At 36.0% G+C, this 56,416-nt stretch overlaps 2 protein-coding genes across 3 annotated transcripts; one reads left to right on the forward strand and one right to left on the reverse strand.

Moving 5' to 3' along the window:
• The first annotated feature begins 233 nt into the window (after positions 1 to 233).
• Positions 234 to 14,307, forward strand: LOC129004255 (selenocysteine insertion sequence-binding protein 2-like). Of its 2 annotated transcripts, none has more exons than XM_054432747.1 (7): positions 234 to 320; positions 1,085 to 1,817; positions 2,477 to 2,913; positions 3,715 to 3,935; positions 4,684 to 4,838; positions 6,688 to 6,789; positions 13,989 to 14,307. In XM_054432747.1, the coding sequence occupies exons 2-7, from the start codon at positions 1,173 to 1,175 to the stop codon at positions 14,100 to 14,102; spliced, it is 1,674 nt and encodes a 557-aa protein (XP_054288722.1). In that variant the 5' UTR covers positions 234 to 320; positions 1,085 to 1,172; the 3' UTR covers positions 14,103 to 14,307. The 2 variants fall into 2 exon arrangements, with proteins under 2 accessions (XP_054288722.1, XP_054288723.1); XM_054432748.1 differs by lacking the exon at positions 234 to 320 and adding an exon at positions 336 to 356.
• A 729-nt stretch (positions 14,308 to 15,036) lies between these two features.
• LOC129003900 (protein TEX261-like) lies at positions 15,037 to 53,882 on the reverse strand. The gene is made up of 5 exons (XM_054432237.1): positions 53,523 to 53,882; positions 47,011 to 47,090; positions 38,031 to 38,252; positions 23,978 to 24,089; positions 15,037 to 15,308 (listed from the first exon to the last, which is right to left on the reverse strand). The coding sequence occupies exons 1-5, from the start codon at positions 53,590 to 53,592 to the stop codon at positions 15,187 to 15,189; spliced, it is 606 nt and encodes a 201-aa protein (XP_054288212.1). The 5' UTR covers positions 53,593 to 53,882; the 3' UTR covers positions 15,037 to 15,186.
• Between the last annotated feature and the right edge of the window lie 2,534 nt (positions 53,883 to 56,416).

Genomic DNA, 56,416 nt, shown 5'->3' on the forward strand with positions numbered 1-56,416 from the left:
ACTTACAAGAATACTTGTATTTTTAATAAATAACTCTTGTCTATATATTTTAACTTAACCTCAAAAAGAAATCAACCGGCTTCGGCGACTCCCGCTTGAGGTGAGGAGGAGCAGACAAACAGAGAACAGACACAGATGAGCGCGGCAACAAGCGGCAGACAACGGTACTAACTAGCTTGTCTGTCATCCAGTGAAAAAAAAACCAGAGGAGAACCGCTGCCTGCAAGGTCAAGTGTTCTGTTCTGTTTTCTCTGTCAGACTCAGAAGCCAGAAGTAGTTAAGGTTAATAATAAAAAAGTTAAAGTTTGTTTTGTTGATTGGTTAGTACTCTTCAGTCTTCGATTGGTTTGCTTTAAGTAATCAATTATTTAGACTAGCTTAGTACATAAATCTTACGTTTGAGGAATCATACCTAATTTATTTTTGGGCTGCACTTTACTTGACGTCCTACACTCATTCGATTGTTTTTTTCGATTCGATATTTTCATTCGATTGTTTCATTCGATATATCGTTTGGTTAGGGTAACTAACCAAACGATATATCGAATGAAGCAATCGATTAATCGATATATTGATCGATATTTTCATTCGAATGAGTGTAGGACGTCAAGTAAAGTGCAGCCGAATGAAAGGAGATAAATAATTTTAGATCTTAAAGCCTAGAGATATTGATAAACAACAGGCCGATGATCATCACTTTGAGAGCAGGAGCGTAGACGAATCGATGGCTTAATGTTGACGTTGATCAAAAACTGCTCTCAGAGTATAACTTAGGCCTACTTTCGCCACTCATCCTACACTCATCTCCATTCATACTTGGCTTAAAATACCTACTATGTATGGTCGCCATTTCATCGAACAGTAACAGTAACAGTATGATTTTCTCCAAGCAAAGCTTGGTCCCCAGGTACTAGCCTAATGACGATTATATCGTAAAAATCGGTTAAGTTAAGTAGGACGACTGGAAAAGGGATGTAGGCTAATAGGCCTAGGGCAAACCCTTATTCTATTAAATAAATCTATACTATAGATGATTAATGTTATAAGTTAGTCTTAATTAGTGCATGTGTTTTATTTGTTGCAGACATAATACTTTTGCAGCCACAATAAGAAAGATAGCATAAAGGCTAATAAAGTTACATTAACTGTGATGTGCTGACAAAGGAGAGTCAATGAAACATGCACTTAATCCTACATACAAATTTGAAAACTTAAAAATGGATCATATTGACCCAGTAAAAAATAATAGTCACAACATTGAGACTATGACACTTGGAACTCAAAAATCAAAACGCTTTGAACAACAGTTTTCATCTGTCAAACGTAATTCAGCAGAGTTAATTAGAAATCATGTAAAATCCTCTATGTCTTGCAATGAGGTTGATACAAGTGCACTAAATGACATGACAAATTCAACAAAACCTTTTCAGTCAGATTTATATACGAATTATCCAGTGACAAGAGATGAAATTGTCTCTCGGAGAAAAATAAAAGTGACTGCTAGAAAACATATGAAAAAACTAGAAAAATTGCAGACCAATAAAAAAGAAGACGTTGCGCTAATGGAGAAACCTAGTTTTTCTTTAGGGCTTGCTTCAGAAGACTTTCCTACCCTAGGTTCTATTAAAACGAAAAAGAAAATTAATGCAACTCCATCTAACACATTTATTAATGAAGATGAGATAAGAAATCGTACTGTTATAAATTCAAATGTTAATGAAATTAGGATAACCAAAATAGTTGAAAAGTCATGGAAGCCAAAAGTAAAAGATCCTATTCAAATTGATTTAAGTCGAGCTTTGCTGAGTAAAACAGAGGTGAGTAAAAAATGTGGTTTTTGTATTAGCCTATATTGTTTTTAGTGAATAGTACTACCTACATTTAACTTTGAAACATCATCATCAAACTTTGTTTAAAAATTAAGCAAAATCCTTAATCAGTTCTCATCTTTTATACTGACCACTCCGCGGCTTAATTATTGTTCACCTACTGTAGTTTAAACAGAAAAAAATGCTGAATGTTGAGGTTGCTATTCATTCTGAGTAACTTACTGAGTATATTGTAGGATGCTCTTCCCGCCAAGGTAGAATGTGTAATTTTGGCTTAATAACTTGTAACCTCTGAAGTTACTACACGATAGCGCTATCATGACACGGCACGGCAGCGGTTGTAGGTAGGCCAGTCTACCTACAACCGCTGCCGTGCCTTGTCATGATAGCGCTATCGTGTTATTTTGTGTTTAAATGTTTCATGTTTTGTTCTATGTTTAAATTATTTGATGTTTTTGACATAAAGCTCCGACGATGTTGCAGTGCAACGAAACATTTAAGCTTTGAACAACATTATTTGAAATAAGGCACAATTTTGGACTACTGACTGTCCAATACTGACTGTCCAGGACTACTGTAAGCCTATATAAGTCTAAATATATGGTCTTATCAGTTGCAATAAAATTGCTTAAATATAGCTTTTTCAGGTACAAAAACCAGCTCCAAAGAAAGTAGATCCACCCACAACTCGCACCATCTTAACTGGAAACATATTAGATTCAGACAACCCAACAAGAAGAAAAGGAAAAGTGAGGCCAGACAAGGTGCAAAAGCCATCTAAGCTAAAAATCCACATATTAAATGAAAGAAAGAAGAAATTATTACAAAACGGAGAGAACATTCCGATGTTAGATGAATGTTTAGAACCTACTGCTGACAATAATGGCAACCCAGAACAGTGTTCAGCTAAAGATAAAGTTGAAAACATAATGTTAGAAACAAATATGAACTCTTCTACATGTGAAAATAAATTGATTATAGATCAACACTTAGTAAGAGAGTGTGTGAAAAGTTCAAACAAAGATGACCAAAAGATGATGTCTTCTGCTTCCACAGCTCATGTTCATTCAAGGAGGTTTAGAGAGTAAGTCAACCATACGTCACTGTGTAGATCATGTTGTTATGAGACTTACACTGTATGTAAATGCAGATTAGGATCATGAAAATGAGAAAATTAACTTACAATTGAAAGGAAGCAATTTTTATTTAATGTATAAATATGTCATACAAAAACATCTGATTTAAGTTAAGTTTTGATAAAATTACACATCACCTACTTATTGAGCAGTGACATAGCCAGGTTTGGAGCATGCTGGAGCAGAAACCCCCCCTCTAACTCCCTTCCAAATATTACTACTTCAAATAAATTCCCTCAAGGATGATGGTGCAGGTTTATGTCATCAAATTCTAATTAATTCATTATCCGTCTTCCAAGTAGTTACTTCATCTACTCATCTAATGCTAAGTGTTGAAACATGGTACATTGAGTGCAACTGCTGTACACTATTGTAATTTTGGCACCTTCTAGACAGCCATTCATTGGCGACTATTCGTTCCACACTACCCATTTGATAATCAGCCTTACTAGTTCTTGGCTGGCCAACTTCTAATCTATTACTGATTTGGACCCCCTTCTATTGAATGTTGGCTTTGTTTGTACCATTATTTATTACTACCAGGTCTCTCTAAGCTATGGTTTCTGAAATTATCTGTCCTCTCCTGTCGAGTCGGGTCTCTTCCCATTAGGATGATTTGGCATTGAAATCTCCCCATATCAGGGCGAGGGGGTCAATTGCTGTAATGTTTTCCTCCAGTTGTTCCAGTTCCTATTTGAAATTCACCAATGGATATTTTTTTCTTATCGGTCCTATTCTTTGTGTTTCAGATACTGTACCAACTGTTTAACAGTAGAACTAACTAACAGTGTTTGTGATCTTCTTGAGAAGGTAGCTTACTTCCAGGACCGTCTCTTTGTTCGAGAGCCAATCAAGGCTAATGCCAAGCGCAGATATGTTGCTGGGATCAATCAGGTCAACAAATATCTGCAAGTCAAGAAAGTCAAGCTGCTCATCATTGCACCAGATTTGGAGAAAAACCCCGGAGAGGGTAAGTAGTAAGTTGCAACATGGATAAGAGGGACAACGATCAAGCCCGTGGTTTGCTTGTGACACGTTAAGGGCCCGAGAAATAATTCCGCCACCCACCACCTTCTTTGTATGTGAATTTTTTCTTCTTGCCTCCTCAACAAACTCTAAAACCCCTTGCACCTTGGGCCTGGGATCATTTACTAAAGCAGCCTTGGTTAAATGTCTAAAAATCTGCATGAAAATGAAATTCATGAAGTTATATACTGCATGAAAGGTAAAGAACTTGGTCAAGACCCTTGGTCAAGACAAAAGGTGTGTTGCTAGCCAAGTGGTTAGCGCCTCAGGCTTTGGTGTGGGATGGAAAGGTTTGATATCCATCACATCCACAACACATTTGAGTCCATTACAAATAAAAATGCCACCAAAGCTAGAACTGAGAAAAGAAAGATGATTGGAATAAAATGCAATTGCTCTGGTGAGATGTTTTACCAAAAAGACAACTGCTCAAGAACCGTGCCAGAAACAAAAGGAAAAAATTTATTTCAAGAAATAGCTACATGAAAAAAATTATTATTGCTGCTAGCTAACTTACACAAACTTTAAAGTACTTTCAAGCTGGACCACCAGTAACATAGATGTTATGCAAAGGTTAAATTCATTTAATCTTTTAATTTCACATTTATCTGTTTTTTCTACATTAAATAGTGTTGTACAATTTTATAAATACCTTGTTGGAATAAAGATATAATTCATTTATTAATTTATAGGGGGACTAGACGAAAAAGTGGAAAAATTCAAAGTAGAAGCTGAACTACAAGGTATTCCCTGCATCTTTGGGCCAAATCGTAAACGTCTTGGTAAAGCTGTTAAAAAGAATACATTAGTTAGTTGTGTGGCTGTCCTCAGTTATGAAGGAGCAGAGGTTAGTTTTACTTGTATCGCTTCGACTAAAAATCTAACCATTCCAATATGATACGATTTAATTAAGTTTCCTTAAAATATGAAGGTAAAACTAAGCAAAATACACCACAAATCATATGAGGATTTGTTGACTGTGACTTAGTCTGACCTATGAAAAAGCAATATTTTTCTAAAATTTAAAAGAACATGCAATTTAATGAAGAGTAGACATTAAAATATTTTGTTATAGTTTATTTAAAGAGCATTAACAGAATTTTGGAATTATACAGCCTTGACATTACCATTCAAATAGTTCCTTCTAAAGTTTTTTGCAAATAAAACTCCCATTGCTGATAGCTCTACAGAACATCTAGTTGTTGCAGTATTTAAGGCATTTTTCGTACTCATGTCATAGTATCCCTATCCAGTAAGTAGCGGTCATGCATAATGACTTAGTAGTGCAGGGGGAGGAAAAAACATAGACTAACAAGAAGATAAAATTAGGAGAGTAAGTAAAATGTACTCTTGCTTAAATATAAGATAGTTTTGTTCAAGACAAGAAAAGGCTCAAGTTCAGGTTTGTGATTTTAGGATAAATGATATCGGCCAGCTGACCTAAGAAAAGGTCCAGGTATGTCATAAAATACGCGATATTTCACACTTTGTCAATTGTAAACAAATAGAAAAAGAAAAAAAAAACTTTACCCAAAGTCCTCCAGGGGACAAAATGTTGTGGATTTTCTGTGTGTTTCATAGCACAACTGGACTTTTTCTAATGTAAGCTAGCTGTCATATATATATATTTTTTTTTGTCCTAGGACACTAGGCACAAGCCTGGGATTGCTTTTCACATTACTTCAGGCTAGACCTAGGTAGACCTAGGGGTTGCGGCATCATCACTTAGATAAAATCCAGTGGAGACTTGGTGGGGATCGAACCCGGGACCTCAGGGACTGAAGTCCCGCGCTCTAACCACTACGCCAGTTCGCTCCCCAAATTGCTAGCTGTCATATGTTGTCTAAATGTTGTATAATGCATTTGTTAGTATTTGCTCATTGACAATGATCGTGTCTGGCTACATAATAGTAAAAGCAATATGTCTTTTTTTCTAGTATGTGTTCCTTAATTATGCTACGTTATGAGAAAAATCTGTAGAAATTTCAAGTACCGTACATACTTTGAAAGTTTCAGGGTGAGGTTCATAAGGTCCAAATTTCACAAAGTCCAACGGTAAAATTATTAATAAACAGAGCGTTTCACAAGGTCCAAATTTCACTAACTCCAACGTTAAAATATCAAATGAACAGAGCGTTTCACAAGGTCCAAATTTCATAAGGTCCAAAACTATGACATTCAAACAATCGCCGTTTCACAATGTCCAAATTTCACAAAGTCCAATGTTAAAATATCAAATAATCATAGCGTTTCACAAGGTCCAAATTTCACAAGGTCCAACAGTACAGTCTCGGCCAGAAGTCGCTGCAGAGGTTGCCGTAGTTCGGTATGTATGCACTACACTACCTAGTGTTGTTGCCACGTGTCACAAAACATCATTGTGGGTCCGTAGATAAAGAGAGTCCGTTGTAAAGAGTGTAAAGTAGTGGCATTCACCCCCTCCTATTAAAGCACCTTTGGCACTTTTGGGGGAAAGGCCTTTTCATTATTAGATTTGGCAACACCGCACGGTTCTCTTTGGTTCATTCAAAACCATATGGTAAATAGGCTCCTCCCTCAACTGCAAACTTACGTGGTCCCGACTCTAAAGAACACCACTTGCGACGTTGCCAATTCTACCAGGCCGCGGCCTGTAGTTAAAGGCAGCTGTGATATAGCTGATAAACTTGAACCTCATAAAAAATATTTTGTTCCAGGAATTATATTCCCAGGTTTTAGAAACATTACATGACAGTAGAACCAAATATTTGAGGGTAACTGGAACTGATGATGATCTTGCCTTGAAGACAGCTGTACAAGTGAGTTTATTGTAACAGAATTTATAATGAACTATTTGTTCTGCCCATGCTTCGCAATGGGGTAAGAATACTTAAGAGAATAATGTGGGTCTCGAAACCTACTGTAAAAAACAGTTACACACACATAACATGAAAATTATACAGGCATAACCTAGGACTAGCGTACTTATTGCATCTTTTAGTGAAAATATCTTGTGTAAATGTGTTATACTATGTGGTGGAATAAAAAATACAGTAGGCCCCCTCTTAACCGACCATAATGGGACCGGACCTAGGTCGGATAACTCAAAAGGTCGGTTATAACAGGCAATTCCTAAAAACATAATGAAGTGCTATTCATTTGGAATTATCTATGTATATTAATTTGAAACTGTTTTTCTTTGTCACAACTAACTTGAGGGACTCGCTGGGCGTAGAAACATGGTAGGGGTGTCTAAAGAAAGGTCTTGGTCTGTAGATGAGCCATCAAAAGAGGAATGAGATAAATTCCTTTGGGGCTTTGCCCCAGTGGCCTTTAAAATTCCATTCCCATGTTTTTCTTATGGAGGAAAAATGAGATTTTTGTCACAGCTAATTTGAGAGAACGGCTGGGCGTAGAAACTTGGTAGGGGTGTCAAAAGAAAGATCTTGGTCTGTAGATGAGCCACCAAAAGAGAAACTAGGTAAATTCCCTTAGGGCTCTGTCCCAGAGGCCTTTAAAAATTCCTCTTCAGATTTGTATACATTACAGTACAACCATATGCATAATTTTACACTACTTTTTAATATTGTGATTTACTGAATTTGTCAAAATGAAGTATTTTCAATGGTTTTTCAGATTTTAAAATTATTGATTTTCTTCTGCATCGTGTCATGCTTTGCAATGTAATGTTCTATTACGAAATCAGTGGAAAATCCTAATATCACAGTAACTCTTAAAATTATTTCTTATCGATTTAACTTATACCTATTTTATGGGTTAGTTTCTGCCTTTTTACCACATTTGCCTATAGGCCTACTTTATTATACAGTGTGTAAATTAAGTATTGAAACAAATCTGTATTTTTTAAACCGAAATAGATAGAATTATTCTGTTTGTGGCATTGATTAACAAAGGTTCCGCAATTTTTTCCAACAAAAAAATTGTTTCACCCCTTTAACAGGTTAGGGGGTAGAGGGTGACTTATTTTTTTCAAATAGTAACCCCTATTGAGTGACCCCTCATTTTGAAGGGCTTGTCAAAAGAAACACAATGACGCAAACCCGGGGTGGATATCTCACCCCTAGCCAAAATTACAGGTATTCCAAAATTTGATTTACTGTATGTGAAAAAACACCAATTTCACAAATATGGAAACAAATCTGTATTTTTAAAACCGAAATAGATAGAAAAATTCTGTTTGTGGAATTGATTGTTAACATAGGTTCCACAATTTTATCACATCAACAATATTTTTAAACCCCTTTAACAAAGTAGGGGGTGGGGGTAATTTATTTTTTTTAATAACAACCCCTATTGAGTGACCCCTCATTTTGAAGGGTTTGTCAAAAGAAATACAATGACGCAAACCCGAGGTAGATATTTCATCCCTAGCCTAAATGGCAGGTATTCCAAAATTTGATTTAATGTGAAAAAGCACCCATTTTGGAATACCTGCCATTTTGGCTAGAGGTGAGATATTCACTTCGGGTTTGCGTCATTGTGTTTCTATTGACAAGCCCTTCAAAATTCACTCAATAGGGGTTGCTATTTAAAAAAAACTAGTCACCCCCTACCCCCTAACCTGTTAAAGGGGTGAAACCATTTTTTTGGTGTAAAAAATTGCGAAACTTTTGTTAAGAATCAATGCCACAAACAGAATATTTCTGTCTATTTCGGTTTAAAAAATACAGATTTGTTTCAATACTTAATTTACACACTGTATACTACTCAAGACAGATCATCATAGGTTCATGAGATTATTGCCATGTTTTCGATTAATAGAATAATAACTCGTTTGCAGCAACTGAATTACATGTTTATTAATTTGTATGTAAAAATGTGTGAGTGATTTGGAAAGTCATAAAGCTGGAAAATTGGAATTTACTGCAGACTTTTCAGAGAGGTTACTTTATGCTTGGTGAAAACATAATATGGATATACTTGTGGCCCACTTGCTCTTGACCCTAGCAGTGGCCAACGTTCACGGGGTGACGGTTTGCCCTTGATGCTTAGAATGGCCACTGTCACAACCTGACGGTATGGGCCGAAATTATTTTAACGGTAAAAAAACACTTATAATCAACTCAGATGAGAACAATATATATACCATTCAAAAGATCACATTCTGAACTTTCATTTTATTACATAAACAAACCCTGTAGCAGGTATATAATAACAATGTCACAACGATTAGATATCAAATGAATTTTTGGCGTGGCACGACTTTTGCAGCCGACACTTGGGAACTGGCAAAACACGTCTTGTTTGGCATTACCCTGCTCAGGTAATTTTTGTCTTGGAATGTTGCGGGTGGTACCACTGGATAGCCATTGATTTTATCTTCATTGTGGTAGTGATATCTAGAACTAAATATTGATTGGACAACCGGTACAATTTATGAAAACAGCTGTTTTCGAAATTCATAACAAATGGCCAACCGTCACAAGGTGACGGTATGCAAAATACGAATTAGTGTAAGTTATTATTACTAGTCATATAATATGTCATTTTGAAGAGGAAGAAATGTAGCTTGTGATAGTGGCAGCCCTGCGCTCAGGGTTATTTCCGTTTTCTCTGACTAAGACGACGAAAGTGTGTCACTACTGTCAAGGTCTCATACACAAAGTGCCTTGTATTCGCCATTGCGTGTTGTTGCCGGTGAGTTTTCGCCCTCGTTTGATTACTAAATTCGTTATTATTTCGTATTTTTAGAGATACGAGTGTGTGTTTTTAACAGTAATCTTCATGCATTTTATTATGCATGAATATTTACTGAATAGTGTCAAATTGTGTTTATAAAAGGTTGTATTTTCTTGCGATTGTATTTTGCGGTTTTCCGTTTATTTATATTATTATGCCCCTAGCACGTCAAAAAAAAAATTGTTACCCAACGTGTTATACATTTTTATGTAGGTAATTGAATACACTACAAGATGTTTATGTTCGTTTGAAGTAAAAACATTTGGTACAAAAGTTTTGTACTAAATACTATGAATTTTTTTCACAAAATTGCTAAAATACAAAAAACATTATTTTATTTATAAATAAAAAAATATTTTTACCATAAACTGTATGACTGTTTTTGATTCCTCACTTCATTAGCTTTACAAACATGTATATATCATTATTAGAATACACATATATTATATAACTTTTTACAACACAAACTAACACTGTACGGTTTTCAATTTTTTCGGTTCTCCGTTTGTTATTATATTTTGCCCCAAAAACTTATTTTAAAAAAATTTTCCTAACATGTTATATATTTCCCATAAATTCTGTAGGAAAAAAATTCCGAGGCCGCTTTTAAAATAAAAAAAAATCATTTTTTTATTTTTTTTTACTTTACCGAAAAAATACACTATCTAAATCATTATTATATTACAAACAACAAAATAATATGAACAAAATGAATATGAGGTTGGCTAGGTTTACTTGAATTGTTGAATTTTTACGAATTTTCAAAAAAAGCTCTGCAAAATCGCCAAAATGGGTTGGTCATTTGTTACTTCTAACATTGGCCACTGCTAGGGTTAAGTGAGATTTTTGAAAATAACACTGTGTACTTCGACTGCAAAAAATTTGACACAAAGAGTAATTACCATCTAAGCAGCTGCTGTCATAACAGGAATGTCATGTTCCCTTTAAACTATATCTCATCATCCTTTATACGATTCATTGATTAACAACAATGCATGTAAACGTCACTATTTACGTAAAAGCCAATTTACAATATTTGCTTTTTGGAAATGCAGCATTGCTATGTCAATTTTTGCCAATGAAGCTGTACGACCTTATGTACGTGGTCTCTAACAGTTCAAGAATAAAAATCAAGTTCATTCTTTGATTAAAGGTTGTCACCTTAGTAGTTTTCCCTTTGTGCTGTATTTTGATCGTATATTGGTTTGCTAACAACTTTATTTTAATAACTTTTAACTTTATTCATAGCATGTATGCTATGATTCTTTGTTTACATCTACGTTGTTATCTCGTAACCATCATGGCAACTCATTAGGCTAATGCTAAAAACATTATGTTGGTTTTAAATTGTACAGACATTATTAAATTGAAATTTGTTAGTTTAATAACATGAAAACTGTTTGCAGTGTTGGGAAGTAGCGCGCTACAAGTAGCGACGCTACAGTAGCGCGCTACTTTTTTTGTAGCGTTAGCTGTAGCTACGCTACTTTTAAGATTTTGTAGCTTTAGCTGTAGCTAGCTACATTTTTAAAGTAGTTGTAGCGGAATTTTAGCTACTTTTCTCGCTACATTAACATTGTTTGAGATAGTGATTTTTATCATAACCTCAACCTTAACTACGTGAAACAACCTCTTTCAAACTGAGATTTAAAAAAAAAATTAGGCCTTACTTTCTTGGCTTCATACAGCTGGTTGCAGCCGTTTCATTCACTATTCTATTACAACGTTGTGTGGACATGGAGGCCATTAAATGAGTGTTATCCACATTTTTGGCTCTCATTTCCTTAATTTACTACTCTATGATTACTGTCAGATAAAATAAAATCGCTAGATGCAGACGACGTTTAGACGTTACCGGTGACAAGAGAAGCTATTGAATGCTTGCAAGTGATTGACAGGGAAATTAGTAATCAATTTAGTTTGTTTATTATACCGATAGTGTTTCAACTTGGATTTTAATGGAAACCAACACTTTAAACCTTAAGACGAATACCAAGTTCCAAGTTCAATTATTAGGAATCCTATCTGTTTAGTCCTAGCAAGAACAAGCCTACTATAGCCAACTTGTTACATAGCCAAGTAGGCCTACATGTTATTTTTACTTTACAAATTTCAACATGTTTAAATTAAAAGCCGATTTCAGGATAAGTTACTGGATACTGTTTTCTGTACCAACTAGGTTGAAGCACAATTTGCCCTATGCATAATGACAATAAAGGACGATTTCTTGACATTGAAAAGTGTTATTCATAGTACAAGTAACTTATCACTTAAAAGTTTATAGCAATGTCGTTTTTAACATTAAAAGAAAGGCAATAAACTCCAATTTCAGTAGGCTAGGCTCTGTAACACAAAAAAGTATTTTTAAATAATCGTTTTACAGTTTTATTGTCCTTAATTGTTGATATAAAACATCTATAAATGAATCTATATTAAAGAAATAAAATGAGCTTTTAAAATATAGTTTGGTTGTATGTCCTTTGAACTTAATGAAATTTACATTTAAGATGCATAAAAATAATGCAATATTTAAAAATAAATACTAAATATGATGGGACACCGAACTATTTGGTTCTGTTGTTGTAATGTTAGGTTTATAATGCCAAAAAATTAAATACAATCTAGGAATAATTTGTTTTCCAATTAATGTTAGATACAATACTGACATTTTTTTAATGTTTGTTCAGTAAAAATGTAGTTGCAATTAATTTTACATTTACCTAATGTGCGTGGAATAAAAAGTAACGTCTTTGGAAAAGTAGCTAAAATTGTAGCTGTAGCTACATTTCAATGTAGCTGTAGTTGTAGCTAGCTACTTTTGCGGAACTGTAGCTGTAGCTGTAGCTAAGCTACTTTTTTGGAAATGTAGCAGTAGTTGTAGCTAGCTACATTTTAAAAGTAGCTTCCCCAACACTGACTGTTTGTCAAAATAATCCTGGAAAAATTAGGATTAAATATATTCAGCCGGTTTTAAGTTAATTGATAGTTTGCACATAGTAGTTATTGACATAGTTTCCATAAGATCCGGTTTTCAAAGAGCTTCGCTTGCTATGCTTAATTAAGCTCAACATAATCTGTCATGTAACGTTCTGTAATGAATTTTAACCAGAACCAATAATAACCGGAATATTAATTGGCAATGAGTGGTTATTATCTTAAACATAACCTCTCTTAGAAGTTATGAGTAGGGCCTTGTGTTGGAGAGAATATACAACGGATTTGGAAAGTTTTATACTTTTATTGTTATGTTAGTTGAGAGTAGTATGGCAAAATAGTGGGCAATGTGGCACCTTGCTGCACACAAGAGCAATGTTTACGAGAATGATCTCGAGTGCAGCAAAGGCCTTTTGCACTCGTATTACACATTATATTTTTCCTACAGTCACTATAGAGCATATAAATAATTAGTCTTTCAAACACTATACAACACGTTTTTAGGTTCAGCTGGCAACACAAATAGGTGCCCTAGAGAAAGTAGTACCCGGTCCGTATCACTCCGCTATTTTTCCTCGGCAAGAAATGTGCTCCGCGACTTGAGAATATAGTTCCGTATTTTTTTGTAATTTGAAGTGGTTTCCGTGCCTAAAAAAATGCTTTAAAGGTATTTTCTTGTTCATTAAGATCGTAGGAATGTTTTAAAAACGTTTAAAAGAAAAGTCCAGAAATACCGAAACTATTAACACGAAATGACAGGTTAAATCGTAGTTATAATAGTCAACCAGCTGCTCATAGTATTATTATCTTTAAGTGTTGCCAACCTATTTCCAAGCGTACACGGATTACGTGCATAATAGAACCACACTGTTTTGTGTTGTTTCGTTGGAATCCTGATGTGCGCCAAAGTATAAACCGTACGACAAAGTATAAATATGCAGCAATTAGCAGCTTTCTGTACTATAAACAGTACAAGGAAGCCAACTTTGTCGGGTGACTGTAGGAAAAATATTGTACTGTACATCACTTGGGAACAACCATACTTGGTAAACACCTATTTTTTCCGGCCTATTAACATAATATACTATTATCCTTATTATTGTTATCGTTGTTTCATTTTGATACCAAGTTGGTAATTTGACATTAGGTGTACTCTATCACAGGCTTCACAGGTACCTTTTAACCAGTAAACTCCAGTTTTTTCCTGTCCAGGTAAAAGAGTGTAAAAAAAAATTGTTTGTAGGGTGAATATTTTTTAATGAAATATTCTACTGATAAGCCTTTATTCATTGACGACTTTTGTTGTCATTAATACAACGTTGTGTTTTTTTCTGCAAAGATAATTTGTAGTGTTTGACACATTGACCTCCATTTGTTCTTGAAGGCTGAGGAGAGTGACGTGACCTCGTCTCTGCTAGCCTCTCTCAGGGAGGAGATCTTACCTGCTGACAGACTGCTGAATGCCATCCATCTTGGTGGTGCCAGAGCTGAAGAGTGATAAGTTGCATAGGTGATGCCCTCTCTTGTCCGTGCTTACTACCAGCACAAATAGAACAATTGGCGATCTTGGCATTTTAGCGCCTTATGAAAAATGATAAAAATATCCATGTCTTATTATACATTGTAATTTTTAGCTCACTATATTATTTGTGATAGGTATGTGTTATCAGTATATATTTTTATTAAAGTTTGTTTCAAACAATCTCATTGTGTTGATTGTATAGCCTATTGTTTATTCATTACACTTCTTTTTAACGCTTTTAGAATTAAGTTCAGCTGCCAAAACACTCTTGTTATTAATAAGTGCCAGCCACGAACCGCCTTAGAACTAGTTTTCATAATTCATTGTACTTAGAAAACAAAACAAAAGAAAAAGAGAAAAATCTGTAAACTTTGTTTGTCAGTTTTTTTTAATCTATTGGTCCTTGTCGACAAGTTTTGTAAACTTGGCGAGGCCATGCTTGTAATATCCTAAATAAATAAATAAATTTGAATTGTATATATATAAATATATATATATATATATATATTTGAATATATTCTTAAGTTAAACATCATAAACATAGAGGTTTTTAATCATACCAATTAAATAGGCAATACAATAGAACCTTGGCAACCAGGGGCATAATATCTACTGTTAGGGGAAAAAAATTTATAAGTGTCCTTACTCTAACAGATAGAAGATATTTTAACATAAACATTTATTTAACATAAATTTTTTTTTCTGTGTCATTGGCAACCTTATTTTTTAAGGCAGATGTGTTTATTTTTATAAATAAATTCTTTTATATAAATATTAATGACTATCTTTCACAGTGAGCCACTTCACTCACTGGATCACTTGGTGAGTCATGACCTAAGGTTTAGTGTGTAAAACAATAATTTCCATTTGATTTTGGTTGAATGAAAGTAATTAAGAGACTAAAATACAATTTTGTATAGATAATGTCTTGTTTTTAATAAGGGTCAAAGCTACAATCGAACAACTGAAAATAAAAATACACCTTACGATAATATATACACAACAAAGTACAATATCACATGGTGATAGAGGGAGTATATACACACTAAGAAAAACCTATTTAAAAAGTCTTCTTGCTTCTTTGAGGAAGTATTGAGTCTTTGGCGTAGTTAAAAAATGTGAGCAATCCATATTTTTTATTGCGGGTTGAAAAATAATTTGTCACCACATCATTGTCCCCACCTGAAAAGTACAAAATTATCATAAGTTTGCAATTAGAAAACCATAAAATTATGAAGAAAAAGCTGGACTCAAGCCTGATCAGAGAGGTTAGACCAGGTCGGGCCGGCCCTGGCGACAAGTGTTTCAACTAATTGATATTTTACAATATAGTCTTGTACAATATTCCTACTACAACCCCAAAAAATTATTTTAATTATAAAGGTTCAATTTTTATTCAAACATATTAGATTTTATTTCATTTGCGACAGTTGAAACTTCCTCTTCGTGCTTTGGGTCCTTAGTCAATAGTTGGTTTTGCAGGTATGATCATGAGTATTCTAAAATGAGAGCAATGGCAGAATATAGTGTTCAATATTTAAAATACTACTAAGTTGTCTTGACCTTAACCCAATTATATTACCTTCTTTAGCAAAAAAAAAACATCTGTCCAGTTTCATAGGTGACGCAGGATATTTTTAATGGTTTAGTTTTGAACGGATATAGGTTTTTCGGGAATGTTGCTGGAAGTCAACAGTCCCGGAAGATCAAATAATTTATATCTGTGCCGCTAGGTCAAAAACTACAATGTTTGCAGTGTCTGTAGATCAAAAGTCCCAGTAAGTCAAATAATACAGTCCGAGCTAAAAACGTGGTCTATGTTAAAGCAATTGACTTATTGGGAATTTGACCTAATGCAACAGCAGTTTTAATATAACGAAATACGGTAAAATACAAGTTCAGTTTCGCTGAGTCAACAGTGCCGGAAGATCAAAAGCAATAAAAGTGAACGTCGATTCAGTGTAAAGTAGACCTCCTGCAACGCTTACTACACCAACAAAACTCGCTTTTAGTTATTTCGTGTTTTGTCATAATTAGAATAGAGCTAAAATTATCATATTTGGTACATAGCTTATCTATTAATGCTTCTTGCCAACTGTTTGGTCAACACTGTAAATAGGTATAGTTTATGTAATGGAAAGCCTTTCGTCAAAATTTGTGGCATGAAATACACGCAAGGACGATCTGAAAATTTCTGGTTATTATATACGTTTGTAAAAGGAGACCCATTTAATTTTAGAACTATTTTATGAGTTATAATGTAGTCTACACATCAACTGTGTAAATGTATTACGCCTCGGAAGGGTTGAAACCTGTCCAAACTATCATATATATTATTAAAACGTAAATGGGGGTTTTTCACATTCTGAATCAACCAGTCGACGGATTTTCATTATTTTTGTGTTGAAAGAAAGATAATTTTGAGAACGAGGGAATGTCAAAGCCATAATTATAATTAAGGGTCCCAGTTTTTTAGAAATTAAGTTTTAATTTTTAAAAAGTCTAGCAGCCGACGCTAACCTTCTTAAGCTAGCTTTTGGTACAATATAATTTGCTTAACATAACAGCTGTAAACATTCAGCATTTGGAAACAAATTTAAAGACATATTTAGAGTTGACCTATTTATACTATGTGTAATGCTGACCATTGATACATTCAATTCTTAGGTATGAGGATGGCAGATTAATTAAATATGCATAGTAAAATAGTAGGATGTTCAAATGGTTTTTTAAAGGAATCTTTGTTCTCATTGATTTGTTTTAGTCCCATATAATTTGTTTTAACTAACAGCTGGTTGAATGTAATATTGTTCTATATAACTATTAGGTTTTTGGCGAATTTCCCATATAGGGAATAAGCTATTACCGTAGTACTTATGGTAACACCTGGACCCGGGACCGATTAAATTTTTCGTTTTGAGGTCCCTAGAGGCCAAAAACACCATCCTTTCAAATTCATATATACAGGGTGATCAACTCAAGGAGGCCACCATTGGAAAATCGGAAACGGTAAGAATTAGAGAAAACTTTAAATGGGGGACATTCCTTTATTTTTTGTGGCAGTTAAAAATATGATTTTAGTTTTTTATCATGTTTTTGGATAGAATATGCTATTTAAAAACTTTTTTAGCCTTGACATTTTTTCGATAAACCCACTCGTTTAGGAGTACAGCCTATGGAAAAATGACTTCCGGTGTACATTTTACATCATGTAGCTCCTAAACGAGTAAGTTTAGAGCAAAATTGCAAAAAGTAAATTAGTCTTAGAATTGCATCTACATTCCTTAAAGACTAAAAAACAAAAAGTTTTCCACTTTTCAAGTTTGCCGCCATTTTTTTAATAATATAATTCATATTTTTAATGAATTTTATGGTCTTTTTGGAATGTGGATGCAATTGTAAGACTTTTTTACTCTTTGCATTTTTGCTATAAACTTACTTGTTTAGGAGCTACATGATGTAAAATGTACACCGGAAGTCATTTTTCCATATGCTTAAAAAATATATGGAAAAACACCATATAATGTCCTCCTAAACTAGTGGGTTTATCGAAAAAATGTCAAGGATAAAAAAGTTTTTAAATTGCCTATTCTATCCGAAAACATGATAAAATATAGGGTGTTAAAATCATATTTTTAACTACCACAAAAATAAAGGAATGTCCCCCATTTTAAGTTTTCTCTAATTCTTAACGTTTCCGATATCCCAATGGTGGCCTCCTTGAGTTGATCACCCTTTATAGCCTATATTTATTTATCTATATATTTTTCCCCACGACCCCCCTCCTTCTTGGGGGTATTCCATACCCCCAGGCCCCCGGTGACCCCCCCCCCCAAATATATGTCTAGGACCGTCCTTGTCTTCTTAACCTATAAAACACGTGGGATACAGCCTTTCTTCACTGATCACGTAATGCGTGATTTTCTATAAAGTCTTGGGAAAATAAAAGGTAAAATAGATAGAATACAGGTGTACTGTATGTGGTTTACAGTTTACACACAAATATTCATCAAACTGTGTGATATTTTGTTATTGCAAAGAACAATTTGGGAGTATCGTATTGTTTAAGTCGATGGAAAATCTCTGTTGATCCTGTTTTACAAGCAAACCAAAAAGATACAGTAGTCACCACTCTATGCGACATATTCTAACCAGAAAATTGTAATCGTATGATTCTATAAGCATTGGTAGGATTGCAAAGTACTACACAAACATTATTTCAAGGGTAATAACAGTCACAATTTCCGCTGACTTTAAAAGAGTCAACTAAAATATTATACTAATGGACACACAACTAAATGGAACAACTAATGGAAATACTCACGATGTACATATAACAGTTCGATATAAGCATTGAGTATACACGTCAGTAGATACGTGTATACCCAATGATATAAGCAACGGTTCTTGCAATTTATTGTTTATTGTTTTTTAGAGTTGTTTCGGACTTACTCACACTCGTATAAGGTTGTCCACGTTTGTCAATGATAATGTAGACATGTTACACCCGTTGTCACGAATATGTTTACAAGTTTTCCGTCTGTTTTTGAATAGCGATACATTTTTTCACATACTTAAGAACCTCCTGATTTCGTGCATTACATGTTCGTCTCAATTTTATTTGCTTTAGTAGGCATTCTTTTGGTTGATGAGGACTTCAATAGGTCCTTTGCTCATTAAATATATTACTTAATTAATTTTTATTGTTTGGTAAAATGGATTAAATTATCCAGCAAACCCAAATAAAAATAGTAAATATAGTATTTCAAAAAAATCAGTAACATGTTAATAATGTAGCCTACATTATTTCCTTGAATTGCATAACAGCAATTAATTGAGCTGATCCTTATATAAATAAATCAATATGTTCTTCATAGGCATAACATGGGTTCTTTAAGAGCCACTGGGGCTGAGCCCAAGGGATTTTAAAACGTAAGGTTGGTTTGCAAATGTACGTGACACGCTCTTTCTAATGAGACATGAATGGTCAAAATCGCCTAAGAAATGCGGAAGAGTTCAACGGAAAAATTTCGTGTTGGCGTTACAGTATGGTTGAAAAGTCCTGGATTGGCTATATTTTTTTAACAATATAGATAAAGTAGTGAGACTTGGTATATCAATAATAGCCATAAATATCTACTGTCTTAAGCTATTATCACTTTTTTATCCCTGAAGGGGGGTGGACCACAAAGACTAAGACAAAATTCTTATATAATTTTAATACTATTTTACCTATTTTTGAAATGGCGACCATACAAATGTATGCATTTTAAGCCAAGTATGAATGGAGATGAGTGTGTGATGAGTGGGCTGTAGGCGGAAAAATACGAACAAACTAAACTATTTAATAACAAAACTTTTTTTGTGTTGAAATTTAAAGACAATGGTCTCAAACTCTACACCGAATAATGCTAATTCATAAAGGTTATTATATCTATGATCGATAATGTAGCCATGTTGCTTTGAAATGGCGACCATACAAATGTATGCATTTTAAGCCAAGTATGAATGGGGATGAGTGTGGGATGAGTGGAGCGATCTTGTTGTCCTGTTTGTGACTAAGGCCGACATAATCCTTAGACACAGCTGTTAATTAATAGTGCATACAGTCAATTAATAGCAGCAGAGGTCAAGTTTGGTATCAAATTAAAGGTTTTATTCATAAAAATACATTGCCGCAAACCCAAACTCAAACGATGATGATGATAAGTCGCTAAAATGTATCGTTTGAAATTTAACAGCTGAAAATAAGTGAAATAGAAAAGGTTTTGGTTAAATCCATCAAATTGTAATTGGACACTAGTAAATACAGGGTGATTACTGGGAAACGCATGCTTTTGACTTTCGTAGTACACAAGGAATATCGTTCGACGACGGCCGGAAGTTGTTGCGATGTGTAGGGGGAAGTGTGCAGTTTCAATTTTTGCCAAGATGTGGGACCTTGAGCATTGTATGTTTGTCATGCGACGATATTACGCAAATGGTGAATCAGTCACTCAGACTCAGCGAGACTTTCATACACATTTTAACATTGCACGGCATGGCGCTACCCCTGATCGTAACACGATATTGCGTTGGATACATAATGTAAAACTCAATTAGATCTCTGCTTAAGAGAAAACCTCCTGGACTGGCAAGGACAGTTAGTACCCCTGAGGCAGTTGAAAGAGTGCGCCTTGCAACAGCTCAGAGAGTCCTAGCCGCGACGGCAAAACAGTGACTCCAGTGATTCCACAACGGTACCTAGACGTGTTGGAAGAATATTTCTTGCCGGAACTGCGCCATCAACGTGTACGTAATGACATATGGTTCCAACAAGATGGGACAACAGTCCATACAGCTCGCATTAGAATGGAATTCCTTCGGCGAACATTACCTAAAAGAGTTATCCCACGTTTTGGTGGTGTCACTTGGCCGAGCGCTCACCAGGTCTTAAAATTCCAGATTTCTTTCTATGGGGATTTTTTAAATCTAGAGTTTACATAAACAAACCAAAAACAATACAGGAACTTTAAGAAGCTATTCGCCAGGAAATCAACGCCATTCCTAGAGATATGTTATGTTAGCAAAGTCCGTAGAAAGTTTTAAGGAACACCTTCAACGCTGTATCAAAGCAGAAGGCGACCCGTAAAATTATCAATGTTCTCTAACCACCACGTTAGAAATGTAATTTTTAAATGCTAAATTGCAAGTAATTTTATTCTGAAATTGCATATTGTGTACACTGTTTTTCCACTCATAAATAAATTTTTTGCTCTGAATTACCTGAGTACTCGTTATTTGAAAAACATGCGTTTCTCGGTAATCACCCTGTACTAGTGAACTTGTTGCTACCTCCCCCCTTCGGTTTCATGTATTCCTCTCAATCAGTTCAAACCTAGGAGGATTAAACATTAATGTTAATTAATGTTAAATCCTCCTAGATTCAAACCTGAAACACCCAGATCGAAACTCGCCTGTCGTTATTTTACCATCGCCTTTTTTTTAAATATATTTTTCAAAAAAGAAATATTATATTGATTTACTTTGGATTTTAAAAATGTTAACGTTTTCTTTTGTTAAAGATTTATGGTGATACGTAAATATTGTGGTGTAGTAAAGTATATTATATTGTAGCTACCCTAAGTGTTAAATTTTGAAATTTTAGGGTGAATCGAGATGAATCTTTGTTTATAACATGCGTCTCTCCTACCTTAACATACATACCAAGTTTCATAAACATCGGTTGGAAAAGTGCAAAGATAAATATTTGTATGTAAAAAATACAAAATGGTGGATATCTGGTTAACGAAATGATTTTGGAAAAAATGTTAGCCTTGATTTTCTGTTTATTTTGACCCAAGGAATTACTAGGTAAAGTATCTCCCCGCTTATTTTAACACCCTGTTTATGATGTATTCTTATAAGTGAAAAATGTAAGCTGGTAATAAAGAAAGATGTTTTATAAATAATATGAATGTACTGGTGATCTGTATATTCATCTTTTTCTTGTCCTTAGAACTATAAATTAAAAGTTCACTCAGCAGTCGCATCGTACGATGTAGTTCTTTCCATGCGTTGCGAAATGCTAAATTTGCCGTCCTCTTCAACCCAAGTTATCTGCTGAACCACTGATTGTAAAAAATTCAAAAAAATATATTTTACGCATCACGCTTTTGGCTACAACTTTGCCACAGACAAAACCTCTCTAACCCAAAAACAAAAAAAATCTCGCATGCTAACTTTTTCATGTTAGAAATCACGATTTAAAACTATTTCACCATACAAATCAATTTTTATTAATTAGATCGGTAAATAGTTTAAAGTTCCAACAAAATAGTCATCGAGTAGGACTAACCAAGAAGCTCTGTACCAAATTTCAAAATTTTAGCACAACTTTAAGTACACCAAAACACGAAATTATTGAAGTCATGCGTCGAGAGGACTATCGTTGTTTTTAACAGATTATACTTTTGACCTTCTGGCACTGTTGACTCAGCGAAACTGAACTTATATTTTATCTTATTTCGTTATATTAAAACTGCTGTTGCATTAGGTCAAATTCCCAATAAGTCAATTGCTTTAACATAGACTACGTTTTTAGCCCGGACTGTACTATTTGACTTACTGGGATTTTTGATCTACAGACACTGCAAACATTGTAGTTTTTGACCTAGCGGCACAGGTATAAATTATTTGACCTTCCGGGACTGTTGACTTTCTGCAACGCGTCCGGTTTTTCTACTTATTTTTAGGGAAGAAATTGTACCCAACTCCTGACTGATTCAAAATATTCTAGAGTAGCCTCCATTATCCAACCTCTTAAAGCTACAGTCCAACCTCAGTATAACGAATCTGAAGGGACCGAACTGAATATTCGTTATATCAAGGATTTCGTTAAAATGAGGTTCGTTATATAGAGGTTAGGTTTGCAGGAATTTCGCTAAGTCGAGGTTCAGAACCAGCGTCGGTCAATATAGGCCGGGATTTGACCTCATTAAAACACAATTAAAGTAGCATAGGCTACAATACTTTACAGTACAGTGTTCATTGTACAGTAGAACTTTCTGTATCCAATAGTCAATGGTAGAACCTAAATTATCCGGCATAATAAAGGTGAGGGATCTTGAATATTGCGCAATCATGACAATAGCATTGACCTTGGTACAGGTTAAAAACTGTAAGTTTAAAATCACAGCTCGTTCTAACCCTCCTAAAACCTAGCCAAACACAGCATTGAGTAGTCATAAACCATGTAAAAAACAAAACAAAACAGTACAAAGTTTTGTAAGCTACTGACTGCTCCGTGATAGGCCAGTAGGCTACTTAAAGTACAGTACTGATTTATCACAACAGAGGAATGTCAATAATAATCATTAACTATAGCATTGGTGTTGCTAGTTGAAACAAATCGTATTGAAAACAATAAATTATTAGATAAGTCATTATAAAAGTGCATATTCATAGCCAACTTAAAGATAATAAAAACACTCGTAAATTAAGGAATGTTAAAATAACGATGTTGTTATTCTTTCTCTTTGCTTTTGTTTTTATATTCTTTCTTAGATTTATCTTTATCCAAAAATTGTACAATTCACATTATTTACTTATCACCCAATCACAGCTTACTACAGATTACGTCGTCATCAGTCCTCAGTGAATGAAATCAGTACTCAGTTGCAACATTGCATGCGCAGCGACAGCAGACAGAGAGATGTGTAAAACGGTAAAACGGAGTAGACGAATGTTAGCGCAAGCGTTGACGTCACCTTTCCATTTAATTTGATAAAGAAACAGTTTTCCAAAAACAATACTGGTGTGGGGGATTTGTTATATCAAGGGAAAGACGTAGACAATTCGTTATGCAGAGGTTAAATTCGCAATGTAGAGGTTCTGACAATGATAAATTCGTTATATTGAGGTGTCTTATTTTAGCCGAAATCACGAAAAATTCGTTAAATCAAGGTCGTTGTTATGGTTTGTTCGTTATGTAGAGGTAAAATATACATAGTCTCTTATGGAGAGTTCTAGGGGATTAAAACAAATTCGTTATATCAAGGAATTCGTTATATTGAGGTTCGTTATATCAAGGCTAGACTGTACTACCTACCAGTGAAGCCACCATTGTTAATTGTAATCTTCCACTTCAACAAATCCGAGGAGTATTCAAGTTGTAAGGTTTTTAAAGTATCAACTAATCAACTAAAACACCCTATACATTCCTAGGCAAAACAAAATTACAAAACCTTACATGTGTAGGCTACATAATATACTTTGCGTACCACACACATCTGCCAGGTAGACAGCTCGGTACAGCATGCAATACCAACACAACACTTTATCTTCAAAGGAGAGTGGTTTGTTGAACTTACCCAGTAAAGGTGTTGATTCTGATATTGTTGGTAGAACATTTTCATTGGCTGACAATGAGACGAACAGGGCAAATGGTACAAGCCAAAGGCAGAGTGTGAAGTATGCCATCACCTAAAATCATATGGTTCTGTTAGAAATGTTTAAAATACATAGATAATACGAGGGCTATCCAGAAAGTGATGTTTTGGTCTGTCGTGGATGTGGGAGGGGCTAGGACTGCTAACTTGGTGTAATATAGTAGCAATAGGACCATATTAGATTATTAGTAACCGGAAACAGATTAAGTTACTGGGTGGCTGCACTGCCTACATCGGCGTGGAGCTCCCTGATTGGCTGCCGATCGGTCAAGGAGTTTTCCGTCTTGATGATCGTCACTTCAAGTCTAGCAAGGTGTGTAATCAGATGTCGCCATGTTTTCTTATCCTTAATCTTAGTAGTTACTACAAATGGCGCAGTCGTAGTCAAATTTTGTTCAACTTCTTTTTAGCGAGTGCGGATTGTTGAAAAATTAATTTGAGGAACCATGTCGTCCCGTTCAATAGGGAGTATGGGGGAGTTCAACCCTCATGAAGAGGATATTTCGTCATATTTAATGAGGCTGAAACACTACTTGAAGGCCAACAGCGTAAAGGAAGGATCGGAGTTATCCATTTTGATTACTGTAATTGGACCAAAAGCTCTGGCTGTTCTCACGGACTTAGTATCACCAGATTCGGTAGATTCCAAGGATTATAAGGATCTGTTAAAGGTGTTGGAAGCACATTATTCTCCAAAAAGGTTAGTGGTAGCCGAACGCTACACGTTCTACTCACGTGTTCAGCGTCCCAATGAAAGTATTGCTGATTTTATGGTAGCAATTAGGCATTTATCAAGCACATGTAACTTCAAAGCCTTTCTTAAGGATGCACTCAGGGATAAATTAATATCTGGAATCCACAATGAGGCAATTAGGCAAAAACTTCTCAGTGATGAACAAGATTTGGATTCAACTTTTTCATTAGCACTAACCTTAGAGCAAGCTGAAAAACAAACTAGTCTTTTTGTAGGTTCAGGGAACCATGTTCATGATTTAAATAAAATGAGTCTAGGTCCACGTAAAGTAGGCCTAAGTGCCAAGCACGGAGTTAAATCAGCTAAGTTTTCAAGGTCACCTGCTGAGGTAGGCCTAGTTGGCCAATTTCATAAGCTCAAATGCTATCGTTGTGCGAAAGAGCACAAGGCTCATGAATGTCCTTATATCAATTTTAAATGTAATATATGTAAAAAAATTGGACACCTTGGTAAGGTGTGTAGGTCAAAGGATGTGTCTGATAGTAGGCCTAGGACTAACAAAAAAGTGTTTAAGGTTCACAATGTTGAAGAGACATCGGAAGTTTTACAGGACTTATGTCTGTATAGTGTAGGCCTTGGAGATGGAAAGGCGGGTTATGAAGTAGGGTTGCTGATTGAAAACCATAATGTGACCATGGAGCTCGATACAGGCAGCGCCCTTACGGTCTGCCCCTTTGAGTCGTATCGGAAATATTTTTCACATCTGGCTTTAAAGCCTTGTTATGTAAAACTACTTACCTATTCAGGAAATGAAGTAAGTGTGTTGGGACAGATTTTGGTTAGAGTAAAAGCGGCCAACCAAATTTATCAGGACTTGCCGTTAGTTATTGTAGAGTTAGGCCAAACGGGTCAACCAATGTTGCTAGGTAGAAACTGGCTTGAACATGTAACCTTAGACTGGAAGTCTATATTTTCTCAAGATAAAACTGTAAACCGCTCCGACGAGCACGTTTTTAATAGGCCTAGCCTAAAATGTTAGTTGGCCTAAAATGCACTAAAGTGCTTTTTACTTTACAAAAGAAGGCGGTGAGGTTAATTTGTAGTGTGAATAGAAGAACACATTGTAAGCCCCTTTTCGTGAGTCTTAACATTCTCTCATTTCCATCCTTGTATGTTTTGGCAAGTTTGTTGTATGTAAAAGAAAACATTTCTCACTTTGAAAAGATATCTGATGTTCACAACTATTGTACTAGATCTAAAGATAATCTGTCTACACTAAGGCATAAGTATACAGCCACTCAAAATAGTTTTGAGTACCAAGGTGTTAAAATGTACAATTTCTTGCCTGCATCCATCAAAAACCTGTGTGTTTCAAAATTTAAACATGTTTTAAAAACTACTCTAACCCAGGCTTGCCTGTATAAACATGAAGAGTACTTTGGTTTAGAGTTTTAGTTTTAGTTGCCATCTTGATTGTTTTCTTTTTCTTTTGACGATTGTCATGAACTTTGTACTCAGTTTTAACGACAATAAAGCATTTCATTTCAAGCATTTCATTTCATTTCATTTCATTTTTAAACTCTATTGACAAGTTACCTAACCTAACTTCACTGCAATCGGCTGACTCGGTTCAGCCTAGGGCCAAGGAAGATGTTAAGCATTTAAGGCAAAAGTTTTCTTCTGTGTTTGAAGGAAAATTAGGTTCAATCAAGGGTGTGAAGACACATATAATTTTGAAAGATGGAGCTGTACCGAAGTTCTGCAAATTTCGTCCAGTGCCGTTCGCTCTTCGCAAACAAGTGGAAGAGGAAATAGACAAGATGGTGGATGATGGAATTGCTTATCCTGTTTTGAGTTCCGACTGGGCAACCCCACTGGTTGTTGTGCCTAAGCCTACAGGAGTTAGGCTATGCGGGGACTTTAAGGTAACGTTAAACCAAGTTATCCAAACTGAACACTATCCTTTACCTCAACCCGAGGATATTTTTGCTTCATTATCTGGTTGTTCTGTGTTCTCTGTTATTGATTTACAGACAGCCTATCTTCAACTGGAGGTCGCTGAGGATTCACAGGAGTTGTTAACCTTGGCAACACATAAAGGATTATTTCGTCTTACTCGTTTGCCATATGGCCTATCCAGTGCACCTGCTTTGTTTCAGGCAGCTATTGATGAGATAATTAAAAATCTTCCCGGTACGGTAGTGTACCTTGATGATGTCTTGATTGGCGGACATTCATACCCTGAAGCAGTGTCTAGGTTGGAGCAAGTTCTTCAACGCTTCCAAGAATTTGGAGTGAAGGTTAACGATAGTGGGTACGCGTCTAATTGGCACCACGTCAGATTGGCACCGCTCCTAGAGGTGCCAATCAGTCGTAACAGTACACGACAGATTGGAACCTGGAGAAAGGGGTGGTGCCAATCTGTCGTGGTGCCAAGCTGACGGCTGCCGCAGAGGTGCCAATCAGTCGTAACAGTACACGACAGATTGGAACCTCAAGAAATGAGTGGTGCCAATCTGTCGTGGTGACAAGCTGACGGCGGCCGCAGAGGTGCCAATCAGTCGTAGCAGTATACGACAGATTGGCACCGCTGCCCTCAATAGGCCCACCTGTTCGTTTTACTTACTAGTCTGATGTTTGAAAACAGAAACTTGTCAATACTTGATGCAATTAATGTCAATTAATGCATACACATTGATAATAAGATTAACTTTAACAGCACAAACCGCTTCGTAAATGGTCCATCTAATCAAAGTTACAGTTCCTCAAGGCTTTTAATATTATGCCATTAAACTCAAGTTTATAATTTGGAAAACGTCTGATACCTACTAAAGTATTTGGCACAATTGAATGAAACCTTGCAGTCATTTTTCGGAAGTTGGGTGTGCGTTAACCTGGTTAAAAAAGGTTTTTTTCATTCAGAAGTTACAGCTTGTCTAAGATATGACAATTTATCATTCAGTTAACTAATATTATTTGAAATGATATTTTTTATGCATTATAGAGTGATAAATTGTGATATATTTGAGATGCTGTAATTTATTACTTAATTTACCTTTTTTTAAACAAGATGCGGTTGCACGCAAGTAGGCTTGCCCTATAAAATAATTACCGGTACTTCCTTCTTGGACCAAAACTCTAAAATCAGGTAATGTATAACTCGAGGTATGGTTACACTGAATATGCAAACCTTCTGAAATGGGGTTATTTAGGCGTGAAATTTACGTGGATTAAGATATATATAGCTATGGAAATTGAAAGTGGTCGCTATGATGGATTTTCTGCCTCATATCAGGACTTTGAGAGAAAATACTGTACTTTTAAACACTTTCTTAGTATGCATCTAGATATAGGCTACATGCCATGATGTCGTGTTAGTTAAGCAGTTTGTAACTCGAGACCGGCTGGATCTTTTTAATGATTTATGATTTGTTGGATTCGTCTTTAATCCGATTAACACATGTATCTTCAGTTCAGTATTTAAATTTAGAGCTAAACCCCACATATGTATGTTATGCGTATGAAGAAAAATATGATGGTTTTTGACCATATGCATAGATTAATTTAATATATTTTAGAAACAGCTGATTAAACATTTGACAGGTAATGTAATTGAAAGTCATTTTCAGCGTTTTTATGTTGTCTGTGATTGTTTTTAAAAGACTTATAAAGGTGGCCGGTTGATTTGGTTTTTTTTTTTACTTTTATGGGGTACAAAGTTCGCCGGGTCATCTAGTTTGTAATGTACAGTTCGCTCAATGTTTCTGTAAACATAACAATAAAATACGTTTTATATTAATTGTTTTTCGTGTTAACATTAACAATTCGCATGTGTTTTCCTAGTAGGCCTACGCTTTATTTAAGGAATCTTGATCAACAGTAATAACAAAAACTAGTCGAAATCAAAATACTACTGAGCAAGGCTTGGTCCTAACAGTAGGCCTACTTTACAAATATTAGGATTGAGAAACAGATGGTGTGGTGTAGTTAACTGAACTGTCATTAATTAAAAAACGACCCCTAAATGCCTCAAGGGTCACAGCACTGACGCTAGTTTTTATTTATGGCCTTGTCCTATTTCAAAAAAGGATCATCTTATAAAAGGTGCTTGAAAAAATATTCGAAACCCTCCCAGCGTGGAGTTTTCCGGCTTCCTCAAATTCTCTGTACGTCCGCTCGTTTGTCAATGTCAACGTTTATGTTGAAGACCAAATTGACAGTTGGAAATGCCACATAACTTGCAGACTCAAATATAGAAATCCCCGTAATTTGAATAGCGTGAGGATGCCAGGCCAGCAGTCCCTGGTGGTCGCCCGTAACAAAGACACTGTTGTTTGTCAACAAGGGATTAGGATTGCCCGTCTACCTGTTATGGGGGGAGGACACCCCGACTTTAAAGCCAGGTTATTGAACCACGAGGGAAATAATAGCTACGGTAAACCATCAGGCCAGATTTAGATTAAATGTGCTGCACACACATTATGTCAGTAGTGAATTGATATACGGGACTCGTATTAAGTGTACTGTACACTGTACTGTCAATAAAGGGGGTTCAATGATTTTAATTAACTTTAATATGGAAATAATTTTTTTTGTAAGTAACACACTGAGTTAATATGGTATGGTACGTGTTATAATGACTTTTCTAACATTAAATTTGAACATGAGGTTAGGTTTCTCCAATACAGCATATGCAGACTCACGATAATCTGAGCCCCAATTGATCAAGCCTCCGTAGATAACCGAGCTCATCGGAAAAGTATAATAACAATTAAGCTATTAAAACCGCGAAAATTAACGTGAAAAGTGAAGATTCTTTCTTTTAGTGCAGTAGTAGCAACCAGGTAGCAACATTATTCTTACTAACAGTTGTTCGCTTAAGCTGTTGATTACCACAAATAGTACGTTCGTCTTACGAAAAAATCTTTAGTAGCAATTGTTACATATTTTACTGTGGGCCCTGACTGTGATATTTGGTATATTCCACGAAGTACGAAATGAAAGAATCCTTATTCACTAATGCCACATCTGATTCAAAGTACAATGCTTAAGTTAAATCATTCTATAAACATGCTATCTGGTAGCAAAAGCGTAGTGAAAAAATAAGTCTAAAAGGGCCATTACACATTCGGCGAGTTTCTTGCAGATGTTTGGCGGTTTTTGCACTCAAGAAGTAGTTGTGATTTCTTCCCTACGAAAAGGGATTTGTTTGAATTTTTACGAGCAGGAAATATTCTATATATTAATTTGAAACTGTTTTTCTTTGTCATAGCTAAATTGAGAGAACGGCTGGGCGTAGAAACTCGGTAGAGGTGTCTAAAGAAAGGTCTTGGTCTGTAGATGAGCCATCAAAAGAGGAACGTGGTAAATTCCTTTGGGGCTCTGCCCCAGTGGCCTTTGAATTCCCATCCCATGTTATTCTTATGGAGGAAAAACTGGGTTTTTGTCCCAGCTAATTTAAGAGAACGGCTGGGCGTAGAAACTTGGTAGGGGTCTCTAAAGAAAGGTCTTGGTCTATAGATGAGCCATCAAAAGAGGAACGAGGTAAATTCCCTTGGGGCTCTGCCCCAGAAGCCTTTAAAGTTGCCTCTTCAAATTTGTTTACCGTATGCATAATTCTACACTACTTTTTAATGAAACAGCTGTTAATATTTAAATTGTGATTTATTGAATTTTTCAAAATGAAGTACAGTATTTGCAATGGGTTTTTTCTGATTTTAAAATCGATTTTATTCTGCATCGTGTCATGTTTTGCAATATAATGTTCTATTACCAAATCAGTGGAAAATCCTAATATCACAGTAACTCTTAAAATTTAAGGGGTTAACTTATATCTGTTGTATGGCTTGGTTTCTGCTTTTTTTACCACTTCTTGGAGATTGTAAATCGTCTGCCACTTCTTGGTGATATTCTTTGGCGTATTGCATCTGTCGACGAAACTTGGGTTGGTGAAATTATTACAATGGAAAAAAGCGAGAAATCCTGGACAATTTGATATAGGCTAAAAATAAAACTGAATTAACACTGCTCTACATTTCTTGAGCAATCATTGAAATAACCGATTTGCAAACAATGGAAACATAGAACAAGTCATAGAACACAACCAAGCAGAAGAAATAGAAATAATGTTTTTTTCATTTATAATCGTTATCATAGACAACCTAATGCGGCTATGAGAGGGAAAAATTTGTAGAAAACACTAAAAAAACAAGATCAGCTTTTTGAGAAAAGATAAGATATTTACAAAAGATTTTGATTATATCTAACTGTTGTGTAGATCGATTCCATAATCTTTGTGAGTCGACTGTAATGCTTCGCAATTGCTCGAATTCGAGCAACAGGTACACTAGTTTCTTTAGTTAATCAGGAATAAAATAGTTTTTCCTACAGTCACCTAACAATGTTCATGTTCTCTCACTGATTTGAGAAAGCAAAGTGGCCAATTCACTTATCAGTGAGACAATGTTAACATTGTCTCACTCTAATTACTTTGTCTCACTCCAGATTTGCAACGTGAAGGGACGAAATAGTGAGCGCAACATGCAGACAAGGTCGTATGTGCGCGAAATACGTTGGCAGCACTGGCTGTAAATCAGCTGGTCAGCTGTTGTAGCCTACTGTTGTTTTTGTCACTTCACATTAAATGTCATATTAAAAGATCACTTCTGTGTAAAAATATGTTACGTTTGTTTGCCAATTTATTTGTTTTATGGTAACTGTAGGAAAAATATAATATGCAACTCGAGTGCAAAGTGCAATTGCCTCACTCGAGAAACCATTCCTCACTCGCCTACGGCTCGTGAGTAAGGATTTCTCTCGAGTGAGTCAATTGCTCACTTTTCTCACTAGTTGCACAAATAACTATTGCCACCTGTTTCAACTACACAAGTTGGTTCTATGATATTAAATAACATTAAAAAGATATAAGGTTTACCAACAGGGTGCAGTACTATTAATTGTTTAAATTGATGACAACAGCTAATTTTAACCAAGCAGCAACAAAAAACTGTGATACAAAATGAGAACTGTCAAAGTAGGATTTTTTTCCTGAGGTATGTTTAGGTTATTAATTTAAGAAATCAATTTTGATACTTTAATCAGTTAATACTTTTCGGACCTCTAAAAGTGTATCTACATACGACAAATCTATGGAACATAATTATTCTCTTTAGCGTTCTCTTCCCGTTGCGAAGAACGGGTATGACTGCTAGTTAACCATAAAAGAATGTTAAATACAATTTTTTTAATCAGGATTAGTTAAATAAAATCACTACAATTGTTTGTACAATTAACAAATTATGATTATAGTACAGACAGTTGCTAATTGCTGCATTTACTCCCTTTTGCCGCACTCCAGTATTCTAGTATTCCAACCAAACAACAAAAATTGTTTAAAAAGCAACATTATTTGTTCTTATTTTTAACCTATAATTATAATTTCACAAGAAATAATAACTGTCCGGATTTGTTAACATCAATCAGTAGTTAATTGTTACTTGCAAAAGTAAACAGATTTGTTTGTAATTTTATATCAAAATTCACAGAATCTCATTGTAGAAAACGTAATAACATGTATGTTTGTTAGTTATTAAAATATGTTTACTACATTACCTGTAGTATTTACTTGTCAAGGCAGACGTAAACCGATTTGCTAGAAATTTAATGTAAAATGTCAAAAAATCATGACTAAGAACGTAATGATATTTGTTTTTGTAAATCATCAAAAGTTGTACAAGATACATATTTATACTGAACACATTTATTATGAGTCAGTGTCTCTTGTTTCCGTGGATGTACGTACGCCCCAACAATAGGAGTCAGACCCGGAAAACAAGACGAATAGTGATAGTTGACAGATTCTCTGCCTCACTCTGACCGTTCCAAAACTTAAAATATTTTTAGAATGAACTTAAAATTTGATTATTTTTTTCGGGAAGTCGTAACAGTTTGATACGTTTGCCCTTTGCGGTATTATTAATATGGTTTACACAAGAATCTACAGAATGACTGTTGAAGTGATTGACTTTAAATTAAAGAACTACATTTTAACGTTTTATTTTATTTTTGTATATTATGATTTAGTTAAAATGAAAATAAAACGTTTAATTTATGTACGTTAGTTAGATGGAAAGTAAATAAAAGAAACGTCTTATAACATTAAAAACATATATTTACCATTATACTGTTACAAGACGGTAAATACACAAAAAAGATGGTAAATGGTTACCACTTACCATCTTGTTTGTACATTTACCGTCTCTACTTGAATACTGCAAGTAGTTAAATCTCATTCACGAGGAACAGGCGTAGTATTGATCTAAAAGTCAATACTACACCTGTTCCTCGTGAATGAGATTTAACTACTCATTGGGAAGGATTGGATTAATATTCCAGCTCCACTCAATATTGCACGCAGAAAACTGCTTTGTTGTATTTTCAAACCTCATTCAAGAAAGGGGTGGTGCCAATCTGTCGCGGTGCCAAGCTGACGGCGGCCGCAGAGGTGCCAATCAGTCGTAACAGTACACGACAGATTGGAACCTGGAGAAAGGGGTGGTGCCAATCTGTCGCGGTGCCAAGCTGACGGCGGTCGCAGAGGTGCCAATCAGTCGTAACAGTACACGACAGATTGGAACCTCTAGAAAGGGGTGGTGCCAATCTGTCGTGGTGCCAAGCTGACGTGGGGTGATATTTCATGGCCTCATGTCAAAGAGGTTCCAATGTGACGCCGGGTGCTAAAACACCATGGTGCCAATCTGTCGTGGTGCCAATCTGACTGCGACTCACGATAGTAAATGCAAATTTTTACAACCTGTTGTAGACTATTTAGGTTATAGGTTGTCGGCTGAAGGTATAAGTCCACGAGAAGGGCTAGTGGAAGCCATCAAGGATGCCCCGGAACCATCAAGTAAGGAGGAGTTGAGATCATACATAGGACTCATTAATTACTATGGTAGATTTATTTCCAATCTCTCTGATAAGCTGAACTGTTTCTATGAGTTGTTGAAAAAGGATGTTCCTTTTGTTTGGTCTAGGAAATGTGCTGAAACTTTTAAACAGAGTAAACACTGGGTGTTATCTTCTGATATCCTTGTACATTATGATGTCAATAAGCCACTAGTGCTTACATGTGATGCAAGCCCTCGAGGCGTGGGGGCGGTGTTGTCCCATTTGATTGATGGCGAAGAGAGGCCTATTGCTTTTGCCTCTAAAACTCTAAGTCAAAGTGAGAAAAATTATTCTCAGCTTCATAGAGAAGCCCTAGCATTAGTATTTCGTGCTAAGAAATTTCATAAGTATATTTACGGGAAAAAACATGTCATATTACAGAGTGACCACCAGCCGTTGGCTACTATCTTTGGCTCAAAGCGAGGAACTCCAAGCCTAGCCGCAGCGCGCCTACAGAGATGGGCCCTGATTTTGGCTTCGTATGACTTCGAAGTGAGATATCGCAAGGCGTCTGATGTGCCACATGCCGATGCCTTATCCCGGTTGCCGTTACCGGCAAGTGATTCACTGGAACTGGAAAACAACTTTATCTCGCACACTCAGGAATGCGTGGAGGTACTAAACTGCTTCAGCACGGTGAGTACCGAATCACCTATCACTTCTAAGGAAATTGCTAAATTCACTGGTACTGATCCTATATTATCTAAAGTAAGAGATTATGTTTGGCACGGCTGGCATGGCGCTGTGGATAAAGAGTTATTGCCTTATGTAAAAAGGAAAGATGAACTTTCTGTGGATAGTAATTGTCTTCTGTGGGGGGCCCGTGTGGTCATTCCGACAAAATTGAGGAATCCAGTTTTAGAATTGCTTCATGATCAACATCCAGGCATTACACGGATGAAGCTGTTATCACGTAGCTATGTGTGGTGGCCCGGTATAGAACAAGGTATTGAAGAAACAGTGTCTTCTTGTTATATTTGTCAGTGTACGAGGAATGCAGCTCCAAAAGTCCCTCTCCAACAGTGGCCCCGTGTGTATGGCAGATGGCAACAGGTGCACATAGATTTCGCTGAAGACACTAATTCTAGGCAACAAATGTTAGTACTAGTAGACAGTTTTTCCAAGTGGATCGAGGTGTTTGTTATGAAATCTACTAGTTCTCTCAAGACCATTGAGCGTCTCCGTTCACTTTTTGCATCGTATGGGCTTCCGGACACTCTAGTATCTGATAATGGCCCTTCTTTTACAAGTTTTGAGTTCAAAGAATTCTTAAAGAAGAATGGAGTAAGGTTTGTCTTATCACCTCCTTATCATCCTGCGTCAAATGGTGCGGCCGAGCGGTGCGTTCAAGAAGTGAAGAAGAACCTGTTGAGACAGGTGTTGAGTGAAGGTGGTACTGGTTCTCTGACTTTGCAACATAAACTTGATAACTTCCTAATGACATACAGAAATACACCTGACACTGTAACCGGACTTAGCCCGGCAGAATTGTTTCTCAACTGGAAACCTAAAACTAGGCTTGCACTTCTCAAACCTAACCTCAACGCTCGTATTGACACGAACCTGGACAGACAGAAGGAGAGTTCGGATAGGCATAGGGGAAGGGCAAGATCCTTTAAAGTTGGAGAGAAAGTGTTCGTCAAAACTGTCAGGCAGGAGAAAATTGATTGGGTACCTGGAAAAGTTCTGGAAGTAAAAAGTTCTGTAATATATCTTGTTAGTGTATTGGGAAAAGTTAGGCGTTGCCATGCTGACCACCTCAGGTCTAGAGTGAACATGGAAGAGGAGGGGATAGCAGTGCCAAGTTGTGAGCCAAGGTCTCCCATGAAACCAGTACTTCCTGAGCGAGGGGAAACTTCAGAGGACAAGGAGAGGCAACAAGTTTCGCCCAGGCGGCAATCTCCATTGAAGGACTCTGAGACTGCAGCGGTCCAGCCAAGACATGAAGACTCACCTGCGGTAGTGCAGTGCAGCCCGCCCAATCTTAGAAGGTCAAAAAGGACAATACAAAAGCCTGAAAAGCTAGACCTTTAAGCTATTCAGGCAGAAGTGAGAAGAGTTTATTTTAGTTTTATGAGAAGAATTTTTAAGTTGGAATCAAGGTTTAATTAATAAAAATGAAAAAAAGAAATTATTATGAAGAGAAAGTTTTATGTTGGAAGAGTATGTTATTTGTGGTCTTACAGCAGTAGTGTGGGCCTAATCTAAATGGTGGCGAGTGTAATATAGTAGCAATAGGACCATATTAGATTATTAGTAACCGGAAACAGATTAAGTTACTGGGTGGCTGCACTGCCTACATCGGCGTGGAGCTCCCTGATTGGCTGCCGATCGGTCAAGGAGTTTTCCGTCTTGATGATCGTCACTTCAAGTCTAGCAAGGTGTGTAATCAGATGTCGCCATGTTTTCTTATCCTTAATCTTAGTAGTTACTACACTTGGCATTAGAATGTTTCCACACTCAGTACGCAACCAACCATGGTAGCTAGAGTATCGTGTCTCCTATGCTTTTTATACAGTGAGTTTTGAAATGAGCGCTGCGATTGAAAATCCACCAGTTGTGAAGTGCATGGTGTGATAAGGATTTTGTTAGCAAAAATTACAAACCAATTGAAATTTATCGCCATTTTTGTGATATGTAGGGCCAAGAAACAATGAGTAAACAAATTTGGCGCCAAGCAACTATCATCCATTCCCAGCGATGAAGACATTGCTCGCTACGCAACACTTTCACATTGACGCTGAACTCCATGCCGGTTTTCACGTCCTCATATCAGTGGTTAACCACGCAAGAGGCAGATTTCTACAAAGAGGGCATTGAAAAGCTTGTACGAGGCACGTTTTTTAAGTAAGTACCGTTTTTAAATTGCTCCGTTCCAGTGCTGCGAATGGCGTTTTGGACACATTCGCTGTGTATGTGCATCAATTGGCAAGCCGTAGCCGGAAATTCGACATCAATCGGCCATGTTTACATCCGGTTTCGAGCATTTAAAATGGTGCCGCCAATTGAGACTGCCGCCGACTGTGAAGTGCGCGCTGTAATTAGATTTTTAAGTGCTAAAGGTGTGAAAGCCATTGAAATTTATTGCCAGATTAGTGAGGTGTATGGCGAGAACATTGTGAGTGGTGGAAGAATGGTTCGCAAGTGGGTAAGGGCATCTAAAGACGGCCCCACCAACGTTCATGATGAGCTACGCATTGGGTACGGGGGACAGTGACGCCGCCCAGTGCGTTGCTCATGATGGACGTTGGTGGGGCCGTCTTTAGATGCCCTTACCCAATTGGGTACCATTCCGGCACTCATAATGTTCTGGCCATACACCTCACTAATCTGTCGATAAATTTCTATGGCTTTCACCCCTTTAACACTTAAAAATCTAATCACAGCGCACACTTCACAGTCGGCGGCAGTCTCAATTGGCGGAACCATTTTGAATGCTCGAAACCGGATGTAAACACGGTCGATTGTTGTGGAATTTCCGGCTAGGGCTTGCCAATGATGCACATATACAGCGAAAGTGTCCAAAATGCCAATCGCAGCGCTGGAACGGAGCAATTTAAAAACGGTACTTCCTTAAAAAACATGCCTCGTACTAAGTGACGATTATTGATTAAATTTAAATGGTGATTATGTAGGAAAATAGCCCTCAAGACTTTAGCTTCAAAATATATATAATATTTTTTTTTCAATTTGTATATAGTTTATTTCAAAACACATTAGTTTACTTTCTGGATAATTCAGTAATTTTCTCAGAGAATTTGTGTTAGGCCTACCTGTAATAATCAGAATAAAACATTTTTTTCATATTGATTTTTCTCGAATGAGCAACACATTTCTTAAATGCTAAAGATCCTTGTACTATGCTAAATCTCCATTTGTAAAGTCTGGATTATGTTTGATAAACAAACAATTAGGCTAATTTTCAATGGCTAGATTTTTGAAACAAGTCTTAACTATACAACTCTGTTATATGGTCTAGAAACAAAACCACTTTAAAGGTAAGGTTATAAAAGGAATAAGCCAAAAGACGTTTGGCATCAAACATTAGGACTTTTAAACATTAAACGATTAGCCTGGTAATTATTTTGTTCAGTGTAAAATTCAGAAATTTAACTTTCGAACTACTGATTTCTACAATGTTTGTTGTTTGGCGTAAAAACTAATTAATAACTACCAACAAGGTAATGGATTAAAACTGAGACCCTGGAGTTGCCAACCTGGCAATCACCTCGGTCCATTGTACAGCTTAACTTTATATGAAAGAGAAAACTAGTGACAATGTTTAACGCTGGAATAGAAAACAACCATTTCAAGTAATGACAATTTACCCACCTCAGAAAATGAGTGATAAATACTATTGAAGTATTTAAACGCTAGGTAGTGGTTGACTAGAAGCAAGATCACAGCAAATATGAATGATGGTGAAGACAGGGAGACATAGGGAAATGTCTGAAGAATCAACAGATGAGCGACCTGAGCAAGCAGTCCGCAAACTATCATGGAAGTGGGCAAATCTTCAAACAGCAAGAATCCCAGGTAGATGCTTAGAGTAGTCTGAAAAAATATACTGTAAATAAATAGGCTAAGAGTAAAGACAGAAAAAATTTAATTTATAATGTTAACTTTGTTTTGGAAAGATTGTTATTCAGTAGGCATTAGTTCCTAAAATACACTTATTTTTAAGTAGGCTTGTAACTTACTTAGTTTAAATATTCCAAGCAAAATAGGTCTATACGGTATATTTAATTTTAAATTCAACTATTTCACTATCAAGGAGAAAAACTCATTCAAATTCCAATGTGATACTCCTGAAGTGTGTGTCACCGCGACAGATATGATTACAGTAATGTTGTGTAGTTTATGATCCAACTCATACACACTTGATGACTGGTAACTGCAATGTTGCTTAGGCCTTTCGTAAGATGTGTGCATTTTAGAAAAAAATTAAAAAAAAAAATATTCTAAATTCTAATTTTTATGTGCGAGTGTAATCAAATTTTTTTACTTTCTCCCCCTACAGTCTACATAGTACATACATGGAGAAAGTATTGTTTTTGTACAAGTTTTTGAGTTTGAGTGGAAATATCCGTTTTGAGTACCCCTGAACCTAAAAACGTGGTTTTCAAAGTGATGTATGTGTGTTTGTATTAAAGTGTAAGCCTACAGAGCTACAGACTAGACATGTGGTCTGATTTAAATTAAATTTGGTAACTCTAGGCCTATGTGAGTACCCATGGAGATACCCATAGTATCACCAGATATTTTTCATTTTAAAAATTGTAATTGTTTAAGGCGATTTACCCATAAAACCCCATACAATAATGAAAAAAATTGGTTTTTGAACAAAAAAACGGCTTAAACAATTTAGTATATTATGGTCCTTTTAACAGTAATTAAATGGTATAACCCCATATGCTGTAAAAAAAAGTGAGTACAATTTTTGTGCTTTTCTCCATAAAATATCGGTACCAGGAGACCGTTTATTAGGATTGTAAAAGCGATATAAAGGACTCACTTTTTTTTCAACTAATTTTGGTTTTTACTATTAAGTTCCAGTGGAATTTTAATTTATTATGAATACAGCTCTCAAAGTTATGTAAATTATAAAAAAAGAGTAAATACAAATTGTAAAATCCACCCTTAAATCAGAGTAAGGAGCTCGTTCGCTGCGCTCACTTGCCTTCAGGTTAGCTCGTTCGCTACGCTAACTCGCCTCCAGGATGAAGTTCGTTCGCTACGCTCACTCACCTTTTGGTTGCAAATTAGCTGTTGTCATAAATGTAAAAGAAATAATAGTGCTGCACCCTGTTGGTAATCCTTGTAACTTTAATGCTATTGAACATCATAGAACAGAACCAACTTGTTTAATTGAAACAGCTGTTAAGATTCAATAATTCCATTTCTCATAAGGTTAACATGGGAAACTCCAGAGCCACTGGGGCGGAGCCCGAAAGGATTTTTGAAATAAGAATATGCCTATATGTTAATCGGGAATGTGAGCTATCATCATGCCAAATTTCAGCCCAATCCGACCAGTATTTTTCGAGTTTACTTTTCCCATACACACATACAGCAACCACCTCTTTTTTATAATAGTATAGATAAAAAAAGAGTAAATACAAATTGTAAAATCTACCCTTAAATCAGAGTAAAACATTGAGTTGCCGCCAGTGCACTGAAATGGCACCAACACAAAACACACATCACTCATCACTACTGACTTGCTCTATTTTTCCATATATTATTGAGTAATCTTCAATTTTATCTGTGCAACAAATAGTTACAACTGATGTTTATCACTTTGTACTGTACAGGGTGGCCGAAAAGTCCCTTTACACTAAAGATAAAATTAAATTGGTGTTCTACGGTGGTGGGGTAAAGGAGAATGAGGCTTGATTCTCTTCTCCCACCGTTTCTTTACTACTTACGTACGAATATATTTACAGATTAGTCGAATGTTTATTAAGCCTACAACAGTGAACTACGTACTGCAATATTGGTTAACGTGACTTTTTGGCCACCCTGTATGTTATAATTTGCTAGTATACTGTGGATGGTGTTACAAGTCTTTTGTTTACTTTTTACTTAATTGTTATTTTGTTCAACCAACATAGGCCTGATTACTTTGCAACCCATAAGGCCAATGTGAAATTTTTAAGTTTTCAAATGAGTTGTGTAGCGAAATATGAATTTTCGAATCACGTTTTTAAGGCTATAAGTCCATAATTAAAAAATTTGGTCAAAATCCTTCCCCTGGATTTCGAGATATATATTACCGACAGACAGACAGACAAACAGACTTTGCTCGGTATCTGATATAGGCTCGTATTAGAGTACCTATAGGATAGTTACTAACACAGCCTGCTTATTATGAGGGTTGTTGACAAGCTAATACCGGTAGGAAAAAGTATTTGTCAAATTGCTGATACAGTAGAACCTCGCTAATCTGTCACCTTCGGTACCGGGAGCATGGTCAGAACAGCAAAAAGGTCGGATTATCAGAGGAACGCGTTTATTGACATAAAAACATAGTAGAACTGTATTTTGAACATGAAATATTGCACTAAAACTCATAAACAACGGCTAATACTGTATAAAAGGACTTTATTGTGATAATTTACATATTACATCATCAAAATACAATCAGTAGGCTATTTCACAATCATGATAATATGCCAAATCATTAACCTTGGTTCAGTATTAAAAACTTTAACGTTTAAAATCACAGCTTTCTCAAACTTTTACTCAAAGAAACACTGTACAGCTAAATAAGTAACAGTGAACGTTATACATAAAAACGTAATGAAACTACAGTTTAAGCTACAGTACTGTACAACAAAAACATTTCTACATTGACTCATAGGCCTATAAAATTCCTAGCATGCGTTGTTAAATAAAAACAAAAGCGATACTAACTCATACCTGAACAACTTTAAGCATACTACAGTACTGTACTGTATGAAATTTATGTAGCCTAATGTACAGTATACCTGTACTACTGTATTAATTTCGATTGATGTAGATTTTTGTGGGCTTCACTCACCTTTATTTTTGTTTGTGATGTCCGGGACTCGTCAAAACACATAAACACACATATATACAACACAAAATCGTCCACGGCATCAAGGTCCGACGTTTCGTGGAACTCAAAACAACGTTCCGCTTCTTCAGGGTATTAAAAAACTATTTTTAGCCCGCACGCGGGTCGAACGCCTAACCACGACTGCCGGATCAGCTGAGCTTGGAGGACGACGGGCGGGGGCGGGGGTAGGTGCATTGTCCATTGTTGATAAGCCATTCACGCTCCTGGCCTTATCTCGTAGTTGTTCTAGTTCGTTTTTAACAATGTTTAAGTACACCGTACTGACATCCACCGATGGTCGTGAGAGTGGCTCGTCTTCTATTGCCATGAAAAGCGACTCTGCCGTATTTCGTTTCCTCCAATCAGACTCCTTGTATAGAATTGCAGACGAACCCCAATCAACAATATGATTCGTTTCTACAACGTGTTCACATATCTTAGAGCCATACTTATCCTTGTTTTTGACTTTTTTTATGTGTTCATTTATTCGAACTTTAACTGGTCTAGAAGTTTGGCCCACATAATTTCTGCCACAAGAACACGGGATTTTGTAGACAATGTCTTTTGTATTTTGTTGCTTACTCCAACTCGTGTTTTGACGAGTCCCGGACATCACAAACAAAAATAAAGGTGAGTGAAGCCCACAAAAATCTACATCAATAATAACACCTCGCCTAAAAGCATGTCGTTCAAAAACAGAATTGTATACCAGTATGGGCCTGAGACTTCTGACATGTTAAAAGATTTAGAAAAAACTTTGAAAAAGAACGCACTTAACAGCAACCATTTGACTTTCTTAATAAAATGTAGAAATGCAGATATTATCCCGAAAGGCATGAGATTAAAAGCTCCCATGAAAGATAGGTACTCTGATAAAATTACCAAAGATGCCGGTCTTAAACTATTAAAAAATAGAATAAACCAAATCAGACATGCAAAATTTATCAATGACTTGAAAGTTCAAAACTTAGTAGCCAGGTTAAAAGAAAGCATGAGTGGAGATGATTTAGATCCAATTTTAAACACATTCAATTCTAAAGCTAAGAGTATTTTTAATGCCAAAAGAAATAGTTTGAAGGACAAATTCAATAGATTATTTCGATTCCATCACTGCAATCTTACAGGCAGTGGAACATGTCACGACAGAGCTTTCGGAACACCTGACCTAGCCACTGATAAGCTAGTTATCAACCTGTCCGATAGAGCATTGGACGAGTCAGAGAAACAGGTTCTGAGTAAAGGTCTAAACTTTGGCATTGCTCCATCTAGAGTGCCAAATGTAAACATTGTGACGTCGTTGGAACCTGCAGCCACATTTTTACCTGATCAAGTTAAACACTCATATACATGTGACATAGTTAACTCACTAAAACACTCTGTAAATATAAAACCCAATTTATCAAAAAGTGAAAATGCTGCTTTGAAGAAGCTTAAGAATGATGAAAATGTCGTTATACTGCCTTCAGATAAAGGTGGTGCAGTAGTTTTATTAAACAAAAACGAATACATGAGCAAAATAGCAGACATAATCAATGGTGGGCAGTATAAAGAACTTGATCGTGACCCGACAAATCTAGTTCAAAATAAAATAAAAAAAGAATTAGCAAAAATAAAAAGTTATGTTACTGACCGAACTTTTTTCAAACTGAGCCCACAGTTCAGTAAAGCTCCGCATTTATATGGACTTCCAAAGATACATAAACCTGGCATCCCCCTAAGACCGATAGTTAGTACAATAGACTCACCATACTACCAACTTTCAAAATTTATTTTGCCCTTACTTACACCTTATTTTGGCCAATCTGACAGTTTTGTGAAAGATTCGAAGGATTTTGTTAACAAAATACACCATTTTAAACCTAGCAATAGTACTATATTGGTTAGCTTTGATGTAACCAACTTGTTTCCTAACGTTCCCATTGAACCATGCCTGGCGATAGTACGTGAAAAACTTGAAAATGACCTGATGCTGGAAGATAGAACCAAAATTCCTGTGTCTAATATAATGGAACTGTTGACAGTCTGCGTTAGGTCAAACTACTTTCTAGTAGAGAATAAATATTATGAACAAACTACAGGAATGGCAATGGGCGGCGTTTTAAGCCCGATCCTATCTAATATTTTCATGGAAAAGTTTGAACAGGACGCAATTGAATCATTTGAAACTAAGCCTAGAGTCTGGTTACGGTATGTTGATGATGTTTTCTGTATTTGGGAAGATTCAATGTCAGAACTATTAAAATTTAAAGAACACCTTAACAGTCAGGTAGAGTCCATACAATTTACTATTGAACTGGAAAAAGATGATAAATTACCGTTTTTAGACGTATTGGTCCAGAAACAGTCACAAGGTTGGATCACTAGTGTGTTCAGGAAACCTACTGCTACAGGCCAATACCTCAACTTTGCCTCCAATCACCCCACACACGTTAAGACAGGTCTAGCCATTGGTTTGATTAAACGGGCCGAATCCATCTGTAGTACTGAGGAAATTTTTAAAACAGAGCTGGAAAACATAAAAACACATCTCCAAAACTGTGGATACCCTCCCTTCGTTTTTGCTAAGGCCTTAAAAAGCTTAAATAAGGTAAACATTCCAGAAGACCCTAGCACCAAGATAAAACCCCTGACCACTGTATGTATTCCATACGTTAAAAATGTTTCTGAAAAATTGAGACGGGTGAATTCCAAATACAATATAAGAACTGTCTTCAAAAATAAATATACTATCCGTAGTCGTGTCACAAAACTAAAACCCGTTAATGAGCAACAAAATACAAAAGACATTGTCTACAAAATCCCGTGTTCTTGTGGCAGAAATTATGTGGGCCAAACTTCAAAGTTCGAATAAATGAACACATAAAAAAAGTCAAAAACAAGGATAAGTATGGCTCTAAGATATGTGAACACGTTGTAGAAACGAATCATATTGTTGATTGGGGTTCGTCTGCAATTCTATACAAGGAGTCTGATTGGAGGAAACGAAATACGGCAGAGTCGCTTTTCATGGCAATAGAAGACGAGCCACTCTCACGACCATCGGTGGATGTCAGTACGGTGTACTTAAACATTGTTAAAAACGAACTAGAACAACTACGAGATAAGGCCAGGAGCGTGAATGGCTTATCAACAATGGACAATGCACCTACCCCCGCCCCCGCCCGTCCTCCTCCAAGCTCAGCTGATCCGGCAGTCGTGGTTAGGCGTTCGACCCGCGTGCGGGCTAAAAATAGTTTTTTAATACCCTGAAGAAGCGGAACGTTGTTTTGAGTTCCGCGAAACGTCGGACCTTGATGCCGTGGACGATTTTGTGTTGTATATATGTGTGTTTATGTGTTTTGACGAGTCCCGGACATCACAAACAAAAATAAAGGTGAGTGAAGCCCACAAAAATCTACATCAATAATAACACCTCGCCTAAAAGCATGTCGTTCAAAAACAGAATTGTATTAATTTCAAATTAAGCGGAAAATAACTACACATAACTTAATGAAACGGAACACAAACTTAATGTTCTTCGGCAGGTCGAAAAAAGTCTGTTATGCTCTTTTGCTTAGCACACGACAATCTTGATTTGGCTGTGACGTTCCTCAATTTTCTTAACCACAAAATGTCCATTGGTGTAGACGTTGAACTTTCTTCAATGTACCGAAGCGCTAGATTAAATGCATTCTTAGCTTCTGCGTGTGATGTGGGTTCATTGTCTTCATCAACGTCATCATCTTTCTCGTTGTCATCTGTTTCAGTCACAGTTTCAATTATTTGTTCATCACTCAATTCCTCTTCTGTTGTGCAATCAACGTCAGCTGTAACCATCCATTCACATACATCATTGGGCTCAACTTCCGGTTGTAAAGTTTGCAGATCCCTCACAATCGCTGGTGTGTCTACATCTTCTTCTTCATCACTCGTGTCAGGTGCAGCTTCTTCTTGGATTTCACCAATAATTGTTCCTGGTTCTATTTCATTTTCATTGGTTCCATTCATTTTTGGCCACAATTTGCGCCAGGATTTCTCAAGTGTAGAGGATGGCATTATTTCCCAAGCATAGGCAACTGCGTCGATAACATCTGTTATATTGATTGTTTTTTCTGTCCTTTCTAAAATCGATCCAATGTATTTTCAGCGGTATCGTCTCTTTAGCCACTCTATTACTCCCTGGTCCATTGGTTGGATTAGAAAGGTTACATTCGCAGGAAGAAATAAAGCTCTTATTTCTCCTTTTTTGTTCTTCTTCAGAGGGGTGAGATGTAATATTGTCAAGTACTAGTATGGCTTGTTAAGGGAGGTTTTTTCCTTCAAGTGTTTTGTTACGGAAGGGACGAACTGATCAAAAAACCAATCTCTAAAAGAGAGTGATTGTTATTCTGTCTTTGGTGAGTTTAGCACCTTGTACAGATGCATTTTTGTGCAGCAAGAGTTGTTTTGGGAAGCATCTTATAGTTCAAACCAGATTTGTCAATATTGTATTCTTGATCAGGTGTCAAATTATGTTGTTTAACTACGTTTTCAAACTTAGGAATGAGTTCATTAGAAGCTGTTTCATCAGCAGACAGTTTCTCGCCAGAAATGATTACGTTACAAATCCCATATCGTTTCTTCAACACCAATGATGTAACCAACCTTCACTTGCTGTAAACTTTTCATTGTCATTGTCCTCTCCCATTTTGTTATGCAAAACTAGTGCTTTTTCTTTGATTATAGGTCCAGATAATGAAGTTCCTTTCCTTCTCTCCTGTTCAAACCGTACCCACAAAGCACTCCAGTCCTTAATTTTTGTTATGCCAACTCCTATCTCACTTGCAATTTTTTGAACAATCTCACCTTTGTCTAATCAAGTACTTTCAGCTTCTCCACTAATGAGAGCCTGATGTGTTTACGTTTTTTTAGTAATGTAGTTTAACACATTACTGTATACAGTAAATAAATAAACAATAACACAAACCACAAAAACGCAGATAGGGTACACACACGGATCAAGTTTACTGTAGCACAATTTATCAGACGTACAGTACTGAACCAAAAGTCCACAGCCTACTGACTTACATTGCCAGTGATGAGTCACCGACAAGCATCAACTTGAACGGAGCGACGACCGGATACGTAAACAAAACGCCGATAAGGATCGGTCTAAGCAAGGAGGAATCCTAGCCAAGGTCTGACTAGCGAAAGGCTATTGTGTCGGCGGCATGGTCGGAACAAGCGAGGAGACGGACCATCCGCGGTCGGATTAGCGAGGTTCTACTGTACCTAATGTTTATTTTAATCATGTCTTAACATAGATAAGGTTTTGACTAGGAATATTTGTTAGTTATTGTTTACCAAAATTGAAAATTGTTTTTAATTTTTTTATCATTTTCGAAAATGGTTTAGAGTCCCTAAATAAAGAAACACTAGGAGGCTTTAATTAAGTCAAATACAGAGCAAACCATTCACTACACTCATTTACTTCACAAAAACTAACACTCACGTCGACAAAAGCAAAAATAAGTAGGCCTATTGAGGAGTTCACTTGGATACATTAGCTCAGACCCTGTTTACCTCCTTTGTTCATGGCACCTTATATAACTTAGTAGGTATATAAGTTAGTTTAATCCTCTTTCTAAGAATTTGGCTACATTACATCCCAATAAATAAGAGTGGTTTAATAAAATATAAGACTGCATGCGTTAGTCTAGATAGGTTGTAAACAGTTCAAATTTTCATGTTTGTAGTATAAAGTCTACTTACAACTGTCATCCATCTTATTATTTTTTTCGATAATACTGTGTACTCTTCAACTAGTTCTGCAATGTAGTATAAGCCAGCAGCTGGAAAATGTAATTTAAGTTAATAGTAATGAGTAGACTTCTAACATTAACGTAAACTATTGAGTAGACCTATCTTACAATAAATGTTAACTATATGTGTATTGAATGGTTCATGCAGTGGTGTAGCTGAATTTTAGTGTCAAACATGGACCCAGTTACCTTTTGTTTATGGGCTATAAAAATATTTATGAAGTTACAGGTTTAGATTAACATCCACAGTCAAAAACGGAACAAACATCACTGACGTTATACAGACCTTCCAACTCTCCCGCATTCTGATGTCCACTCCCGCTTTCAGTAGAAATCTCACGCATATCTTATAAGTTACTATACAAATTTTACATACACAATAGGGAATTTTTCATCACGTTAACGTTAGGATGGTAGTTCTGCATCCGAGTCCGTCTGGGCGGGACTGTCATCTCATTCGTCTGTCGTTCTGTCACGTAAACATAACCTTAAACGTTGAATTCAGGCGCAAAATAGCCAAGTATGTAGTATGTTAGTTTTTATTTAAGTTTTATTTTGTCGGTTAAGAAGTAGGCTTAGAGTAGAGTAGGCCTAGTAGGTGTGTGATGGAGAGTGATTTGGATGAAACTGGAACTAAAGGTAAAGCAACTTTTATAGTGGGTCTTTCAAAGGGCCTACAAAACAAGATATATAAATGAATGGCCCTTTATTAGATCGGCACCCAGGTAAGTTAAAGACAGTTTTTTTACCTGCACAGTATGCCGAAAAGAGGTAAACTGTGCTCACCAGGCCAAAATGATGTAGTTTTATTTCACTTTCATAGTGTGCTTCAAATTTGCTATTTCCAATAACTTTTGAACGTTTTTGGGTACTTTCCTGTTAAAGGGAACATTCATTATTATCAATAATTTTTTTCAATACATCAATATTTTATTTTTTTATTCTATATATTGATATTAACAAGTTGAAACTTATCAGCTGACAACTACAATAAATAAATATTGTTCAGTATCAACAAACAATAAAAAAAATTTATATTAAAACTAGCTGACCCGGCGAACTTCGTATCGCCTAAGTTATAGGTTTCCCCTAAGACAGACCGACCCGGCAGACGTTGTCTTGCCTTTGACTATTTATAATTTAAGTACCGTTACGTTTAATTTTCAAGATGATCTCGTTCGCATCGCTCAATCACGTCCTGGTTGAAGTTCGTTCGCTACGCTCACTCACCTTTGGGTTGGAGCTCGTTCGCTACGCTCACTCACCTTTAGGTTGGAGCTCGTTCGCTGCGCTCACTTGCCTTCAGGTTAGCTCGTTCGCTACGCTAACTCACCTCCAGGTTGAAGTTCGTTCGCTACGCTCACTCACCTTTAGGTTGGAGCTCGTTCGCTGCGCTCACTTGCCTTCAGGTTAGCTCGTTCGCTACGCTAACTCGCCTCCAGGTTGAAGTTTGTTCGCTACGCTCACTCACCTTTTGGTTGCAAATTAGCTGTTGTCATAAATGTAAAAGAAATAATAGTGCTGCACCCTGTTGGTAATCCTTGTAACTTTAATGCTATTGAACATCATAGAACAGAACCAACTTGTTTAATTGAAACAGCTGTTAAGATTCATTAATTCCATTTCTCATAAGGTTAACATGGGAAACTCCAGAGCCACTGGGGCGGAGCCCTTTTAAGAATTTCGAAACGGGAAATAGTTTACGTCCGATTCGCATACCTACAGAATTTACACACCAAATTTCATAACGATCGGTGAAGTCGTTCCGGAGTAGTTTGCAGACAAACACTGTGACACGAGAATTTTATATATTAGATGAAACTGTTCTAAGCTAACTTAAACTAACCAAACTTGCTATAAAATTTCAAAATTCTGTTTGATAGCCTATTCCCCATGTGCCTTTTCTGTTATCAAACGGAATTTCGAAGGTAACTTAGCACATCAAGTTTATTTATTTAGTTATGTTACGTTAGTTTAGAATACCTAGTTTCATTTCTTAGTCCAATCCTAAGCTATTATTTTTGCCTGAGCAAGCTTACTTAGTTCTTAATCCTATTCTCTAATACGAGCTCTAACTCGATAACTTGGTTATTGTATAACTTAGACATATTTGCTATGTCTGTTTGTAATTTAAATGCGTTTAAAGATATTTAAACAGATGGAATATGGATTGTAAAGGAAAAAAAAATATCTATATACCTAAAAGAAATCATCGATAATAATAAACGTTCCCCTTAACAGGAAAGTACCCGGTTTTGGATGATGTGAAATGGAAAATATTATTAGCCTATTTAAAACTCTATTTATTGTTAGTAAAAATGGTTAACAACCCGTTTTTCAGGCAAATTTTCAAAAGTTTTCTGGGGGGGGGAACGCCTAGACCCCCTTTTAGGCTGGGGTTAAATTCCTCCCAGGTTGACAGGTCTGTCTGTGTTATTAAATTTAACCCTCCGAGTGTCCCTTGTTTTGGCTATAAAGTCTGCCTATTTTTTGCTAATTTGCAAGGTTTTATTAAAACGGATCTGAGAAGCTTGAAAACAATGTTAATTATACTGTTCTATATACCATTTTGTTTGGAATATCAAAACATAAAATAATTAAATAAATTTGTTTGGCTTCATTATTACATAAAACATAAGGAACATTTGTTTCAAAAAAATTTTTTTGGTAAAAAAAATATTTTGGAAAAATAAAAAAAAAATAAGTTTGCGCTCAATGAAATTGTATAAATTATAGGCCTATAAGTATAAATATTTGAAAATAGCCACTTTGTTCTAAATTTTATGAGGATTACAAATATATAATAATATAAGGAAGTAGATTTGCAAATAAATAAGTTATGGGCAAAAAACAGATTTCAGTACATAGCGTTTAGCTAAGAATGCATAGCCTAACCATAGCTAGGAATCTGGCTGATAATTTACATCAATATCACTACCTACTTCTTCAGGATCATCAACCAGCCCTTCAAATCTTCAAGGCACTCAAATTTTCTTATAATGCACCACGTATATCACTACTTTTGATTTTTAACACTAAAACAATGATAAATGTAATAAAACACATCAGTCATCGGTCCGAGGTTAACCAAGCTGTTTACAAATACGCACGTCAGCTGTCTGCTACAATATTTTCGGAACTAAAATGAAAAGTGCTTAGAGACAGACCTCCGGAGAAAGCTCTGAATCTGTCAAATAAAACGATACTTAACTTAACTCGATCCAGTTCAATCCGATTTTGTCAGTCATAGAGCCTTCGCCGTAAAAAGTGTTTGTGAGTCGACGTATCGACAAATAACACTCGGAGGGTTAATGAGTCAATTTAGGCTATAATAGACAAAAATAGGGGTAGGCCTACAGTTCATTAACTGCTAATATAGATTGAAACTAAGTTTATCGAATTGAAAATATTGTTTCCAATTTCATGATGGGTTAGCCTCTGGATCGTAAATTGCAATATAAAAATGGTTTATTTTACCTTTTTGCGTCGAACGATCCGTGTGTAGTTAGTACAACTACAGCTGTTTCATACCACTAGGGCACATCATCAGGTTGTTGGCAGAACGTTAGATAAAACAGCATTCATTCATAGATGAACTTGTCGAAATAAATATGTCTATATACACATAATACACGAAAAACATTTAAAAAACACTAATTTACGAACTTGGCCAAGTAACGAACACACGAGACAGGCGCCGATGGATGTTGCGTCATGACTGCTGTCGTGTGTCCAAGCATCAGCTGTTACCCCTCCCCCCCAACTCCTTTACAGGACCAGTTTTGTTTTGGTTTAAATGAATGGCAGTATTGTAGATGATATTAGATCTGAATGAAATTTGTTCGTTCAATATATGGTCGGTCAATATAAAATTGCTCAAAAACTTGACAAAATAATTAGGAAAGAGACCGCCTTAGATAACGACCATAGTGTTAAGAACACAGTTGACGTAGTAAACCAACTCTGTAAAATTAAACTAAAGGGTTCTTATACTTTAGCCTCATTTGACGTTGTGAATTTATTCACAAACGTACCCATTGATGAAACCATCGACATACTTGAATCTAATCTAGATAAAAACTCCTCCTTATCAACCGAGGCTAAAAATGAGTTAGTTAATCTCACTAAAATAGTCCTCAAACAAAACTATTTCACGTTTGAAAATAAATACTACACACAAAACGAAGGTTTAGCTATGGGCTCTCCACTTTCAAGCGTCCTTTCAGAATTGTTTCTAAACAATATAGAAAATAAATTTTTATGGTCAGATTCCAACAAACAAAAAGATAAAATAGTTCACTACAGCCGATATGTGGACGACACATTAATCTTATTCAATGGTAATGAAAGGCAGATAAAGATACTTGGAAATTATTTGAACAATGTCCACCATAAACTAAAATTCACCCTCGAAACCGAAGCTAACAAATCAATTAATTTCTTAGACGTAACAATAACAAGAACTGATCACATCATGGAATTCAAAATCTACAGAAAACCAACAACAACTGACCAGACCATCCATTCGTCATCACACCATCCTTTCAACCACAAGACAGCTGCTTACAATAGTTTCGTTCACAGACTATTATCCATACCCCTTACCACAGAAAACTACAACAATGAAATAAACATTTTGAAGCACATTGCCGTTGCCAATGGATATGAAAGCTCTCTCATTGATAAACTTATCAGAAAACAAAAAAATAAAACAAAAGAGATTCTAGAACCCAGAAACAAAAAGTATGTATGTGCTGAATTTGGAGTAGTACTCAATAACACCTTGATAAAAGAAATGGCAAAGAACGATGTACACGTTGCATACAAAACATCTAACAAATTATCTACTATACTTAAAGAAAAAAATAAAACACATTCTGATAAAGTAAACAGCACAGGTATTTACAAAATGACATGTAACGATTGCCCGAGCTTTTACATCGGCCAAACTGCTCGCTCTTTCGCTACTAGGTTTAAAGAACACCTACCCAAAAAGAACTCGAAATCAGCATTCGCCAACCACATAATTAACGCAAACCACAACTACACGGACATACATAGTAATCTAGAAATTATGCATTTATGTACTAAAGGCAGATACATGGACACAATAGAAAAGTTCGGAATATACAAGGCATCCAAAGAACACCCCGACCATATATTGAACGAACAAATTTCATTCAGATCTAATATCATCTACAATACTGCCATTCATTTAAACCAAAACAAAACTGGTCCTGATAAAGGAGTTGGGGGGGAGGGGTAACAGCTGATGCTTGGACACACGACAGCAGTCATGACGCAACATCCATCGGCGCCTGTCTCGTGTGTTCGTTACTTGGCCAAGTTCGTAAATTCGTGTTTTTTAAATGTTTTTCGTGTATTATGTGTATATAGACATATTTATTTCGACAAGTTCATCTATGAATGAATGCTGTTTTATCTAACGTTCTGCCAACAACCTGATGATGTACCCTAGTGGTATGAAACAGCTGTAGTTGTACTAACTACACACGGATCGTTCGACGCAAAAAGGTAAAATAAACCATTTTTATATTGAAAATATTGATTAGGTATCTAATAATATATTTTTAATTAACTTATAAAATGAAACTATCATAACCTAACCTAACAAACCAAACTTGCTGAAGTTAGTGAATAAATCACATGAAGGATTGATAGTTTTAATTGATATAAGCATAGCCCAGTAAAGAAACTGTACCCAAGAATAGAGCTTGGGCTATTTATGTCTGTTTGATTTAGGAGAAATGCGAGATAATAAAAAAATAGCATTAGCCTATTCTTGTAGTAGTGGGGAGGGGAGTGTAAGGGGCCCGAGTTCTGAATTGAATAGGGACCCGGGCTTTCTCAAGTAAAAACTTATATTGCCTAGACGTAGGCAAAGCTACAGAATTAATAACTTAATCAGCATGGTCATCTGGTTGAGCGTAAGAGCAAGTGGTTAAATAAGCTATAAAATAAGCAAGTGTATTATTCGTATTCTAAAAAACTTACTAACAAGTTAGGCTGCACTTTAGTTTCCTACATTTACTCACATAAGTTACCGCAGTTTGGTTAAGGCAAAGACAAAAAGAATGAAATATAGACCGTCAGCTGTGCTGTGGTTACTATAAGTTCTGGCGCATACCCCTGGGAGCGCCATGTAGTTAGGGTGTATGCACTATGTAACTACAAGGCGCTCCTAGTGGTGTGCGCCAGAACCTATTGTAACCATGGTAACCGCAGCACAGCTGAAAGTCTATATTTAATTCTTTTTGTCTATCGTTAAGGTTAGGTTTGGTTTAGAACCTAGAACAGTTTCATTTTATAATCAGCTGGTAGTTTATGTATAATAGTAAATGTAGGAACTAAAGTGCAACCACAAGTACAAAATTTTTCTCCTAAATTTTAGGATAAAAATTGTAACCTCTGAATCAGCATAAAAACATAACCTAAACTTACCCAAAGATACAGTTATAAAGGAAATTTGCACAAGAAGAGCTATCCAACTAAGAAGATAAAGAAACCACATCTTGATTAATGAATTAGCCTACTTTGCTTTAAAATGATAATATTATAGCTTGATCAGCAGAAATGTTCGTTTACATAATATGATGTACGGTACGAAAACACTGGTTCATAGAAGTTCAAACTATTTTACTATTATTATCTTAGTTTCTGTTTGGTTTTGGACATGACATCACTTCAATATTCCATCAATACATCACTGTACAGTATACAAAACACATGATTTGACTTGACTGACTAGACTTTTTGGCAAGGCAATCTTGCTTGACTTGACAGTTGGGGTTGGGGTTGACATCAGACATCAAACACCTGGTCAGTGGTCACTTCTTCTCTCTTCTCTTCTCTAGTCTACTTCTACTAAAATCGGTAAAATCCAATCCGATTCCAATATCAATATTATATTTTCCCTACCATCCTCCGGCGACACCGGCCGGCCTTTTCATTACTCCATGCAATTCAACTATTAAGTTGACTATTACCGTTGATTATATTGTACATATCCAAGGAGTTTGATAGTCAATAATTTTACTAAACATTATAATAAACTTCTAACCCATATTCGTTTAGTCTTTGACTTTGGAGCTCGTGACTGTTCGAACTCATTTAGTGTATTTACAAACGGCGATACACCAATACAAAAAAATATTGCCTCCATTAAAATATCAGAAGTCAGAATACGAGTCTAGGTCAACATTTTATCTCTTTGCTCACATGCACTATTGATCGAACCAACTACGTTTGAACATTTGGCACAAACTTTGGATGGCCATCGATAAAACAAACTGTGCTCCCTTAATATATTTCTCATCCTTATGGAGCAGATGAAGCTAGTTGTATTGTTAGTTCTGTCTTGAGCCACGGCCGCCTTTAACTACAGGCCGCGGCCTGGTAGAATTGGCAACGTCGCAAGTGGTGTTGTTCAGTGACAAACGTCCCATAAGATAACATGACAGACAGTTGACATCAGCTCATTAATTCGCACTTTATTGATTTAAATTTAAGAACATAAATTTATTAAAATATTGAAAATAAAACATACATAATTAAAAACCTAAACAATATGAATTAAAATCTTTATCTGTACATTTTTAAGCGGAGTCAATATTGTCACAGTCCAGTAGCCAATCTTTCGTAAATACACAAATACCAGCTGCTTCCAAACAGAAACAGCTGTTGCTGTTACAACACCATCACTTGCGACGTTGCCAGTTCGAAGGCCGTGGCCTGGAGTTAAAGGCGGCCGTGCTTGAGCACTATATAGAGGTTGTGTTTTTTTTTATTTGTTTCTTGTTATTTCAGTCATTTAAAGCTTATAGTTATTTTTGGGATTTTTATTTGTTTACACTCTTTCTCTTTTTTGCTGAGCTAGAAATGGCTAGAAATACAACTGGAGGTAGGAGGTAGCACTAGAAGGTACACGGCATATTTGCTAGAACATCAACACCCTGTAAAAGGTTGATGTGTTGGTACCAATGTAACAAAATATTTAAGTAGGAGAATCAACCGGATCTTGACTTTATTACAACCCCACAATCCCCTATTTGGCATTTAAGTGCATTTAAAATTTGAATTTTGACAATTTTTTGTTATCATCCATATAATATCAGCCTCCTCTAGCCATGGCGAAACAAAAGAGACAACGTTTTGAGAAACGACCTAAATCTTCAGATAGGTACCTATAAAAAAGCATTCTACAATACAATAAAAAAACATCTACGGTATATTATAACGGAATCCTGCTCTTCAATACTTGGCCGAATCTTGAATCATCAAGGCATTGAGCCAAACGCTATGTAATTAAAGAAAACCTTCGGAAATTACTACGGTATTATCATTCACTATTAGATGTATGATTTTAATAACGGCTTCCGTATCCAGAAGTCTATGCTGACGGGCAGTCATGGGTATGGGTATAATGAGTGCATTTTAATATGTATGAAGTTCTACGTACAAATGTGAATATCAATTTCAATTAGTTAAGATGGGAACGCCACAATGTGCGTATTTTATTTAACCCAAATATGAGTGAAGGATGAGTTTAGGATGAGTGGCGCGATCTTGTAGTCTTGTTAGTGACTGACTAAGGCCGACATGTTCCTTAGACACAGCTGTAAATTAATAGCCCATACAGCTAATGGCAACTAAGGGACCTACAGTTTATAGTGGAATCCGAACCACATTTTTCCTTGTAATTTACGAATTGGTCTAATTATCAGGACAGTACTGCGGATAGTCGTAGTACTCACTAGTGCGGACGTTAATCCACACCAGGGAGCATCGCATCCACAGTGCATCCCTATAAATATCCACAATTCGTGACCTCCTAGTAGCTGGATTACAGGACGACATAAATAAAATTAACATATAAAAGCCGTTATTTAAATCATAGATCCAATAGTGAATGATAACACCGTAGTAATTTCCGAAGGTTTTCTTTAATTACATAGCGTTTGGCTCAATGCCTTGATGATTCGAGATTCGGCCAAGTATTGAAGAGCAGGATTCCGTTATAATATACCGTAGATGTTTTTTTTATTGTATTGTAGAATGCTTTTATAATAGTTTAAGACTACGGTACCGGTAGTATAGGAGTGCATTACCTATGCTGGTTGGATAACAGATGCCAAAAACACCATTAGTTCAAATTTATATATATATATATATATATACATTTATATTCATATATATATATATAGATCTTTAAGGCTGATTTTATTATTTTCTTTGATCTGTACTCAATCATATGTTCTCAAAATTCAACTATTTGTAAACAGTTCATATTTATTTGTTTTGTTCATCTTTACATTTTTAATTCTCTTTGCTTGAAA

This window comes from Macrosteles quadrilineatus, unplaced genomic scaffold, assembly GCF_028750875.1.
Source record: "Macrosteles quadrilineatus isolate MER2022 unplaced genomic scaffold, UCM_ALF_1.0 Scaffold_9__3_contigs__length_116548681, whole genome shotgun sequence".
Classification (NCBI taxonomy): Eukaryota; Metazoa; Arthropoda; class Insecta; order Hemiptera; family Cicadellidae; genus Macrosteles; species Macrosteles quadrilineatus.

Bases quoted from the DNA above. Each gene is read 5' to 3' on its own strand.
- LOC129004255 (XM_054432747.1), top strand. From the start codon at position 1,173: ATGAAACATGCACTTAATCCTACATACAAATTTGAAAACTTAAAAATG. The intron at 1,818-2,476 runs GTGAGTAAAAAA...TAGCTTTTTCAG, and splicing joins CTTTGCTGAGTAAAACAGAG to GTACAAAAACCAGCTCCAAA. The intron at 2,914-3,714 runs GTAAGTCAACCA...TTTGTGTTTCAG, and splicing joins CATTCAAGGAGGTTTAGAGA to ATACTGTACCAACTGTTTAA.
- LOC129003900 (XM_054432237.1), bottom strand. From the start codon at position 53,592: ATGTGGTTTCTTTATCTTCTTAGTTGGATAGCTCTTCTTGTGCAAATT. The intron at 47,091-53,522 runs GTAAGTTTAGGT...TACATTTTCCAG, and splicing joins CTTTATAACTGTATCTTTGG to CTGCTGGCTTATACTACATT. The intron at 15,309-23,977 runs GTAAGTTCAACA...TGTACTTTTCAG, and splicing joins AGAATCAACACCTTTACTGG to GTGGGGACAATGATGTGGTG.